This window comes from Mustela nigripes, chromosome 12, assembly GCF_022355385.1.
Source record: "Mustela nigripes isolate SB6536 chromosome 12, MUSNIG.SB6536, whole genome shotgun sequence".
Lineage (NCBI taxonomy): Eukaryota > Metazoa > Chordata > Mammalia > Carnivora > Mustelidae > Mustela > Mustela nigripes.
This window is the reverse complement of record NC_081568.1, coordinates 62,759,183-62,831,271: the sequence shown is the minus strand read 5'-3', so window position 1 is coordinate 62,831,271 and position 72,089 is coordinate 62,759,183. Positions and strand designations below refer to the sequence as shown.

General features: G+C 44.6%; 2 long non-coding RNA genes across 2 annotated transcripts; both read right to left on the bottom strand.

Moving 5' to 3' along the window:
- Positions 1 to 33,697: 33,697 nt before the first annotated feature.
- On the bottom strand, positions 33,698 to 37,703 carry LOC132027840 (uncharacterized). The gene is made up of 3 exons (XR_009407223.1): positions 37,649 to 37,703; positions 36,802 to 36,953; positions 33,698 to 33,922 (listed from the first exon to the last, which is right to left on the bottom strand). It is a non-coding gene; the product is annotated as an uncharacterized LOC132027840 (long non-coding RNA).
- Positions 37,704 to 52,871: 15,168 nt separating this feature from the next.
- Positions 52,872 to 54,473, bottom strand: LOC132027839 (uncharacterized). The gene is made up of 3 exons (XR_009407222.1): positions 54,363 to 54,473; positions 53,224 to 53,426; positions 52,872 to 53,112 (listed from the first exon to the last, which is right to left on the bottom strand). It is a non-coding gene; the product is annotated as an uncharacterized LOC132027839 (long non-coding RNA).
- Between the last annotated feature and the right edge of the window lie 17,616 nt (positions 54,474 to 72,089).

Below are 72,089 nucleotides of genomic sequence, written 5' to 3'. Positions count from 1 at the left end.
TATATTTTGGGATGAGATAACCCACGTTGGTTTTTTGCCATGAAGGAGAGCTATGAAGGCCGTTTCCTGCTCACCACCCACCCCTCCTGCTGTCTCTCCAAATGATCAGTGGGGTCAACAGGCTGGCTTCCAGCTCAGCTTTTTAAGACTCTGATTTGTCTGTGTGTCTGTTGTTTGTCTAGTGGAGTCAAGATGCTTTTCTTAGGGTTGGCAACTTTCGCGGTCTACGTGGTGTAGACCTGGACAGAGGCCATCCTGCATATATTTTGGGATGAGATAACCCACGTTGGTTTTTTGCCATGAAGGAGAGCTATGAAGGCCGTTTCCTGCTCACCACCCACCCCTCCTGCTGTCTCTCCAAATGATCAGTGGGGTCAACAGGCTGGCTTCCAGCTCAGCTTTTTAAGACTCTGATTTGTCTGTGTGTCTGTTGTTTGTCTAGTGGAGTCAAGATGCTTTTCTTAGGGTTGGCAACTTTCGCGGTCTACGTGGTGTAGACCTGGACAGAGGCAGAGATAAGGTTAATGGCAATGAGGCCTATGACACAATGACAGCAAGATGACCAAACAGAACAGCAGCGGCAGCAATAGCAAAAACCTTTGAGTTCGGTAGCAAAAGTTGATGGATCTTAGTTTCTGATTTCAGATTCTCTGGACACGTGGTTCAAGTTCTGTGACTCTGGAGAGCAGCCGCTCAAAGCCACCCACAGGCCAGGGCAGAGCACTCAGCTTCTGCTATGATATCACAGATTATTTTGCCAAAGCTCAATGTCACATGGCACTGTGCAGAGCTCCCCAGAGCCGTAAGTCCCCAGCATGCTACAGCACACAGGCTTAGCGGAGATGATTCTGGAGCACAGTGTGTTCTAGGTTCGCCACTTTGTCCTGACTTAGAGTTGCATGGATTTACCTACTACGTGTCAGGTCAAAAATAGCTACTCTCCCCTGGTTTGCTCTGGGTCACAATTCCTTTCTCGGTCCCAGCGGGACAGAGAAGATACCAGCAGCTGTGTTCTTATGCAATAACTCTGGAGTCAGGTTCAAGAGTGGATTCCAGCCCTGCCACTTCTAGCTGTGTGATTTAACACACATTTCTTGACCTCCCTCTCCACCTGTTAAATGGGGATAATAACAGCACCCACTTAGGGCTTGTTGTGCGGATGAAATGGAATGATGGATGGAGAGGGCTTGGTGCAATGTCTGGGAGATGAGGGCGGCTCCTAAATGATTCCCTTTCTGGAGGCCCTTCCCAGAGAGCATTGGATTGGGGGCGTCTCACAGCTGCAAATCTCGGCAGACACTCCTTTCCACCAGCTTCAAAAGCTTTCATGTGGTAAGAGGTCCCCTGGGGAGTTTACGAAAAATGCAGATTTCCGGATTCCACCCCCAGACAGCTTGACTTGGCAGATTTGGACTAGGACCCAAGCATTGCTGAATTTTAACCAGCATCCCCACGTGACGTTGCTACCAGAAGTCTGTGACACAGTCTTGGGAAACGTCTACACATGGTGTGAGTGTTACGAGAAAAAAAGCACATCATGTCTGCCTGCCTTACTTTTCTTTCCCTAGGGTCATCATGGCCCATGGAAAGGGCTCCTGCGGCACATCTCTTGAAAGAAAATAAAATTATCGAGTGGGGAACCCGTATTCAGAAGGTCACACAGCACGAAGCAATAGGCTGAAGGGAAAGGAAAAGAACCGGCACTTACGTTTCTTGCAACGGTGGTAGCTATGACTTGCCTTCTGCCGATGTCTGCCATATTGGACAGCTGGTCTGGCATCGCCGCATTTTCTGTTTTTTTTTTCCATAAAGGAGTCCCAAAACGTACAAATTAGTATCAGATCTAATTTTTACAAGTTGGAAAAATACACAATAATTCAAAAACATTTTTTACACTCAAATGGACCCAAACAAAGCATGTCTTTGCCCCTGTAGCGCCCCCTGGACGGCCAACTTGCTGTCCTGAGGCCAATCCCTCCTCCTCATCTGATGGATGGAGAAACTGGGGACCAAGGAGGGGAGGGGAGCTGCCGAAGACTGAGCAGCCCAGGGAGTCCAGGAGCCAGGACTGGACTCTGCTTTTGCTGTGCAGTGATCGGTGCTCTTCCCCGGGTGTGGAGAGAGCGATGATGCCCCGGAAGCACGGCAGGCTTCCTCCCAGGCAGATCTCCAGGCTGTCCAGGCTAAGCTCCCAGATCCGGCTCTACCATCAGCTAGGGCATCGGGAGAAGGCCTCTGGGCTGAGGCAGAGCCTGGAACTGAGCTTACTCATCCCTCTGCTGCCACCTTCTTCTTTGATGCCTTGATGTTCCAGTTCTGGCACCCCGTGAGGCAACGGCACCAGGCTGCCTGCCCCAGCAGCCTCCTCACACCAGAACAGCTCTTGGCAGGGCTTTCCGGGGACTTCAAAGGTGGAAAATTGCCCTGGGACAGCTTCTCGAAGGCGCCTTCCCAGTGTGAGCGCTGCGAGGGGAGAAGGGAGATCAAAGTGGGGCCAACCTTCGGTTATGGGGAAAATGATGGGCAGGCCTGCCTTCTGCTGAGCACAGGGCTTGGAAGGGCCTTGGGGGCTGTCCGGAGTCTGCGCTGTCAGAACCAGAGGGCAGACTTACTCTTTCCTCCAGTCCCCCCTTCTGGGGATGACCAGGGACTGTGTTGACTAAGCTTTCTCACAAAGTCTCCTGAGCCCGTGGGCCTTTCTTCAGTTCTCCTGGGCCTCCTCAGGCCCAACCTTGTGTCTGGAGGAGGAGGAACCCTTTAGTCCAACCTGCTGGAAGCCTGTGATTGCATGAGGGCAGGGCAGCAGGCCAAGTGCTGATAAGTCTCTTCCTCTTGGGAAGTGCCAGGCAGCGCCCCAAAAGGGAAGTGATCTGTGGGCCAATCTGCTAATGATTTATTGCTGGGTCTTCAGGCCTGGCACCGTGGCCCCAGCTGCAGCCAGCGTCTCTGGAGAAGCTTCCCCGTGGGCATCAGGGAGCCCGAGGTAGGAAATCAAGCCCCTAGCTGCCATTCGCCAGCCTTGCTACCTTCATTGCCTAGAAAGGGTGGCGTTTGTTTGTTTGTTTTGGTTTCTCAAAGCAGGCAGTCTGCCTGTGAAGCAGTGGTCTAGGGAAGGCGCAGGACAGGCCTGGGACCGGGCTGGGGTGTCAAGCGATTGCTTGGTGCTCAGCTCTGGGGTCCGCACAGTGCTGTCCAAAGGAATGGAGGTTCAGCATCGAATACCCAGACGGAGAGGAGGAGCTCTGCTCTGCTCCAGCTCACCCAGAGGGCCCCCCGCCAGGGTGCCCATAGTCACGAATTCATTCTTTATAAAGGGTAAGAAGGGTCCACGCGAAAACGTCAAACCGGCATGAAATCAAAAAGTGAATCTCCCCATTTCCAGTCTCACCCCTAAGAAATAATGCCCCAAGTCTCCTATTCTCGAGAACAGGGGGGTAGGTACACTCTTCTTGCACGTCCTTTCCCTTTAGCATAGCTCCCATCGTGGGGGCTGGGTCGGTTCTGGCAGCTGCCAGTGCTCCGTTGTGCGGATGCACTGTGATGTGCCCGGCTTTCCATGGACCATCTTTCTGACTGCTTCCAGTTTTCCGTCTGATTAATCAAGTGACAATCGGCATTTGTATAGCATACAGGGGTTTACTTCTTTGCGTGTGTCTTTGGATGCCTTCTAAAACTTGTACCGAGCGTAATGCAAAACTCTTTTCTCTTCTCAGTAACACTTTGAGGGAGGGATGATGGCACCCATTTTCCAGATGAAGAATGTAAAGGAGAAAAGTGATTTTCCCTGGGTCACATCTCTGGCATTTAGAGCAATCAGTCATTCAACAGATGTTGATGGAGTATGATTACTGTCCTTTCCAGGCACTGTGCTAGACACCAGAGGAGCGGACAGTTGGAGTCCTGATCTCCCCGTGTCACAGTCTGGCGGGGGAGCTCGAGTATATGTTCGAACTCAGCTAAATGCCTTGAAGAAAAGGCCATGGTGTCATAAGAGAAGGCCAGAGGACTGCATACAGGTTGTGCAGTCAGAGAAGGCTATGTGTAAGCCAAGATGTTGTCACAGATGGAATGTTTGTATTCTCCCAAAATTCATAGACATAATGCTCCATGTGCTGGTACTTGGAAGTTGTGCCTCTGGAAGGTGATTAGAAGTTAGTGCCCTTACAAAAAAGACCCCAGGGAGTTACCCTGTCCCTTCTGCCTTGTGAGGAGGGAATGTGAAGATGGCCATGTATGAATCAGGAAGTGGGCCCTCACCAGCCTCTTGGTCTCAGCTTCCTGGCCTCCAGAACTGGAAGAAATAAATTTCTGTTGTTTATGAGTCACCTAATCTACAGCACAATATAGGTAGTAAATGTATATATATATTTAGTACAGCAGTATAGTACAGCATTTATATATATATAAGTGTATATACAATATATAAATATATATTTATATATAACATTAATCATATACAATATGTATATAATATATAAACTGTATATGTAATATATATTTTATATATAAATTATATATAATATATGTATTAGATATGTGTGTGTGTATATGTATATGTAGTATTATGCTATAACAGCTGAATAGACTAAGACAGACGGGAAGGAGGAGGAGGGGTTCGTCGGGGGGACTGCGAGAACAATAAGACTTGAGGCAGAGAGAACAGCATATGCAGAGGCCTGGGGGGAGTATTTCCACCCGTGGCGTTCAGGGCTGGGGAGCAGATCAGTGTGGCCGGGGAGTGTAAGCACGAGACCGAAGGAAGAGAGGCAGTTAGTAAGATGCACAGGGGTCTAGATAGACAGGACCTCAAGGACCATGGAGAAGGATTTTGGATTTGTTCAAATGCAGGGGGAGGACACTGGGACAAACTATTTTGCTGGGGCACCCTGAAGATACTATGGGAGAGCCTGTAATAAAACCAAACCAGCCTCTAGTAGAGTTTTGACCTTTTAATAAGAACAGTAATGATAACAATGAGGTAACATTTATTGAAAGTGTACTATGTGCCTGCCACTGTATTTAGTATTTTTCACACACCTATTTTAATATTCGTAACAACCCATTGGAGAGAAGTACTATTGCTATCCTTCCTCTTTTAGAGGTGAGGAAACGGAGACCAGTGAGTAGGTGATTGTCCAACTAGTGGAGGACACATGGTACATTTGTCAAGATAGACCACATCTTAGGCCATAAAACAAATCTCAGTAATTTTTTAAAAAGATTTTATTTATTTATTTGACAGAGAGAGAGAGATTACAAGTAGGCAGAGAGGCAGGGGGAAGCAGGCTCCCCGCCGAGCAGAGAGCCCGATGTGGGGCTCAATCCCAGGACCCTGAGATCATGACCCGAGCTGAAGGCAGTGGCTTAACACACTGAGCCACCCAGGTGCCCCAAATTTCAATAAATTTAGAAGGATCTGGGGCACAGGTGGCTCAGTCATTTGACTGTCTGCCTTCAGTTCAAGTCATGATTCCAGAGTCCGGGGATTGAGCCCTGCTTTGGAGAGATACTTATCTATCTCTCTCAAATAAATAAATAAAATTTTAAAATGTTAATTTAAAAGATCAAAATTATACAAAGTGTTTTCTGACCACAATGAAATTAGATGAGAAATCAATAGTAATAATATGATATCCGGGAAAATCCCAAATATCTGAAAATCAAACAACACATTGCTAAGTAATTCAAGAACTGAAGATGAACTCATAAGGCAAATTAGAAAACATTTTTTTAAAATACAACAAAAATATGATACCTTAAAATTTGTGCAATGCAGCTAAAGCAGTGTTTAGAGGAAAAGTTCCAGGCTTACATGCTTATATTAGAAACAAAGAAATATCTAAAGTCAATGATGTACGCTTCCACCTTAAGAAAATAGGAATAAGAAACAGAGTAAAATAAATCTAAAGAAGGAAATAATAATGATAAGAGCAGAAAATGATGAAATATAAGACAGAGACTACAAAAAATTAGCAGAGTCTAAATTTTATTCTCTAAAAATTCTCGGCAAAATTAATAAGCCTCTACCTAGACTAAAAAGAAAAAAAAAGTATACCTGTCATCAATATCGAAAACAAAAAAGGGATTATCGTAACAGATCCCAGAGACATTTAAAGGGTAATAAGAAAATACCATGAGCAGCTTTATGCCAACAAATTTGATAAATTTGATGAAATAAATGAATGTTCTGAAAAATAAAACTAAAGAAAACTGATACAAGAAATAGAAAATCTAAATAGCTTCATGTCTATTAAATAAATTATTATTTCTTGTTAAAAACTTTTATAAAAAGAATGCACCAGGTCTAAATGGTTTCACTGATAAAGTCAAATATTCAAAGAAGAACTAGCACCAATATTACATAAAAATTTTCAAAATGTAAAGAAGGAAGGATCACTGCCTGACAGCTTTGTGAGTGCAGTGTATCCTTAATACCAAAATCTGACAAAGACATTATAAAAAAGAAAGAAAGAAAATTACAATCCAATATCCTTCATAAATATAGACACAAAAATCCCTAATAAAATAATAGCAAGTTGAATCCAAAAACTATAAAAATAATAATACATCATGACTAAGTAGGGTCTATCCCCAAAATGAAAGTTTGGTTTATGTTTGAAAATCAATCTTTAAATGTAATTCAGCAAAGTAACGGAATAAAGGAGAAAACAGTATAATTATTTCAGTAGATGCAAGTAAAGCATTTGAAAAAAAAGAAAATTCACCCATTCCAGATAAAAACATATAGTAAACTAGAAATAGTAGGGAACTTTCCCAAACTACTAAAAAGCATCTATAAAAAGAAATCTACAGCTAACATCATATCTAATGATGAAAGATTGAATTATTTTCCTTGAGATCTGGAGCAAGACAGAGATGCCTGCTTTCACCATTTCTGTTCAACATTATTATCGAGGCTTTAGCCACTGCAATAGGGCAAGAAAAAGAAATGAAAGGCATAAAACTCAGGAAGGAAAAAATAACTATCCCTGCTTGTCAGTGCTATAATTTATGGAGAAAAATCCAAGGGAATCTGAAATATAGCTATGAGAACACATAAATGAATTTAGCATTGTTGCAGCATATAAGATTAATATACAAAAATTAATTGTATCCTTATGTGCTAGTATGAAATAGTTGATGAAATTAAAGACGCAATACCATGTATAAGTAGCAACAAAAAATACTAAAGAAATCTAACATAAGACATCCAGAACTTCTGGGGTGCCTGGGTGGCTCAGTGTGTTAAAACCTCTGCCTTGGGCTCAGGTCATGATCCCAGGGTCCTGGGATAGAGCCCCCGCAGGCTCTCCACTCAGCAGGGAGCCTGCATTCCCCTCTCTCTGCCTGCCTCTCTGCTTACTTGTGCTGTCTGTCAAACAAATTAAATAAAATCTTTAAAAACAACAAAAAAAGACATCCAGAATTTCTGCATTGAAAACTATGAATCGGGCGCCTGGGTGGCTCAGTGGGTTAAAGCCTCTGCCTTTGACTCAGGTCATGATCCCAGGGTCCTGGGATCCAGCTCCGCATTGGGTTCTCTGCTCAGCAGGGAGTCTGTTTCCTCCTCTCTCTCTGCCTGCCTCTCTGCCTTCTTGTGATCTTTGTCTGTCAAATAAATACATAAAATCTTTTAAAATAAAAAAAAGAAAACTACAAATCACTGCTGAGAAAAATTAAGAAAACTTAAGTAAATGGGAAAATGTCACATTTACAGTCTGCAAGACTCAATATTATTAAGATGGCACTTTTCTGAAAGTGGACTACACAATCCCAATAAAATTTCACAAAAAACTTTTTAGTGGAAATTGACAAATGAACCTTAATGTTTTTGTGGAAATAAAAAAGGTATAGAATAACAGAAATGATTTTTCAAGAAGAGTTAGATAACTTATCCTATTTGCTTTTGAGACTTATTATATAAAGTGACAGTGATCAAGATAGTTTTGGTATTAGTCAAAATACAAGCATATAGATCAATGGAGCAGATTAGAGAGTCCATAAATAGACCCACATGTCTTTGGTCAATTGTTTTGACACGGGTGCTAAGGCAATTTTTTAAGGGAAGAAAAGTCTTTTCAACAAATGGTGCTAGATGTCCATGTGGGGGAGAAGTGAACACTGACACTTAACCCACACTGTACATTAAGAAATGGTTAAAAATACATTATAGAGCCAAATATAAAACTTGAAATTATAAAACTTCTAAAAGAAACCATAGAATATTCTTGCAACCCTAAGGTAAGCAAAGTTTTCTTAGTTAGAACCCAGAAAGTACAACCCACAAAAACAAAACCAAACAAAACTAAAAATAACTAATTAAACTTCGATTAAAATAAGAACCTTTTGTTCTGTGAAGGACTTGATGAAGAAAGTACAAAGGCAGATCACAGAAGAAGTGAGAGGAAATGTTTACAACGTATGAGCAGAAAAGGGATCTGAATTCAGAATAAAAAGAACTCTGACAACTCAATAATAATAAGACAAAAAACCCAGTGAGAAAATGGGCAAAAGATTTGAACAGATTCTTCTCAACAGAAGATATGAGAAAGAAGTCATCAGCAACATGCATGTGAAATGACAGTGAGATATTGTTGGAACCCCACTAAGATGGATAAAATCAGTGGTGTGCTGGTAAATGTTTAACAACCAGCTCTGGCAGGAGTAGGGGTGCAGGAAGCTGCATTAGGAGTGTTTGTTGATTTCTGTGGTGTAAGTACTCCCACCATGGTCAATTTCAGCCACCATCAAGGTGTTACTGAATCCAGAGTCAGGAATTGATGCCTATGATTGACTGGTGCAAGGTGGCACAGCCCTGGCTAAAATGTTTAAAACTGACCCTACTAAGTGTTGACAGGAGTTGTGGCCAGACCGAACTCTCCGACCTTGCTGTTGGGGGTATAAGATGGGAAAACTTAGCAAAAATGCTTCTGCCATTTTTTAAAAGATAAAACACGACCTGCGATTAAACACTGTGCTCATTCAACAGCTAAGCATACCTAAGTTCACAGAGGCCTTATTTGTAATAGCCCCAAATTGGAAACAACCCAAATATCCACCGGCTGATGACATACTGTGGCATATTTATACAATGGAATAGTAATCAGCAACAGAGAGGAATGAGTTATTGATACATGAACCATATGGATGAATCTCAAAATTGTAGTGAATGAAAGAAACCGGACAAGAAAGAGTACATGCTGTATGATTCGATGTAAAAGTAGTTCTGTTTTGTTTTGTCTTGTTTTTTAAAACACAAACTAATCGACAGTGACAGAAAACACATCAGTGGTTGCCTAGCGAGAGCCTGGAAGTAAGGCTGGATTACAATGGGTACAAAGTAATCTTTGGTGGTCAAGGAAATGTTTGTAATTCTGAAAATGGGGATAGATTCATGGGTGTACCCGTATGTCAAAACTGATCAAACTGTACATTTTAAGTATGCGCTATTTCGTGTGCTTCAGTCACATCTCAATAAAGCTGAAAAAACACTTAGAGAAGCGCAGCCTTCAGACTGGACTTGGAAGCTCGGGGATGGGAAAACTGAGGGAGGAGCTGGGTTTGCAACTTCACAAACTCCGCAAATGATTCTTATGAAGTCTGAGAATGACCGAAGAAGAACCTCCAAATTTGCAATCAGTTCAACTTTCAGGATGGATAAAGGAAGGTATGTTTATATTTCAAAATGGAGCAGGAGGAGCTTTTGTGGTAGTGTTTGCACTATCTGGCTCCCCTGGCTTGTGCCCAGCACTCTCCTGTGCATGAAAATTTGCCTGGTGCTGTTGCCCCACTAGGACGAGGCCAGGATGGGGTAGTTGACTCTAAGTGTTGCAGGATGTTACGGGACTAGGATCTAACATCTCCTCTCCACGCCTTCCTAGCAGGGTGACCTGTGTGTACATCTGTCTGTTATCAATTATCTCTCGTGCATCCAAGGCACTCCAAGAAGTTGTAACTTAAAACTGCTATCATATTTTGCTCATGAGTCCCACAGTGGGGACCGGGCTTAGTGGGGATGGCCAGTGTTTGCCCCCTGTAGTGTCCGCTGGGGTGCTCCATGGAAGCTGAACCATCCACTTGGATGCTGCTATCACCTGGGAGCTGGCACAGCTCTAGTTTGAAGCCTCTGTCCCTCTCCCTATAGATCTTTCCATGGGCCGTTCTTTGGGGCTTTCTTGCAGCATGATGTCTGTTTTCCAGGAGGGAGTATTAAGGGAATAGGGCGAAAGTTGTAGCCCCTTTGATGATCTAGCCTCAAATCACGAGGTAGCGCCTGGCTCAAGTGACCAACTTCATCCTTCAAAGCCCTCCCTCTTGTCCATCTGCTTCCCAGCCACATGGTCTTTTTGTCTAAAACCATGTGTGTTCTTGCTTCAGTGTGTTTGCATCTGCTGTTTCTGCCTAAAACACTTCCCACGTCCCTAGACCTGCACAAGACTTTCTCCTAGTCCTCATTCAGGTCTCAGCCAAACATCACCACTCAGAGAGCTCTTCCTTCTGACCCTCTTCCCATCATACCCCTGCAACTCCTGACAGAGCTATTCAATAGAACTTTCTGCCATGATGAACGTGGGCTTTACCTGCGTTGCTCAGTGTGGTAGATACTGCCTGCAAGAGGACTGAGCCCTCGAAATGTTGGCAAGTCTGATAGCAAGGCTGGATTTTAATTTTTATCGAATTTTAATAAACTTGAAATTTATACATATAGCTAGTTGCTGCTATAACGGCAAGCTCATTACCACACTCGAGAACATTAACACTGACACAATACCATTATGTGATATTGATGCCATTGGCTAATTATATAGTCTACATATTATCTAATATGTTTCATATTTCACAAATTGTCCCCATAATGTCTTCTGTAACAAGGTTTTTCTTCTGAGCTGGGATACAATCCAAAGGCATATATTTCTGTTCGTCTTGTCTTCTCGCTTGCCTTTAATCTGGAACAGTGCTTAGCCTTTCTTTGTCTTTCCTGAATTGTGGCATTTTTGAAGAGCACTAGTTAGTGGTTTTGAAAAATGTCCCTCACTTTATTTATTTATTATTTTTTAAAGATTTTTTTTTTTTTTTTTTTTTTTGACAGAGAGAGACACAGCGAGAGAGGGAATACAAGCAGGGGGAAGAGGGAGAGAAAGCAGGCTTCCCTTTGAGCAGGGAGCCCGATGCGGGGCTCGATCCCAGAACCCTGGGATCATGGCCTGAGCCGAAGGCAGACGCTTAATGAATAAGCCACCCAGGTGCTCCAAAATGTCCCTTACTTTCAATTTGTTTGTTTCCTGATGATTAGATTTAGGTTATGGGGTTTGGGGCAAGAATGCCATTTAGTGATGTGTTTTCTGGGCATTGTATTGGGAGGTATGTGATGTCAGTTTGTCTTAAAAAAGTGGCACATTCTTCAGAGTTCTCCATTGTGACTATACCATTTTTCTCCTCTTGGCGACTCATAACTAATCTGTAGGGACATTTTTGAGACCATGTGAATGTCCCGTTCCTCATCAAATTTTCACTCATTGGTCTTAGCATTCATTGAACATCATGCCTGAATTAGGTATTGTAAAGGAGTTGGAAAAATAACATTTTTCTCTTTATTTTCTTCTATATTGATTAGTTGGTATTCTGCTGCAAGGAAAAGATACCTCCCTCCCCCGGCTTCTTTATACTTATGTATTTCTTTCTTCGTCTGAATCAGTGTGAACTCATGGATTTCATTCCATGTACTATAATGCATTTCTGTTATTATTCATTTTGATACTATAATTGATCCAGATCAGGCTCATTTAAGCTCCTGTCTTAAGTTCTTCTCATGCGTCCCTCTCAATCTTTGAGCTTTTCTTACTTTCTGGCCTGATAAGATGCTCTGGGGCTTATCTTAATTTATCTGTTTATTTAGTTAAATGTTTATTAGCTGTTTTTCCCCCACTAGAAGATAAGCTCTCTCTCTTTACCACATTCACCCTTAAATCATCAGGCATCAATTGTCCAAGAGCAGTCTTAGGAATATATTTCTAGAACTAATGAGGATTATTCAGCAAGAAGTATCAAGTTTCATACATTTCTTAGCTGTACGTTCGTAACAACAGAGTGTGGAGCCAATGAGGCCGCATAGATGGTTAAGCCCATGGGCCATGGAGGTAGAACTTCCTGGGTTCCCCTCTAAACTTCATCACTCCTTAACCACCGACCTTGAACAAGTGACTTCTCTCTAAGTCTCGGTTCCATCATTATCAAAATTGGACATCATAATAGTACCTGTTCGTTCACACATTTGTTTTCAGGACAAAGAGAAGATACATAGAGTGCTTACTGCAGGGTCTGGAACATGGTAGCTGGCCAATAATTAGTAGCTATTATTATTACAATACACATTTTCTCACCTAATCTTTCTGGCAGGTCTGTGAGATATCTCCATTTGTAGATAAGGAAACCAAGGTTCAGAGTGATTAACTAACTAACTTGTGGTCACACAGCTAGATGGTGAGAAAACCCGGGCAGGAACAAAGAGAGGGCTTTCCTAGTTCAGTGAAGGGTGGGAACAGGCCCAGGCGAAGCAGGGCCCTTCTACACCCGGCCTGGCTGTGCAGGCCTCCCTCTCTCCGAACCTCCTGCACCACACAGTGTATGCAGAGGGGGTCACCTCTTCTTGTACAGTGAGGAAGTGACCAGTGCCTGACAAAAGAGGGACAGCCTTTTTACTATCAGAGGCTCATCAGGGCCACCATAAACCATACGTTGCTAGCCTGAGAAAGGCAGCAGAATGGTGGTTAAAGTCATGAACCTGGGTTAGACCTGGTTTTTCATCTTGGGTGGGAAGTCTTGGGTAAATTACCTAACCTCTCTGGGTTTCAGCTTATCTATAAAATTTCAGGGCGTTTGCACTGGCTGTTCCCTCTGCCTGCAATGCTCTTCCCCCCACCCACATAGTTAACCCCTTTATCTCCCTCCTATCTTTATGCCAGTCCCTGAGGCCTACCTTGATTAATGAAATTCATCCCCTTTTCCTTACTCTGTTTTCCCCATGGCATTGATCACCATCTAATGCTGTACCATTCACTTATTTATTATTTTCATTGCTCATTGCCTTCCCATCTCAGGGGAATGGTCCCTCTAAGAGAGCAAGGATTTCACTCTGGGTCCTAGCTGTATTGCCAGCACTGAGGAAAGCGTTTGGAATTAATACTAGGGGAACATTCCTGGTTGTTGTCAGTGTAAACAAGTCACACCACCTTGCTGAATTGTAAGGAAGTGCTCAAAACAAGCGGTGCTATCAGGTCATGCTGACGTTTAAGACCCTCTGGAATTTGATCATGGTTTTAATGCGAAATTCCTACCATTGTTCCTTGTAGCCTAAGGCTTCCAATAGGTCTCGGACTTTCCAGTGCCACCAGCAGCATAACCTCACCTGGGAGCTCCGGCCCAGCCTGATGGATTCTGAATAAGCCACGGAACAGAACCCACAGGTGATTCTCGTGCAAAGCCAAGTTGGAGAAGTGCCAACTTACGCCACCTTCTTCTTTCCTGGAATCTGTCTTCCGGCTCTCCGAACCTTCCTTCCTTGTCCTCCCCCCAGCTTCCAACTTGACTTCAAGGCCCTTTGCAAGTTTGCTTCTGTTTCTCGGAGGGAACTTCCCACATTCCTCCGTCCTTTCTAGAACATATCTGTCTACACACTTTGTCTCCTTATGGCCCCCTTCATCAGACCATAAGCTTTGGGAGGCAAGGCCTTCCCCTCCTTATCTCCGGATCCCACTGTGTCCGCCTGCCTTAACTTAATAAGAATCTGTCCTATGTGCAAATGAATCATTTGATGACTTTGTCTCCTTTGTTTATATTAAGGATTTAAAGATGTTTCACACAATATGACTTCCATGGACTCTTAGGTCTTAAACTGCATGCTTCCTAAGGGCAGGACCTACGCGGTCTTCCCAAGGACCCAAACTCACTTCGTTATATTCAATGAACATGGAGTACAACCCAAGTGCCAGTCCTCAGATAAAGCGGCTGTCGGGGAAATAAATGTGATTGAGACACAATTTCTGGAAGTAACTCACCATCTTGGGAAGGGGATAGAGCTTCCCCACCGGGACATGCTTGTAGGGGTCCTCTTTTCAACATCGTCCAAATCAGCTGAGAACAATCTGAAAGTCCACCTGCAGGAGGAAAAAAGCCATTGTGCAATTGTGCTGCGAAATCCCATTCAGCAGTGTTTTGAAGAGAATGAGATAAATAAAGGGTTACTGCCTGGGGAAGTATTTGATGGACAAATACGAAAACATCTTGTAGAATTTGTGCCATTTGGTATTAATGATATCTTAAAGATAATCTTGTTTATATTGAACATATGCAAAAGGACTGAAAGGACAGACACAAATTATTAACAGTGATCAGAGGACACTTTAGCCTTCTCTGCATTTTTTAAAATATGGAGAACACATATATGTATTATTTGTGAAATTATAAAATACATACTAGTTTAAAAACATAAAAATATTACATTCAAATAATATTAAATTCAAATAAATTCAAGTCAAGAATAGGTGCCTCTGGGTGGCTCAGTCAGTTAAGCATCTGATTTTCAGTTTCGGCTCAGGTCATGATCTCAGGCTCATGGGATCAAACCCCGTGTAGGGCTCTGGGCTTAGCAGGGAGCCTGCAGGAGATTCTGTCTCTCTCTCTCTTCCCATTGTCTGTGTTCTCGTTCTCTTTCTCAAATAAATAAATAAATCTTTTAAAAAATTCAAATAAAAAAATAAAATGGGGGCAACGTGACCAGGACTGGGAGGTGGGGAGATATCAGAGGCTTTGGAAACTTAACTGCAGCCAACTTACCCATTTTATGGATGACTCAACTGAGACCCAGCAGAAGTTAAGTGACTTGCTTAGACTCCCACGGTTACTAGATGATGTCGGCCACCTGGAGCACAGGGGCTTTGTACTAAATGTGGAAAGGGCCCCAAGTGGAGAATGAGGAGGAAGGGCCCCAATCCCACCAGGCTCGGTGTGGTCATTCCCAGCTGTCCCCATATGTCTGAGTCTGATCTCCATTAATTCTTTTGAAAATGAAATCTTGTCTCTGGTTCCAAGACTCCCTTCCCTAAGATGATGGAGACATGGAAATTTCCTCTTTCCCCTGAGGGCAATCACCTCCCCCTTGCTCCTTTTTATCTGCTTCCTACAAAGGTAGATCTTTGACGCTGACATCTTCTATGATGTTGCAGGAGCTCTACAAATGACTCCTCCTCTCCCAATATTCTGGGCCACGGCCTGGAGAGCTGCATTCCCAGCACCCTCTCCCAAGTTCTCCATTTCACCCTGAACCCTAACCTTGTGACCGTACACGTGGGCAGGGCTGGTCTCCCCGGCACGGGTCTGATAGGCATTACCTCCAGGGAGCCAGAGTCTTATTTTTTATGCCTCTCTCAGACCCCAAGGAAATTGCAAAAAATTCATTGCGAAGGCGGGCAGTGCATGTAAAATTAAACAACAACAGACTTGATTCCAGAAGTGTCTATATATTCATTTCAAGACACCATAGAGCGGGAGATGATTTCCTGGGTAGTAAATATACAGAAGCGGTCCATCTGCAGCAAGACAGAGGAGTATGATACATTTCTCTGAGTGCTCAGTGCACAGGGAATGTTGAGGAAGGGGCTTTGAAACAAACGAAGCACGGTCTTCAAAGGTGCCCTGTCTAGATGCTGAAATGCATTGCACTGGAATTCAACGGAAGGCCATTTTAATTTAGTTTCTCTAGCCAAAGACATCTAGCACTGAAGGAAAGGAGGAAGCGTCCGAATGCCAGTAGAGGCTGAACATGTAAATCAGCCCTGCTCTGCACATTTATTACTGAGAGTTGAGTGTAGCAGACATGGAAGAACCAGATTTGGAAACAGCATCTCTAGTTCTGTTTGGCTACATTTGCCAAGCATAATAGATTAGGAGCCATTATGGGTGTACCCAAGTAATTGCACTTAATTGTTTGTGCAAATCAGACGATCTATCAGCAACAAGCCCAATTAATTAAAGGCAGACACACAAGTCAGATTGAGAGGGAAGGAGGAGGCCTGGGTGTGTTTCAAAAATGAGGCCTGTCTTATTTTACTTTATTTTGGAAAGCTGCAGAGAGAACACACCTCATAACAGTAGCTTGTGTGGAACAGTCCATCAGGACAGGGTAAGGGGATTTTTACTGGACTTCCTGGGACCCTGTGAGAGGCGTAAGGTTCACGACACTGATGAGGGACTGAGAGAGGAAAGAAACTGTCAGCGCGGGAGTAGGGCTGGTCTTCGGTAGCACAGCGAAGGGGAGGGAAGGCAGGTGGAAAACAGGCCTAGAGTGATTTGAAAATCAAGTGAAAACCAAGTTCAAGGCATTCTTAAAGTGGAACTTTATCTGGTCTTTATCTAGGAGACCTCAAATCCCATTATGCAGGATCGAGGGAACCCACAACTTCTGAAGGCAATCTTTCCCACATTTCTCCCTTCCTGGACACCTTCACAATTCTCAGAATATTCATGAGTCTCTTGTCCTACTATTTACATTTTTCCTTTAAATTGGTAAATTGACTTCCAAAAGGGTTTCAGCCAGCCACCATTTCTTATGAGTGCTTTCACCACTTACACACCAGTGTCGTCCGCCAGATCCACCCATCCACGCCACGAGAGCCCATGCGGATGGGTTCCCATTCTTTCGAGCAAACCACAGAGGTGAAATGCCCCCCACTTTCTCATTGGCCAGTTTTAAAATATCCCCTTTCTTTTTCAGCCCGTGCATCCTGATCTCTGTAACAATATCCCAGCCTTATTGTTTGCAAAGTCAATTTACAATTTACAAACATTTGTAAATTGTCCTACTGTCTACTCTACTGTCCTCCTATTTGGAGCTGAAATTCAGCTCTGCTCTCTCCCTGGAGGCAGAGGAGAGGTTGCTAGCGGGAAAAGGGACGCCAAGATGGTTCATGCTTCAACCACATATATTTTGGGTGTCCTGGCAGGTTCTAGGTGGGTTGATACAGGCTTTCTTGGGTTAAGTCAGGTCAACCAGCTTTTATTGTGAAGGCTTATTGGTTTCATTGCCTATGGAGGCCACCCTGATCGCCTCTCTGAACTTCGGCAATTTAACTCAGGTCCCCACCCCACCCAGTCTCAAAACTGGCACTAGAGCCACCTGCCAGAGAGGCTGGCCTGCAGGTAGGGGATGGGTGTGCATAGAGTGCCTTAAGGATTATGGGTGAAAGATGGGGGATTTCTCGGTGCTATTGGCCCAACGTCTCCACTGACAGAACAAAAGCAGCCCGATCAGAGCAGTTGGAGGCAGGAAGAACCTGAAGTAGTGGGATCAGAGGGTGCAACATTGTCCAAGCCCACACAAGGGATAAAGATCACTTTGAGATCCATTTATGTATGTTCCACCCACTCCCAACCCTACAGCTTCTTCCCTAGTTCTGAAACGAGTTTGGGTCTAGAACCCATTTTCTGTCTCAAGAATCAAAGGAAGAGATGGTGGACCTATGACCAAAATGAAAGGGATTAATTAAGTCATGACACCAGATGGAAAGACAGCTTTATGATTCAAGCCCAAATGAAGACACAACAGTATCTGAGAGTTCTTGACACCTTGATTGGCTGCTTATTTGTTTTAACAAGAGTTTCTTTCCAAAACCAGTGTCTCTTGTTCATCCTACTTGGAATCTGCCTGAGGCAGGCCAGCTGCTATTACTTCCCACCCAAAATGGCGGCTGGTTATCAAGCTCCTGGAATGAGCCAGACTGTGTGCTGCTCGTGCACTCACACAGATCCGAGTTTAACCTTGCCCAGTGTTTTTGAATGCTGATACTACACCCACCATCTTCAACATTACAGAGACCTGAAGGCAGTCAGGGCTTGCTTTATAACTTAGTTCCTTTCATGGCCTAGAGGTCCGGTCCGTCTGGTTATGTGAAAAAGACAATCCAGTAGCCATGTATTGCTTCTAACCACAGGCCATCCCAGAACAACCTGCCACCCTTAAAAGTTCCTGACTGTTAAATTCAATATGCGTAAGCATGCATAGTATAGAAGGGAATAAATAAAAGCCTTGGGGAGAGAAAGTTCTCATTCTGAATTTCTACTTCTGCGACTAACAGAATAAATGAATAAATTCTGCCTTTGATGAATAAGAGATAATGATAATATTAACCATAATAAAATGTTCTGAGCATTTGCTGTGCATAGATGTTTTCTGTGCATTATTTCAGTTTATCCTCACAAGAACCTATGAAGGTGTACTATTATTGGCCTCAATTTTTAAATTATTATTATTATTATTATTATTATTATTATTATTTTTGAGAGAGAGAGAGAAGAGGAGGGTAGAAGGGCAGAAGAGGGAAAGAGAGAATCTTAGGCAGGATCTATGCCCAGCATGTAGCCTGATGCAGGGCTCGATCTCACAACCCTGAGATCATGACCTGAACTGAAATCAAGAGTCCGATGTTTAACCAACTGAGCAATTAGGTGTCCCTAACCTCAATTTATAAATGAGAAAACCGAGAAGGGAACCCAAGGTGACACAGCAGTAGTGGTAGGGCCAAGATTCCTTTCAACAGGGCCAATTATTTTTAGTATGACTGACCATCCTAGTTTGTCTTGGGGGGGGGGTGTTCCTGGGAATTGGGACTGACAGTGCTAAAGCCAGGAATGTCCTGAGAAAGCTGGGACTAGTTTGCCACCCTAATATTTTTGTGAATGTGTTTTACCACCAACACCTGGTTCATCTATAGGTATTTTGTTTATATTATCTTATTAGCTATAGCTTTGAATTTTCTTCATTGAACTCAGCTCTTTCCCTCATATTTTCTAAGTCTCAACTTTGGTGGGTATAGATTTAGATGTTAAGTTTACTTTGTGTTAGTATTTCCCTGCTGGTAGTGTTCATCATGATTTGGGTTTTTAAAAAATGATTTGTAGCTATTTCCTAGCTCATGTATGGTAAAGCTATATGCAATTTTCATCACTGATTCTAGAATTCTAGTGGTCATCACATTTATTAATCTGATTTTTCTATAAACTTGTTACAAACTTGACTACTAACTGGACACATCATTGACAGTGCACAGAGCAAATAGTACAGTCAAAACAGCACAGTTAAATTAGACTATTGTCAAAATAGTGGATCAAGATGGTAGAGATGGAGACTGGCTTTGCAAAGAGGAGAACTCCACATATTTAAACTGTTTTGTTCTTCTAACATTCAATGGATATTATAAATTTTCTACTTTGTGCCTTGTACTCTATAAGATGCTAGGATCCAGTAGCTAATGAGACCTAGTCCTTGCTCCCATAGTCCAGCAGAGTAGATTTTAACAACTAATTATACAGTTAATTATCTGATTTCAGTGATGATCCAGACTACATAGGAGAAGGATGGGGACTTCCAGTACATGGCACAGCCACTTCAGGAAAGTGCAAAGATAAAATCAGAGCTCTGTACCTGAGTCAGGGATGGGGTTCTTCAACTATGATATTCTGTTCTGGAGGCCACTGCCTTTGGTCAAGTTGAGGACAGAATGGGTCACCTTCCTTGTGCATATAGTTCTTCTATGGATTGTGACAAGAGCAAGGAGGAATCTAGAATTGGCAAGAAAGGAATTGTAGAACTGGGGAAGACAGAGGCATGATACGAGGCACAGCTGTGGACCCCAGTGTTTCCTGACATTACCAGTAGTTGGAAAAGTGTGCCTGCCCTGAAGGCACCTGGGAAATGATCCTTGTGCCATTGTACCTGGGGCAGTGAGCCCCCACCCAGGGGAGGATATGTATTTTTGTATATTCAGGCACTAGGCATCTTTATTGTGTCCTCACTACAGTCTTTCCAGTTAGCATAATCATCGCTGTATTGCTCATGAAGAAACTGAGGCTCACAGAGGGGAAGCAAGAAAGTCACCAGACTAGAAAATAATAAAATCACAGACTAGAAAAAGCATTAACATTGGGATCTTCAACCTCAAACATTGAGACCTCCAGTTTTTCCAAGGTAGGAATAATAATCCTTTAATGTTAGGGTCAGTTCAATGAAAAGAAAACAACAACAAAAAGCTTGATCACATGTAATAGGTCGTAAAGCACAGAGTAGGCACTCAAGGTAGAGTGGTTTCCTGCTGGCGGTCCTGTCTCTTCCTTACTTGTGTTTCCCTAGTATCATCCTAATCTCATAATCTCTGAGCTTTGATCTTTGATGGAGTGGAACAAGCATAATCTGGCTGGGTTTCCCCAGGAGGCACAGAAAGTGGGCATCTCCTAGGATCCCATGTTCAGTACTCATTGCTCACCAAGCCTTAAAGGATGCAGGACTCAGTAAATGCTGGGGGCTTGGTGATCAGGGAAGCCTTCCCAAGAAGTAAGATGGAACTCAGGACAGTAATGTCATTTCCCGACCAAACTGCTGGAAAAGGAGCTCACATGGCATTTGTAATGCATGCCAGAAAAATGTACACATATGATATCCTGCCTGGGAGCAAAACATCTGAGCATCCTCCCTTGGGCAACTTTTTTCAAAACTGAACAACAACCATAATAGAAAATAGTACTCAGCGTTAAAGCATTGTAGGCACACATATATGACCGAAACCCAAATCAAAACAAAAACTAGCCTTTGGAGTCAGGCCAGTGTAGATTTGGATCCTGGCTTCTCCATTTCCAAGCTGTGGAACTTGAGGCAATACCCCTCATTTCCCTAGCCTGAGTTTCCTTCTTTAGAGACTAAGAATAATAGAACCTATTTTGCAGGGGAACTAGGACCGAGTGAGCCAACACACAGAAAGCACATAGCTCAACATGGCACGTGGTAAACATTCATTACCTGATGTTTAATATTTTGTGCTTTGTGCCCAGGACCAGAACGTTAGCTCAGCATTCTCTGAGTAAAAGCCCATTATACACTCGTAAGTTCTTTGTTCAATGTTTTTTTTTTGTTTGTTTTGTTTTGTTTTGTGGAACATTGCAAACATATAAAGAATAAGAGAAAATAGCATAACAAATCCCCATATGCCCACCACCCAGCTCTAACATTTGTCATCTCACTGGCCAATCTTGTTTCATTTTACCCTTTCCCTGTTCCCCAAATTTGGCATATTTTGAAGCAAATTTCAGATATTTTAGCCCCAGACAGACATTGGAAGCCATTTTTTAAAAGATTTTATTTATTTATTTGACAGAGATCACAAGTAGGCAGAGAGGCAGGCAGGGCCTGGGGGTGGGGTGGGCAAGCAGGCTCCCTTCTGAGCAGAGAGCCCAATGTGGGGCTCGATCCCAGGACCCCAGGATCATGACCTGAGCTGAAGGCAGAGGCTTTAACCCACTGAGCCACCCAGCCGCAACTGGAAGCCATTTTTAAGCCAACTTCTTAATTCTCTCTTTGTTGGGGGAAATAATCCAAATTCCTATTTTACGGATGAAGTTTATTAAGGTAAAATTTACATACAGAACAATGAACCCTGTTTAAGGCAGAGTTCTGAGTTTTGACAAATTCAAATTCTTTTGGCACTCTTCACTGTTCATTGATCAACGTTGGAAAATCTATGTTACAACATGAAGTAGAGGAATGCACATGCACAGTAGTTTGCTGCCTATATTGGCCTTGACATAGAAGAAGAAGAAAAAGCCTCTCTCAGTGGTGCACTTAATCACAGTTTATTATGACTTAGAAACCCTAGGTGTTTGACTGGCTAGAATGTAAGCCACCCAGGAATAGGTTTATCAGCATCAATTATAGTTTAAGGCAACTCCGTTTATGTTGATGCTTTCATTCCAAATGGCCCTAATAAAAGGTTTCTAAGAAGCTTGATTATTATTGGGTTTATTAATAACAAACCCTAAGCATGCCCCTATTGGGACTGTGATCAATCCAAATAAAAATAACTTCGTTAATTAAAAAGGGATGTTTTTCTGGTAACTGATGTATGCTCAGCAACATAGAAACAAAGAACCAAACAAAAAACAAATGCAGATGCCGGGAATAATACACCTTTCCATCCTTCCAGCTCCCTGGGACAGCCTGGGCTAGAGACCAGCAAGAGCGCCCTCTATCGTTCCCCAGTTACTTTGCCATCTCTTTGTCAGGGATTTGGAGAGATGGCCTGGTTTCCTCGCTGGGCTACTTCATAATTTGGACGAGTATAAGAGTACCATTTGGGGTCCCTTCTTTGTAATGCCTTTTATAAAAGAACAATATTGGTGATTACAGCGCTTGCCTAGGCGCTATCAAAGCTGCATGTTGTGTTTCATCTACGCACTCGAGCTTGTTGAAGAACCATGGTTTTGGAAGAGCCCAGTACCCCTTATAGGACCTAATTATAAATTCTTTCCTAACCAGTCATCAATAGAACTTGTCCAACCAACTCCATACAAACCTATGGGCTCATTGCATCCCAACCAGAGGCCTAATTTTTAGTGCTTACTTAGCACAACTGCCCCGAACTCCCCCTTCTCAACACTTAAACATCCTCGACTTTTTCCTGCTTAGAGAACCACTCACTGAATGTCTTCACTGGCAACGCTGCCCTTGCTTGGCAAGTTAATAAACTCATTTTTGTTTGCTTGTTATTGTTTTGTTTTGTTTCATGTTAGTTTTCAGTTCTGGTGGTCCGTGTTCTACTCTTGGGTGTAAAGAATGATGGTTTCACTGAGTTTGCCTTGAGCAGCCTAATTCACCAACACCTGTAATCCATAAACTGGAAAATCTGAGCCATTTTCTGATTTGGTTTGGTCTTCCCGCGCTGTGGTGAGTCCCGCCGTCACGTTCGAGCTCCGAACGTGGGGCTGTGTTCTTTGCCTTCTCGCTGAGTTTCCTTTGTTTAATCTAGGTTGGCTGACCGACCATACTCTTACCTTGCTTTGTCATTCTGGCCTGCAGTCAGTCTCCTGCGAGACTTTCTTTTAACACTAGCTTGTTCAGCGGCAGTTTCCAGTCTTGGTTTGCTGTGTTTATTTGCCTACAGTTTGTCTGGAGAAGAGAATCAAATACTGCCATTTCTCGAGTTGACCTAAATCTGTCTTTTGGTTAAGGAAGGACTCCCTTCTATGTCTGTTTTTTGTTAAATATATAGACTGCCAAGTTCAAAAACAGTTAATACATCTGCCCCCACCCCCCAAGCTCCCAACATAAACTATTTCATTCAGTTCCTCAATGGTCAGTCTTGCGGTTGGCCATTAACTCTGCTCTTAATGCCACACGCCATCTTATCTGGTCCAGAGAGGAGGAAACTAATGAACCAGATTACAGATTCTTCGGTTCTACGGGAGCCCTTAAATTAATTGGTTTATAGAGACTTAAAAGCACTTATATGACTTCAACAGAGAACCCAAGAGTTTCCAAAAGGCAAAACAACTTAATTGCTAGTGCTCTAAATATTTTAGCTCTTTTGGAATATTTTCCTGTTGAGATTGCAGCTCTGACAAAGAAAGATGTACCTGGAAGCTATAGTTAACACACTGAGATGCAAAGTAATTCATTCAATAATGCTTTTAAACAAGCTAAAGGCTTAATTGTTGCTACATAATATAAAATAAGAGAAATCTATATAATCAAGGTGAATCTTTGAAAAATTAGTCTATTTTGGTGACTTCTCTCTGATTCAATCACAGCATAAAAATAATGTTAGCCTAACATTTTAGTGTGTGCTAGAAGCTTATTTAATCTGGATTTTCTGAATTTCCTATACTTGTTCTAAGCTAACATTGTTCTTGTAAGTGTTTAAAATTACAAACATGTAAAGGTATGTGTTCTAGTCAGGCTGATAATTAACAGAGGTCCTCATAAAATGGGTTGATTTTTGTAACTTCAACCAAGGCACGAACTACACGAGTCTACAGAATTACTTCAACTATTGATGTGACTTCTAAAATGGCATTTTTCTGATATTTTTAATATGACTAGTGATTGTACTCTTTTGAAAGATGACTTTGATTTCTAAGATCGCTAGTGGATTTGAAACCTTGAGAGTCAGCAACGAGCACAATTTTTATTTCTAATTCCTAAAGCATAGAGGAAAACAGGCGCAGAGTGAGAATGCGTGTAATTGCCCTATTGTTGCTGTAACAAGTTATCATGAACTTAGTACCTCAGAAAAATGTCTTCTCTTACAGTTCCAGAGGTCGAAAGTCTAAAATCAAGGTGTTGGCTAGTCTTCCCTCCTTCTGGAGTCTTTAGGGGAGAATACATTTCCTTGATAATCTCAGCTTCTGAGTGAGACCACTTGCATTCCTTGGCTCCTTCCTCCAATCTTCAAAGTTAGCAGCTAAGCATCTTTTCGCTCTCTGACCTCCTCCTTCCCTCTTATAAGAACCCTGTGATTACATCAGGCTCACCTAAATAATACAGGATAATCTTAACATCCTCAGCTTAATCGCGTTTGGGAAAGCCCTATTGCCTGTGTACATTAACATCTTCCCACGTTCCTGAACTGGGACGTGGGTCATCTTTAAGGGGCTTTTCATCAGCCCACCATACATGTAATCACTTAAGCTTATACTCTTGCCTGTCCACAAGCCCACTAGCCTTTTTGTAACAGTAAGTCAAAATGGTAAAGTCAACATGACATATATGTTGTCTTAGTGTCTTAATGTTAATAAGATTAATAATGTAAAAGATGGTGTAGTATGCCTGTTTACATATTTATATATGTCTTACTATCTGAACATCATAGCATAAGAATCAATAAGCAAAGAAACCTTAAATATGACAGAAAGGAGAGGACTGATAAAGGAAAATCGTGATCTTGCACTATATATTTTCTTTCTGCATGAGGGAATGAAGAACTATTCCTGTCTGATGAAGACTCCTTTTTATTCCCTTTTACCATACCTATAGGTTGTCTTAAATGAAGCCATAAGGGTTCTTCACCAACATCTTGCTGGTTCTTACGTTAACTGTCCCTCTGTTTACTGAGGCGTCCAAGAGGACAATTTCCCCTTGCTCTGTGACCTGTCCATTCTCATGACTTTTTGATCGTGCTTTCCCCAAAACAAGGCCCCAAATTTAGACTCATAATAAAACTCTAAGGATGTCTTTGAAATTTAAAGTATCTTTGGGTTTTCCTGGCTAGCCATTGGGTAAACACAAAGATTTGCTTTTTTTACTTTCTAAAAAGAAAACACAATAAAATAATTAGATTTGGGGGCGCCTGGTGGTTCTCTCAGTTGAGCAACAGACTCTTGGTTTTGGCTAAGGGCATGATCTCGGGGTCGTGGGATAGGCCCCTGCATCAGGCTCTCTACTTCAACACGGAGTCTGCTTCTCTCCCTCTCTCTCTGCTGCTCCTCCTACCCCACGCTCTTTCTCTTTCAAATAAATAAATAAATACATTTAAAAAAATCTTTAAAAAATAATTAGATTTGTCTAGCATTCCTCAGATTCTAAGGAACTCAAAATTATTGTGAAAGCTTATTTTTATTCACCAAACTCTTTGAGTTTGTTATTTTTTCTCATGGAATTCTACGGAGTTCCCCTCTATTAAGGTTCTGTACTGAGAATGTCACTAGCTGTACTTAAGACATATTCATGGAAATGTGTTTGTTTCTGATAGGTCTACAATTAATACCCTTATGTATAAGAATGATACCCTCCTGATTAATATTCAGTAACCAGTTTGGGCACAATAGCACTAGTCTAATGTAAAAAATGTTTTGAAACTGTATAATGTATGATTTTGTTGATGATAAATTATTATTTCACAGGAAACAATTAACAAGGCTTTTTTTTTTTTTTTCTTAACACTTTTGGGGAGATCAAAGAAAATGTCCTTATGCTTGTTGAACTCACTACACTATTTTCCATTAAACTTTAGGTATGTTTGGTTACAATGGCGCTTAGATGTCCGAGAAATTTACTTATAATATCTACTGAAGAGGGGAGTGATGGACTTTGTGGCTTTATGTGTTTCTGCTAAGGTAATATTGCCACTCAAAGTGGGCCATGGGGAGAGTCTACCATTTTGGTAGAGTTGGTTGGGTTTGTACCCATACTGGGGTTTCACCAAAGGACCTGCCTGTGCAAGAGCAAATGTCCCGGTAGAAGGAGAGATATGGGCTCTGTCACCTTGTATGTGGATTCTCCCTTGTTCTGGGGTTCCTGATTAAAACACTGCATTAGAATTTGTCCCTAAAAATGGCAATCATACCAAAGGAAATTGTCCAGAAATTGTCTGCTGGTCAAGTTCAATGGTGAAAGCCTTATCCCTTGCTCACTTGCAATGATGTTGGACAATCAATTCACTTTGGGTTATTTACTGACCAAACAAGGCAGCTTTTGTGTACTGGCTAACCTTCCTCCCGCCCCCGCCCCACATCCCATCCCTCCTCCCCCTGTGGCATTTGGATTAATGTTTCAGGATAAGTCAAGAGGTTCCTATATAAAATTCAAGAACAAGAGATTCCTTGTCCAAGGTGCGATGAACCGACCAATGGACTCTTTCCTCATGACTTGTCTGTATAAAGTCCTGATTAAAGGGCACTTTAATGTTAGTTGTGCTGTGCCTAATTGTAGCTGTTGTCAAGTATGTTGTTAACAAGGTCTTAAACGCTGTTGCGTGGCCATGCTCCTACTGTTGCATACGTCGGTTCATAAAGTAGTGAGTTCACTAACACCATGGAAATGACACTCAAACCATGATGGTGGTATGGACCTTAAAAAGTGAAATCTTGTCTATCTTATCTTTGGAGGAGGGACAACCAAGAGGAGGGGACTTTCCATTTAGAGCAGGATTTGCCTAGGCTTAAAACCCAATGCTTTGTGCCACCATTTAACTTTGGCTCCACATAGTTAAATCTGATGAATTTTGAGGGACCCTTCTGTCTCAAACCCGTTGTGAACATAAATAGAGGCTTCCTGAAACATGACAACAGGACTTGCTTCCTGAAACATGGCAACAGACCTGTGCCTAACTCCATCATCTCTGGAGTACCAAAGTGTTTGTTGCTAAATCATACTCACCGCCAGGGGCAACCTGCTTCAGGAACTTACTGAGAACTACTCCTTGTATTTCACCCCTGCTATGTGCTCCCTTGACTGGCAAGATTGAATACTTAGTTTTGTAATTTACTTTTCTTTCTTTCTTTCTTTCTTTTTTTTTTTTGTTAAGATTTTATTTATTTATTTGACAGAGAGAGAGATGTGAGAGCATGAACACAAGCAAGGGGAGTGGGAGAGGGAGAAGCAGGCTCCCCACTGAGCAGGGAGCTGGATGCAGGACTTGATCCCAGGACCCCGGGATCATGACCTGAGCTGAAGGCAGATGCTTAATGACTGAGCCACCCAGGCGACCCTATAATTTTCCTTTCTTTACCTCTAGTGTTTCTGTTTTGTTTTTGATACAAGAGCACCTATTGTTTCTGAATCTAAGACCTCAGTTTAGATGCGGATTCCCCTTCCTTATGAAAATGAAATAAAAAAAAAATGGGGGAAGTTAACTTCTGGGTAGTTAAGGTTAAAATTCTTCCACACCTACATGTCTGGGTACCAGTAAGTGGAAAAGTCTCATCTTGGTTTATCCCGCTCTAACTCAACGAAAGTCAGATTCCCTTAGCTGTGTTACGAAATAATAAACAGACCTATGGGTTTTATTAAATGCCAACTCATTTTTTATGTCACATTTATGATTTTTGCCATGTTGATAGAGGATTTTTTTTCTTTAAATTGACTGATTTTTTTCTTAGCTTTCCTGACTTAAGAAAACAAGCTTTGCATTACTAGTGTAAATAGAGAGTAGTATCACAGCGTAAACCTTATTTAAATGTAAAAATAAAACCTGTGTATGTCTTGAATAAAGATTTGCCTTTGTAATACCAGTGGCAAGCAGATCACACTTGGTGGGAAACTGTTGTGATCTAATGGTCAAGGCCCCTGGAGGTCTTTAACCAGGTCAACCATCACAACACCATGGGTTCAAAAGTGAATTAAAAGCCGAGAGTCTCCAGCTGCCTGGCCCACTTCCTCGGTTGTCCTCAAGCCTCTTTTTCCACTAGCATTTCCCTTTTATACCTCCTCAGATTAAGACCTCTGGCTCGACCCTCTCTCCTTGCTCTGTGTCCCCTTTGGACCTGACCTTAGAATTTGGTTTCCCAGCTTTGATCTTTGATACCCGTTGTACTCACTAGAATAGGATTCTGTGGTTGCAAGCAACAGAAACCCAATTCTGGCTAAGTTAAACTAGAGAGACATTCAATGGAAGGAGTGGGTGAGCTTGCAGAACTGAATGAGAAACTGAAAAACTGAATTCTCTGAGGGGTAAGAACCAGGGATTCTCTAAAGATCAAGGGCACAGCAATTAGTGGACGGTCTCTTTAGGAGACGCTGTCTTCATGCTTTGTCTCTTCCTCCCTTGTTTGTTTGTGGTCAGCATCAAGATGGGATCCATGCTTGGCTTATGGAGCATCGTGCCTGGCCCTTCTGGGGGGAAATAGGACAGAATTCCAGCCTCAGGGTTGAGTCACTTTGGGTGATTCTCTTCACTTCCGTTAGCCTCAGTTGCTTTATCTGTTAAATGACAGCTCACGGGGTTTGGAGGAAATAGTTATGAAAAGCAAAAGCCACTTCCATCCCTAGGAGTGGAAATAAGCAAAGCCCCCGGAGCCACATGAGTCTGGGTTTAAATCTTGATTCAAATGTATACAACTATGTGTCTGTGAAATTTATTACATTTCTGTTTCCTCACCTGTAAAGTGGGGATAGTAACAGTATCTGCCTTATTGTAATTAACCTTATATCTGGCACACAGTAGATGAACAAATAATGTAAGCCACACCGAGAAGGAAGTAATAGATGTGATCATAACTTTGGAAGTTATGATCAATCATTCCTTCTTGAGTGTGGGCAGTGAAACCACACCTCCACCCTTAATTAAATAAGACAGTTATGAGAAATCTTTATCTTACAGTAAACTTAAGTATGAGACAGGAAGCCCTTCGTATGAATGGTGGTGCTGGATCTTGCCTCTGTGTAATCAACCAGGCTTTGCCTGCTCCAGGCTCCCGTCTCTTCTGGAGCCTGGAGTGTTCTTGGCACATCTTTTATAAAAGTCAGCCTTGCTTTCTTCCTGTTGCAAATTGCATGCACATTTCTGCTCCCTGGGACCGGCCTCCATTTCTCAACCAGCCTTCTCCAGCTTCCCCCTCTCCTCCTCCTAATGAGAATGAGTTGACTTATAATTAAGGTCATATTTTATCTGCTGGGAAAGGCAGTGGCTGGCATGGCTGGAGTGCTACAGCTCCACACAGCCTTCCCTTCAGTGGATTACCCTTGCGCTGATGACCATCAGTTGTTGTTTTGGGCTAAAGATAGAAGAATGGTTTTGATGGCTTGAAATTAACAACTGGATTTATAGCTTGTAAATAGTTCTTGTGGTGAGATTTCCTTCTCTGTTCTAATCCCCTCTTCCCGTTCAGACCTCATTTATGAATCCCTTGCCAGGAGTATCCTTCTCAGAATGGAAAAGCAAGAGTTTTTCTAGCGTACAAGCTGCTTCTGCTGAGAAGTTCCTAAATGGCCTGTGTGGGTCTTTGATGTTCACCAATTTCACTCTTGGGGATGGAACAGTTCCATTGACCCATGGCAGCCCATGGGGGAAGCTGCCTGCGTCCCCCCCTAAGATGTTAGCCACTCATCTCTCCCTTTTTCTTTTCCTGGCTCAGAGAGAGAGAGAAAAAAAAAAAAAGCTTCTGACCACGCAAGTCAATCTAGGCAATTAGAGAGTTACAGAGAAGACTGGCTGACATCGCCTGTTTTCAAGTTACACTTGCTGCTCTGGCTCAGACTCCTCTGCAATGAGAAAGAAGCAGAAGTTGCTGGAGAGATCCCCTCTGGGGAAGGAAGTTTCCCATTAGAAGCAAAAGAGAGAACAATCCTTGTCCAAGCAGCCTTCCGGTTCATCGGTTCTGAGACTGGCGGATGGGCCGGGGCTCAGGAGCAAACTGGACCAGCTGGAAGGGAGGGACCCTGAGTTCGCTTTGTCCGACTCACACAGCCGCTGTGCAGTTGGCGGAATGACTCACCCCCAAACTGGCGCCCCAGGGGTCGGGCATGGGAGACACTCAGGCTCGACTTGTCATTGGCAGGAACACAGGAGTCCTCCACTTTCTGCCCTTTCTGTCTCCCCCAATGTCAAACCGAAATGTTTTAGATTAACATCAGGGTTGTAAATGTGAACGGCATGTCAGCAAGCCCCCCGGACAACATTATTTAGTGTGCTAACGTCGAAAGTTTGTAGCGGCTGTGCATTGTACCGGCACCTTCTTCTGAGTGATACTGACATCACCGCGCTCCACTAGGTTAATTTTCCCATCGTGGACTGATTCATTGGGCAGAAACCACAAGTTCACATGCCAACGCAACGGACTGAACTTTGCGACCCCTCCGCCAACAAACTGAAAGTATATCATTGTGTTTCCATGCAAACAAGTCCTGGAAAGCCGTTTAGCTTTTATTCAGTTCGATTTTTATTTTTCCTTTTCACGTCAACACGACATTTCACGACGCTAGACTACAATTTGCTCCTGCTGTAGCATTCTCACATTGGGACGTGCCGGTTACAGCCGGTCCTTCTCGAGCTCCTCCATGTGTGTTGGCCTGCGCTGAGCACTTTCCAGATGAGATCTCGTTTAATTTTAGAGCAATTTGCTGGAGCAGGTGGCATGGTCCCCTCGGAGCCAAAGGAGAAATGGAAGTTGAGAAAGACTGCTCAACTCAGAGAAGAGCCCCAAAAATATTGTCTCTAAAAGGCAAATTCCAAGAGGTCATGTAAAGACAGAGCAAATGTTCTTTCTGCTCTTCTTACCTATGCAAAGAGCCCCCTTCATTTCCTTTCTGGAAAAGTGTCTGAGCAGGTCATTCAGGAGAAAGGGCCCTGAGGCTCGAGATACCTTGAAGGAACAGAAGCCACGCTGACTCCTTGGGTCGGTCCTGCCCACGGCTGAGGCTCAGGCTGCAGCATCGCGGGCCTGCCACTTGCCCTTTGTTGTCTTCCTTGAGTTCAAAAGGAAGAGACGGCCAAGGCTGCCCAGCACCGGGGAGCCGTGAATGGGCTTCGACAAATGTGAACCCACCCACCAGGCCTTCCACTGATGTATTGAAGCCCAGCCCAAACCAAATGCTGCTCTTTGAAGCCTGCAAACTTTTCCTCATTACTCATCCCTTCTGATTTCCAGCCAACTTTCCACCATGGAAGGGCCTAAGGACCAGAAGAAAAGTGCCTTCTTATCCTCAGGGAGGAAGTATCCTGGAGAGTTGTAAAAAGGCCACTCAGGAGATCCCCCTGCTGGCTTTTCAGATTCACCAGCTTGAATCCTTAGGGAAACATCCAAAAATTCTAGGCTCTCCTCCAAATGGAAACTGAATCCCCAATCTTTGCAACCGTGTCCACATGCATTTCAGACCGCTTGCTGTGATTTGGTTGTACTGTGGTGTGAAGTGTTGGACTGATGGCCCATCATAATACTTTGGTAAAATATGAGATTTCATGCTTTCAGATTACTGTTTCCACATAGCTTCTACCTCCCAGATGCCCGCGTCTTTCGGCAAGTCTTTGTAAAAACTGTTCCGCAGAATCAGCAACATTAGAGCAGTGGTTCAACTGCCTGCATCAATTAAGTACCTCTATGTCCAAAACCCAATTCGAAAATGACTTTATTTATTTGTTTGTTTGTTTATTTTTTATTATGTTATGTTAGTCCCCATACAGTACATCATCAGTTTGATAATGACTTTAAAAACAAAGAAGAGCTAACTATTGGCTTGGGAATTTGAAAGGTCCAGAAGTTGCTGGCAGCAGGTGAGGCTTGATCCAGGTGCTCACAGAGTATCATCAGCACTCCTTTAGCTATATTACTTGTCTCTGTCTTTCAAGATGTCAGCTTCATCTTTAAGTCCCACACAATGCCCTATAAGAGTCGCAGGCTCCTTCCCTGTTTCAGATTCTGATGTAGGAGGGGAGTTTCATACTAAGCTATCTGGGAGAAGAAGAGTTTCTCTTGGTAGTTCCTGTGGAAGAGAGAGAGCCTCACATTCTGAAAGTCCATAGCCGATAACTCCTCTCACCTCATCTGTGTTGATTGTGTTTTATAATCATCATCAAATAGATTCCTATGGTCAGGAAGAGGACATATATTTGCTGACTTAGGGCACTGAGGAACATTCTTGGTATGAGACCAATCCCAGTCAGGTCTTATGGCCGAGGAAATGTGGGGTATAGATCGTCAAGGGAAATTTGGGGCACCATGTCCAGGGAGAAAAGAAAGAGTTGAGTCTGCGAAGGCAAATGACAAGTGTACAGAAAGTGATTCCTCATGCCGCCATTGTCTGGACTGGAAAGCAGAGAAGGGAAGAAAATTGCCCAAGGTGGTCAAAGCCATTCAGTGGCCTCCCATTGCTCAGGGGACACACAGACCAAAAGCTACAAAGAAGACCCAGTGTGATCTGCCCCTCCAGCCATCCTCTGAAGCCCCCCTCACCTGCTCAGTGCTCCAGACTCCTGGACCTTCTCAGTTTCTTGGCTTTGCTCACCTCCTGCCTGCTGTCAGCCTTTCCTGTGTCTGTTTCTTCTGTCTTCCCCTCTCTCCCTCATTAACTCCTGCTCATGTCTCCCCCCAAGACCATGTCCTTGAGGTCTCCCAAGTGTTCTTAGCTTCCCCAACCCTGTCCCATTTCGTATGCTTCCCCCTAGATGACCCCATTCATTCGTTCCTTCTAGCAAATGTTAAGCGAGCGCTTCCTGTGTGTCAGGCCCCATTCATGTACAAGAAAGGCATGGTGGAGCTGAGCGGCTAGGCCCCAGACTGTGTGGCTCCAGCAGGAAGGAGGGCTTATGGGGGTAGCTCCCATCACAGACACCAGAGTGCGCCAACCAGAATAATTTGTGGAAGATTACAGTTGAGGTTCAACGCTCCACTAGGGATTGTGGGAACCGTTACCAGACCTAGAAGCCACTGTGTTCTGGGCTGGTATAAAAAAATGCATGAGCCCGAGGTCAGAACTTGTGTCCAGCTGGGGAATTACGCTCGGGTTTCCTCTTGTCCCACCCTCGGCACCCGGAACTAGTCTTATTCCCTAAGCCCTCGGCCCTTCCTGGCTCCTGAATTCCTTCCTCTTCACCTAGACCATGGCGCCAGCGGAAGCCTCCTCAGCTCTCCTGGGAAACTGGAAATGTTTCATGAGCTCCTGGAGGGCAGGGGCTCCTGTCTGTCTCTGAGCTCCCAGCACTCTGTGAAGGAGTCTGAGTTCAGAGCTACACCCCCCCCCCCCAAAACACTGGTTCAGTGAATAAATGGTTTCTGTGCTTCTGCCTTCTCTCCCAGCCGGGCCCCTCTCCACACTGACTTGGGGCACCCTTGTCCTCCCTGACAGGGCCACCTGGAGAAGGAGGTGCTGAGATCTCTTTTATAGCAGAGGAAAGTCAGGCTCCAGGAGCTGAGGCCTGAGGTCACAGATGCAAGGGACACACCATGGAAAAGCCGGGACACGAGTGGGGTGGTCTGGTGCCACGGTCTGCCTCTTGTTCCTACACACTCTGACCTAGAGCAGAGGGCCTTAATCTGGGCCCGGAGCTCCGTGGTCGAGCATCAGGAAGCCAGGGAGCACTCCGGATTCCATGCAAAATGTGGGTATGTGTGCACACGTCTGCAGAAGAGAGATCCCAGCTTTCATCAGATTTTCAAAGCTATCCGGAACCAAAAACCATTAAGAGTAACTGGCCTGGGGATATTTTCTTTCTTTCTTTTTCTTTTGACTGACACAAATGCTGACACACCACTGCCCCACACCAAATCGTCTTAATAGTGGGTTTCCCGCGGAGCAGGGGCCCCTCTCTTCCTGGGGCACCACCCGGCCGACTGCCCTTGGCATCCACAGCCAGTCCAAACAGCATCAGCTGCCTCTGTCACATTCCTGAAGAATCTGAATATTAGAAGGAATTGAGGATACAATGAAGTAAATTTCCAGACAAGATAAATACAGACAGTAATATAATCCTTACGTGAAGAATAAGGCTACTGTTGGAATCTCCATGCTAAAAAAATTTACTGAATTACAGGGGCACGCCCAGTTGGAATTCTGGTTTTCACAGTCTCTTTGCTTGTCAAACTTAATATCAAGGAAAATAAGCTAATTTGATTTGGCAAAGGCTCACGCAATATGGAATTGATATCTGTGGCAGCGACCTTTGATGTTTTGTATAAACAGTGTTTTCCCTGCTGTGGAAGCGGGAGTTGAATAATAAACAGCGTCTTCCCTTCTCCACTCCCCTCCTCCCCACCGCCCCCACTGTCACCAGTACCAAAAAAAAAAAAAAAGTAAGAAAATAAATCTTTTCTGCTGCGCACAAAACTCATGGAGGCAGCTTGTATTGGCTCATTTCTCGACCTTGGCAGTGGTATTTTGGGTCAGAAATTCTTCAAGGGATGAGGGAGCTGTCTTGTGCATTGAAGGAAGTTTAGTGGGATCCCTGTCCCCTCCCTGGTAGATGCCGGTGGCACCCCTACCCTGCTCCAGGTGTGACAACCAGAGATGTCTCCTGACGTTGCCTATTTTTCCCTAGCGGCAGGATCCTCCTAAGTGAGAACCGTTGCTATAACGGTAGGAAAGATGGTGCGAGGAAATTTTTTTCCCTCGGTTTTAGGCATTCGTTGTCTTATGAAGGCCTTCTGCCTTGAGGCTTGGTTTCATGGACCTAAAGTTCTGCAGGTGTCCCTGGGGGAGAGTCTTCGGTGTGTCACTCCTTGCAACCCACTTTGTTCCTGGGGGCTTCAGGCCTGCCTGCCACACTTCTGCCCGGAAAGGGGCCGCTCTCAGTCGTGTCTGACTGCTTAGGCACCTGGTACTTCTGACCTTAGGGTCGTCCCACCACCTCAACTGATTTCCAAAGCTCAGGAATTGTGTGGTCCCTGGATGCCCCTGGATGCTCCCTTCCCTACATCCCATGGCCCTTGGAGAAGTCTCATGGTTAAGAGTGTTTCCCTGGAGTCAGGCAGGTTCAAGTCGATGATGTTCTGGTATGGGCTCACACCAGCTTGTGAAAGTGGATTGTTACATCTTCAGGAATGCTGTGACCCATTTGCAGTCACCTTTGTAGATCACTGTGGCCCAGGATGAGAGTATATACACCACGGAAATGGGCAAAGGCCACACATTAGAGCTCTCCCGCCCCCTCCCCTGCACCTCCAGCCATTAAAGAGTTTACTAGGACACCACTCTCGAGTCCCGGCTTGGAAGTAGGAGAGCAGTTAGCGCTCACTACTCGCCCAGTATCTATTTCCCTTGTTTCTTGCTTGAGGAATTCCAGCTTTGTTTAGCCTGGCAATAAGTCCATTTATATAACTGCATTTCCTGCCTCGCTTGCAGTTAGGGGTGCTCAAGTGACATGGCGTTGGCCAAGGGCATGTGGATAAAGTTTACCGGTTAGGCTTCCTGGAAAACTCCTCCAAAGGGGTCGGACTCACTGCCTGCGACTTTTCTTTTTCGTCCTCTCCCCCCTCCTTGTTTAGATCATAGATGCAGGATGGGTGTGGAGCTGAGGTCTTGCAATTGCTAAGTGACAGGTAAGGAAGGAGAAAGGTCATGCATGGAGCTGAAAGACAGAAGGTGCCTGGCCCTTGATAGCACAGCCTGGGACTCCCTGCCCCAGGCTGCGGGTTGGTGGCCTTCAGTAATATGCCCTTGAATGTGAGCTCTAACTAGGATCCTGGGCAAGGCAACTTAACCTTTATTAGCTCTAGTTTCCTTATCTATAACAGAAATAAGGAAAACCTAACCCCGGGGATTGGTCCGAGGGTTGAATAAGATAATGCATGTGAAGGCCCGCCATCGCCCTGGCGCGTGGAAAGCATGGAGTGAGTGCAAGCTGCAGGGTCCTTATCTCCACGGCTGCCTGTGTCGCCCTGGCAGTAAGCATGTGTTTGGGTCTTTATCTCTTCAAGCACAAGGGCCATGTCTCATTCACTCTTCATCCTCGCTTTGCACGTCGTGGTTCCTTAATCATGAATCGAGTTCCATTGATGCAAAAGGGTAGGGTAGAGATAGGAGTTATTCTCAAACAAAGGATAATTAATTTATCTTATATTGCTTGAGTATAACCCATATCTCAAGCCTGCCCTTTGGCACCAACGGAACTCAATTCATGCTTATTGAACACAGTGTTATATTATGAACGTGATGAACAGCGCAAAAATGAATGGAAAATTTCTGTCTCCACCCAACTCTAAGGAACTCGTACTCACGTCAGGAATGGGAGGAGAGGACCCTGCCTGGCTGTGATGTAGGGAAGGTAAGGGTTCTTCCCTTGTGAGGGTTCTTCCACAAGGATGAGTAAGAGTGCTGCGGGTGGACAATGGAAGGGAGGGGAGGTAAAGAGAAGGCTTCAGGGGAGGCATTTGACGCTTTGGGAAATGGTGGGTTGAGGTGTCCAATAAGGAGACACCAGGAGTCTCAAAGATCATCACAGATGAGGGCCATGCAGGGAGAATCCCAGTTCCGTCCCAGGAATGGGGCCAGGTAGAAGGTTGGAGAGTCATGCTGAAGGCATCTCCTAGAGGTTCTGACTGCCAGGCTGAGGCATTTATCTCTCACTCTCTGGGCAATGGGGAGTCACTGAAGGTTTAAGAGATCTGTGTGATGTCAGAATTGGGATTTAGACAGCTTAATCCAGCAGTCATGTGGAGATCAATTAGGAAAGGGAATGAGGAGGTAGGAAACTAGTGAGTGGCTATTAAACAGACGAATCAGGCATAGACTGTCCTAAAGCCTTGTGCGTGTCCCTGGGAAGGAGGGAGAAAACTTACCAGACAAGCACTGTGTGCCAGGACACTGAGCCAAGGGCTTTCCCTGATTATCTCATTTAACCCTGGGAAGAACCCTGAGAGTGGGAAACATCCTTATAACTCAGAAAGCAGCCAGGTTACTCCACCTCTTCTGTTCTGAGTAACTTTGAGGCCTAGGGAACAAACAAACAGGGGCTTCAGTTTCCCCATTTGTAAAAAGGGCTCCCAAAGTATTACTTATCTCGCATAGGAATTGGAAAACATAAATAAAATAATGCATTTATTTAATGTAGAATCCCTCTGCTTGGTCCTTGGAGGTCAAGGTCAGCTCTTAAGATAATGATGTTCTCAGGGGAAATCCAAAGCCATTTCTTTTCTTTCTTTCTTTCTTTTTTTTTTTTTTTTTAAATATTTTATCCATTTATTTGACACACACAGAGAGAGAGAGAGAACGCAAGTAGGCAGAGAGGCAGGCAGAAAGGGGTGGAGGGAAACAGGCTCTCCGCTGAGCAGAGAGCCCGATGCAGGGCTCCATCCCAGGACCCCGGGATCATGACCCAAGCCGAAGGCAGAGGCCCAACCCACTGAGCCACCCAGGCGCCCCTCCAAAGCCATTTCTAAAAGTTGTATGAGTCTGTAGGGCACTTAGAATCTCACGATCGCCTCCCTGTAAGCTAGTGTTACTTTTTCCTGAGTATAACTTTTAAAATGACCTCCTGAAGCTCGGAAAGTATTGCCCATGGTCTACCACCTCCAGCAGCTTCTGTGTTCGAGAACCGTCCCCCAGGTCGGAGCAAGGACACACTCAGCCAGGCAAAGGGACCGAGTGCACCCTTCTTTACTCTGCTCTTCTTCTCCCCACTCTTACCTGACGTGGCGCGTGACTGTGGGAGTGAGAAAAGCAGCAGCCCGTTCATTTCATCGGTTGCATCCTAGAGAAAGACACATATTTCTAATTCTATAGTTCTCTTTTCATCTCCATTAGCCATTGTAACTACTTAATTTGCTTAAGTTCCTGTGAGCTTCCTATTGATAATTGATAGATTGCCCCTTCCTTTCCCATTTCCTCTATTAGTTATCCCAGGAAGTTCATTTGTGCTTTGCATGTAACCCAATAGGCCCGAGAGTGCCTGGCTTGTTTGTAGGCCTGCGTAAGTTAATACTATCCAGAAGCGCAGGGGGGAGGCCAGCGGGCCTTCGGACCAGAAAGCTATCTGGTTGCACCCCAGCGGGACCCTCTGCATTGAGACACCCTATAGCAGAAGCACAGGGACTTCCCGTTGCTCTGATGGCTGTGAGTGGCCCCCCCCCTCCCCAGGGAGATCGCAGATGCCAAGCCTGGCCCCTCCCTTTAGGCCACACCCCTAACCCCTTACCAGGAGGCGCTATTTCAAGGTAGGGATGGGCATGTCTTACTGAGCATGTCCTGCGTCCTACGTAAAAGCTCTCATTTCTCAGCCTTCTCCAGTTAGTCCTGGGTCTGTCTGTCTTTCTTTCTTTCTTTCTTTCTTTCTTTCTTTCTTTCTTTCTTTCTTTTTCTTTCTTTCTTTCTTTCTTTTTTTCTTTTTTAACTTCTCCTTTCTGGGCTTTTTCAGACAAGAAGCGTTCAATGTAAAGAAGTATCTCTCTCTCGATGGGATTTTGATTTGAGGTTGGATCAGTACCAGGAAGCTGCAGGTGATTATTACAGACCCTTTTTATTTGTCTTGCTGTTTAAGATAACTGATGTACTGAAAATCTGGAGATTGAGTTTGGAGGGAAAAATCTGGGAGAATTTTGATGATTTAGCGTCAGATTTTAAATTTTTGGCATCTGTTGAGAAATCGGGAAAGAACTGGTTCATGTTCCTACAGGGAAACCAGGGAATCAGCTGAGAAGGGAAGGCTCACATCTCCTGGGGTTCGCTCTCCCACTGGCCTCAGTCTCCAGAAATGGGCAGACAATGGTCTCGTACCTGAAAGAAGTCACACCTGCATTTGACCTTCTGGTTCCCTGTAGGTGAGTGGGGTTTAGACCCCTGGTCTATACAACACAAATCACTCTTCCAGGGAGTTTTGGGTTTGGTGGGACAATTGTCAGATTTCTACTTGAGTTGATTTCATTCCATGGTGATATAGTGATAGTCCCTAATCCCTAGCCCAACAGAAAGGAAATTCCTGGCCTTCTCATCTCTTCACTTTATGGACTTACGAGGAGCCACTTTCCATCAAGCCCTTTCCTAAAGTATGGGAATCTGAGAATGAGTTACTTTTCACCTGCCTCCCTGCCATGGGAGGTGAGTGAGGTGAAGACAGGATGAGAGCTTGGCTGTAAGGGACCGTTGCTAAACCCTAGCATCTAGCGTCGTACCTGGCTCATCAAAAAGTAAATGAGTGAGTGGCACGGTCTCTGTCCTGAAGCAGCTCACCAGCTGGAAACACATCATTGCAATGCCCTGCAGAAAGGACTAGGGAAAGGGGGAGAACAAGAGACTGTAGCAATGACAGGAAGGAGTTCTAGGTGGGGGGAAAGGTCAGCAGAGGCTTTGAGGAGGAAGCAGGGGTATATGAGCCAGGACTTGAAGGCTGAGTGTGGCTGGTCAGCCACAAACAAGGAGACAGATGTTGAGAAGTGGAGGGAACAGTATGTGCGGATAGGAGAGCAAGATATTCAGGCAGCTGAGACATGGCGGGGGGGCCCTTCACTGGACTGCAGGTTCCATCTTCTTCTACCTGTATCCCTGGAATCTAGAATGGAGTACACATTGAGTCAATGTCTGCTAAATCAGCATATGAAGGAATAATGCTCCAGCCATGGCTTAGACAAGGAGTCGAGTCAAGCCCAAATGTCTTTGCCCACCAAGACGAATGATGGGGAGAAAGGGACAGATCCAAGGGTGGTTTGAAATTTGTAGCGATAGCAAAGATGGGTGGGTTGGGTGAGCATGTGTAGACAGGCTCTTGCTTTAGCCTATCCTGAGGGATAATAGACTGATATAGACTGACATAGACTCTGTCACGAGGATCCCAGAGGATCCCAAACCCATCCTCTGGGATCTCCCAAGTGAATACCAGAACCAGCCCACCTCCTCGGGCGTTCTTCACTGGGCCATGGATTCTGGGCCATTTGTATTCAAAAGTGACCTCAGACTTTCCCTGATTGGAGCCTACCTGCCCAACTTCAGATGCTGGCGGCCAAGGGGATCAATTTGTATCCACCATGTTATTCTTTCCCACCTCTGGGGGATGATTTTATGAAATCTGCTCTGTGCTGGAGGCCGAGGGGTGGGAAAAAGAGGGACAAGAAACACCTTTTTCCCTATTGGAATCCCTCAATACATCTCTTTTACTCAGTGAGTTCTCTGGGACAGGCATTGTCCCCAAGTGTTTTCCATGCCTTAGCACATTTATCGCAACTCTGGAAGGCGAGTGCTAGGCTGATGGGCCTGCTGTACTGTACCCTATGAACCAGCCCTACAAGTGCCCATGGGCCTAGGTCGCTTCTGAGGCCATGACGGGGGCAGAGAGAAGAGGCACTTGCAGAGAAGTGACCTTCCCTATCTCCCTTTATCATAAACCTGCCCCTCCCTGAGAAACTCTGTCTTGGGTGGGTGCCTCAGCTGCAGACCCTGAGGGGGGTGGGGGTTTTCTGCGGTTGGCGATTGATGGAGGGAGTGTTCCCTCCTGAAACCTGGAAGGGGCAAGGGCAGCGGGATAGGGCAGGGGAAGATGGGTAAAGGGGTGGTTCCTGCAGCATTCTGGCTGTGTTCAGATCCCAAGAGGAGCTCTGGAGTGAGAGTGATACCAGAGAGGTTATCCTGCCCAAAGGCGAGGGGTCAGGACTGTAAGGCTCCCTCATGGCTGCCAGGGCATACAGGACTGCGGAGCTAGCTGGGGGTGGTGAGTCTCCGAGGCAGCTCTGATTAGCCCTGGGTGTAGCAGTAGGCAAGGGCTTCAGGGTTAGGGGACCAGCCTCTGCCGCACGCGTTTATAGTCAACAGGAGGCAGATAGTGGGAAACTTACATGCCTGTGGCCTGCAGATAGAACCATCTCTGAATTCCAACTCCCCCCGCCCCACACAGCAAGGTGACCTCAGGCAAGCCACTTCCCCTCGCAGAGCCTTCATTTCCACTGCTCTGAAATGGGCATAATACTAGGGTTTTTTTTTTTTCTTTTCTTCTTCTTCTTCTTTTTTTTTTTTTAATATCACATTTTATCTTCCAGAATTGCTATCAGGATTTAACAAGACAATGCAAGTGAAGGGGCTTAGCACAAAGCCTGGCCCTGAGTGGGGCCTCACATCGGCCATTATTAATTATAGTTCTCACTGCTGCTTCTTCTGTTCCCACGGGCCCAGAGCTGGGAAGGCTTCTGTGCAAATGAGGCTCCGATCTTTTGCTGAAGGTTTGCTTAGTCCTTGAAAGCATAAAAGGACGTTTCCTCACAGGGTAACCCTAAGACATATATACGTGTATGTATAGTGTGTATTCTTTTTTTCTTTAAAGATTTTACTTATTTATTTCACAGAGAGAGATCACAAATAGGCAGAGGCAGGCAGAGAGAGAGGTGGAAGAAGGCTCCCTGCTGAGCAGAGCACCCGATGTGGGGCTCGATCCCAGCACCCTGAGACCATGACCTGAGCCAAAGGCAGAGACATAACCCCCTGAGCCACCCAGGCGCCCCAGCGTGTATATTTTTAAGAGGAGCCTAGTAACAAACCTAACTGGCATTTGGCAGGTCGGGGCTCATCCTTAGGGTCTGGAGGCTCTTGAGAGCTATTTGGAAGGGAATGAGTTCGAAGAGTCTTCGCCAAGGAAGTGTGTCAACAGTCAACACCTTCTTTTCCATGTGAACATCGTGCAAATACACAGCCATAAATAGCCTGCAAATTACGCCACGGCCAGTTGCCAGAGCAATGTTAGGATAAGCCTCCTTCCTAAAATTTTTAGCGAGCTTTTGAAATGAGATGTGAAAGTCATTATTATTAAATTAAAATCTATTAACTTAAAAAAAAAAAGGAAAGGAAAGGCTCATTCTAGAAAGATCAATTCCCTTTCATCTTTGTGGGTTATTCTTCCAAATGGCACATCTGTCTCCATTCTACAAATCAACCCAGGATCCAGAAGTGGGTCAAAATCAGAATTTTCTAAGTAACCCTTGTGGAGCCCTGCTGCATGAGAGAGAGTTTATTAAGTCCACTGTCTGGCTTAACTTCTTGGATCCATGTTTTCATAGGGATTATTTACCCCAGAAACCAACACAGTTCCCTTGGTGTGCATTGCTCCCCACCAGTGATTACTGGCCATCAGACTCAACATCAGGAGAAGCTGTGGGTTACCTTACTGCTGCCCAAAGAAGCAATACTGAAGGCTAAAAAGGTGTGTTACCTTTGCTGTTTTCTATTGCATTCTTTCCAATTGCAGAAGAGAGAGAGAGAGAAAAAAAGAGGGAGAAGGAGAGAGGTTCTAAAAAATGTGAATGAAAAAATAGAAATTGCAAATGAATGCCAATTAACCTATGGTGGCAGAAAGCAGATCAGGGATTGTGTGTAGCTGGGGGAAAGGGAAGGGATGGATTATAAAGGAACATGAGGAAATTTGTGGGGAGGTGGATATGATCATTATCATGATATTGGTGGTTTCACAGGTGTGTACACCTGTCAAAACTTGTCAAATTGTAGTCTTTAAATATGTGTCATTTATTAGCTGTCGGTTTTGCTTCAATAAAGTTGTAAAACAAAATAAATTACTTTGTTTTTTAATAATACCTTTTTAAAAGGAAATGGCTTCAATGTTCCCAGCTTGAAATGTAAGGGTATGAAATAGGTCTTTAGTTGAGAAAAAAAGGCAGCTAGGCATTATGGTTAAAACCTATGTGTCTCTGACAGTAACCAAGATGCCCTTGACCAGGTGTGTGGATGAATGAGCTAAGGTGTATCCAGACCCTGAGTCCCATTCAGGCCTAAAAAGAAGTGAGCTGTCAGGCCATGAAAAGGCATGGAGGAGACTTCAATGCAGATTACTAAGTGAAGGAAATCGATCTGAAAAGGCTGCATCCTGTATGATTCTGCTATGCTATAGAACATTCTGGAAAAGGCAACACTACAAAGGCCGCAGGAAGATCAGGGGGTGGGATGAACAGGTGCAGCACAGAGGAATAGGAGGGCAGTGAAAACACTCTGTGTGATTCTGTAAGGCTGGAGACATGTCATTATGCATTTGTCAGAACCCATAAAATGTACAACACCAAGAGTGAGCCCAAGGTAGAGTGTGGACTTCGGGTGATAATGAGGTGTTACTGCAGGTTCATTGATTGTGACAAACGTACCATGCTGGGGGAGGGGACTGTGTACGTGCGAAGGCTGCAGGTGTGTGGGAACACCCTGCACTTTCCTCTCAGTTTTGCTGGGAGCCTAAAACTGCTCTAAAAAATAAAGTCTTACAACAAAGCAACCAGACAAAAAAAGTCCTTATGTGTCTCAATCTTTCTGGAGCCAGGGGTTCTTGTCTGTCTATGCAGCCCTCGGCCATGGGTATGTGGGAAAGCTAGGAATTGTCCAACTCAGCCTGAAGTTGAGGGGAAACATATTGGAGCGCTCCCCAAACATCTTCAGCTCTCACTAGGTGGCTGGTCAGAGGAAGTGGGTGCAAACATTGAGTAGCTCAGTGTGGACAGATGTCCCGGCCAAACACAGGGTCTGAGGTGTCCTCAAGAATCCTGTCTTCTCTCTGCTATCATTGGTGGCACCATTCCTGCAACCTGGCCCATGTCCCCCTCTCTAACTTGTTGCTACATACACACATGCTGATATATACACACAACTGTGAGTTTTTATGAGAAGTGAAATCTGGCTATTCTCCATCCAACCATCCATTCATTTATCCAAGAACTCTTTGCTGAGCACCTATTTCAGGTAAAGGGCAAGGAACTGGGTAGATGATCCAAACAGACTCAGTGCCTGCCCTCAGAACCTTACATTCTAAGTGGGAGAGACACAGTATTCAAATAACCAAAAATGTAAGGTGAAACTACAGCTGGGGTAAGTGCTATAAAGCCGAAATAAAGGGCTGTAAGAACAAATAAGAGGGAGATTTGGTTTATTCATAGAGACAGTAAAGGAAGACTTTCCTGGAGAAATGACAAGTTAGGTAATTTGAAAGCAGTATAGGAAGTAACCAGATAAAGAAGGCCAGCAGAAGTATTTCAGAAATAAAGAATGGTATGTGCAAAGGCCCTGTGGTTGGAGGAAGCATAGTAGGATCAAAGACGTGATCAAGGACCTTTGTGGCTGGAACTCAAAGGACAAGAGGAAGAGAAGCCAGTGAGGTGACTAGAGGCTAGAGGGCACGTGATTTTATAGGCCATGGCAAGAAAATGTCCACTATCGATTTCCCCAGAAAAACACACCCAAGCCCCCCAACAAAACAAAAACACCTTAATCAAACAAAGCTGAGTGTATTAGAACTACTACAATAAAGGAGAACACAACCTTGATAGAGTTTTAGTAACGTCCCAGAAAGAGGAAGTCAGGGGAATCTATTTACAAACTTTTAGGGCCCGGGCTTGATGATTTTAAAGCTGGTTTTACCAGGCAGAGAATTAGTTGGGATTAGGCAAAGTTTATGACATAGGCTTGACGGGGGCTTGGATGTGTGAACACAGTGAAGACAGGGTCTGAAAGGGAGGCTTCCTGTTACCGTTAATCTTCACACCCAAGCTATCCCAATTGGCTCAGAGACTCGCCGTCTAGTAGGTGGTGTGTTTTTTAGAACACACGACTGAGTTATCTTTGCTTATTCTCAGTTTTGCTTAAAAATGGACAGAAAAGTAACCCTGGATTTGGGATGAACACAGGAACAGGGAATGATGTTGCTCTCAGTTCTGAGCTTTGGCTTTACCCTAGGTGTAATAGGAAACTGTGAATGGTTTTGACAGTCCCTCTGACCCAGGCCACTGGCTCTTTGTGGCACTCAGGTCCCTTCTGTGCACCGGGACCGCAGGAGAAGATGCCACAGGAGGCTGTGGCCCATGTTGAGGTGCTCATCTGCACATGCCCCTGCGGTTGCCAGGAGGCGCTGCTGAGCAAAGCCACCCTGCGTTCTCTCCTGGCTCTGCCGCTGACCGGTTTTGAACCTCTGCCCATTCTCCAACCCCTAAGCAGCTTCCTGATCTCCAAAACGAGGGTAAGAACAGTATGGACTTTATAAGGATAGTTCTGGGGAGTAAACGAGACGTGCATGTACATTCTTAGCCCTGCCTGGCTTGTGACAAGTGCTCAAGTGTTAACTAGCTGTCACTTTTACATTTGACTACAGAGCTGAGGGCTCCTGGAGCCCCTATGCTAATTCCATGACTGTCTGAGGACCTAATCTGCTGATGGGTCTCGTCATCTGGCTGAGTATGATTCTGCTCTTCACTCTCGGTTCCTTTTTTTTTTTTTTTTTTTAGGATTTTTTTTATTTTGAGAGAGAGAGAATGAGCGGAAGGAGAGGGAGAAGAAGCAGACTCCGCTATTACACCTATTACACCTAAGCTATCCCAGCTGGCTCACAGACTCACTGTCTAGTAGGAGGTTCTCCTCCTGTTACTGAGCAGGGAGCCGGATGTGGGACTTGATCCAGGATCCTAGAATAATAACCTGAGCTGAAAGCAGATGCTTAACTGATTGAGCCACCCAGGTGCCTGTCTTCAGTCTCTGTTCTTGTGTTTGACCCAGAGCATTGCTTTCCGATTCCCACATCTAAGATCTTGACTACCTTTTCATTCTTTCCAGTGGTGGGTCTTAACTGTCCGCTTGTGCCAATCTTTCCTCTAGGTCAAGCTGCAAGCAACCTGAGGGCAGGGAAGCTGTTCCCGGTGCTTCCTTTCTTCACCCAGTAAGAAGAGCGCAAGGGCTCAGTTCGTTCTAGTGACTTGTACTGAGACCTACTCTGGCCAGGGCTGGGTGCTGTGGACGCAGGAATAGGGCAGATACAGATCTCTTGTGGCGGGCCCTGGGATTGGAGGGAAAGAGCCCAGGTAAAGTCCTTTGGGGGCACTTATTGTGAATGGGTGTATAAGGGTACAGACTAGGGAGGGATTGATTCTAGCCTTGGCCATTAAAGAAAACTCCAGGAAGCTGATGTTTGTACAGGGTCGATCAAAACATGCTTATGCATTATTCTTTTAATAAGCAAAACATGCAAATAGACAAAAAGTGAAACAGCTCCAAAATAGTTTAGAATGAAAATCAGTCTTCTCCCTTACCCTCCAGTATCCCACTCGGAGGCCCCTACCTTTTTCAGGCCCCTACCTGCACATATAAGCTCAGATCTTGCATTTGTAAACTTATCCCACAACATCTTATACACTGTTTTATTTAGTTATGTAGCTTGAGGATCATGCTATACCAGGTATGTGTTGATCTCCTTTATTGTTATTATAATAATTACTTACACATAATCAGCCCCCTATTAATGGACAGAAGACTGTTTCTTTTCCTTTCTTTCTCTCTCCCTCTTCCTTCCTTCCTTCTTTCCTTTGCCCTCCCTCATCCTTTCATCCTCCTGCTTGATCACTTCCTTTCTCTTTCCTTTCCTTTCTCCCTTCTCTCCCCTCTCTTCCCCTCCCCTCCCTTCCCCTTCCCTTTCCTTTCCGTTGAACTGGAATCAGCCTGAGACAATATGTCTGTTTTTAGCCACTATGCTGAGCTCTCAGACACTTTGGATGTCCAATTAGCCAGTGCACCCTGAGCACTAGGAAAGCTGAGTTTTACTGTATTACTAACAAGGCCACAATATTCTTTCATCCTATTAAACCAGCAATGCCTCGTCCTCTAATTTGAAATCCCTTAATGTCTGGGCAGCACAGCCCCATGAGTCAGAGGGCTGGCTCCCCGGCTGTGTTCATGGACAGGAACAGGCCTTGAGACCCATGCAGTAACGTGTCCTGTAACTCTATGCCTGGCCAGGCCCTTTTCCAGGCACTAGGACGTATGAAGGGAGGCAACTTGGATAGAGTTTAGAAAGAAGCATCCCCTGTGACCATAGGGAGGTAATCAAAGGAGACATTGGGATTAGGAACCTGCTAATTCACCCTCCCACCCAATGACACCAGGGGGAAAATAGGCCCAGGAGGGTTAAATAAGATAGTTGTCTAAGGTGACCCAGTGAGCTGGTGGAGAGCTGGGCTGAAATCAGTGTTCTTGACCTAAGCCATTGGGTGAAAAGAAGAGCCAAGAAGAAAACAGTGGAAGCCTCCATTGACCACTCAGACTTTATAAGCTCACCTCCAGCCAAACACCAAGATGGCCTCCAAAGCATTCCCTTCAGGAGCTAACAGTCATCATACCAAACCCTCCGTGCTCCATTTGCATCTGTTGGCCTGCACGACCTGACTTAGCAGCCACATTTTTAAGACCAGGCAGATGGGGTTCAAAGCAAAGAACATTTGCAAGCTAGGGAGTGATTGAGGTTAGACTCTAATCTGGACCAGATGACCTCCTATAGGTCAGCGATGCTTCACTCTCTCGTGTTCTGGATGGACATACATACATACAACATACAACACTAGGTGCCATTACCAGTGTCTTCTTCATTTGGGGACTTCCCAGTTCTCACTGGACATCAGCTCTGAACAGAGGCCTTTCTGTTGCCAGGTTCCAGGTGGGAGAAACTTCCCGCATTCTAACACCTGTAATCTGAAGCTGTAATCTCTTTGAGTCAAGGGGTTAAGAGGGAAGGTTCTGGAAGGAGGCTGCCTAGGTCCCACCTCCAGCTCCATTGCTTATTTACCAGCTCTGTGAGCTTAGGTCAGCCTCGGTTTCCTTCTCTGTAAAATGGTGGCAATAGTAATAAAAAGTGGAAGCTGTTAGCTCTCTACCTATGTAGCTCTGTGTAGTTCAGGAGTCGGCAGGCCTTTTCGGTAAAGGACCCAATAGTCAATTTTCTTAGCTGTGTAGCTTCTGTTGTTGTCACCATGCAGTTCTACAGTTGTAGGGAGAGGCAGCCATAAACGATATGTTAACAAATGGATGTGGCTGAGCTCCAGTATGATTTCCATTCATTCATTCATTCATTCATTCATTCATTCTTTCATTCATTATTCATTCACTCATTGTTATAATAGTTTCAAGTGTTCAATAGAGCGGTTCAACACTTCCATACGAGACTCGGTGCTCATCACAACAAGTCCCCTCCTTAAGCCCCATCCCCTGTGTCAACCCATCTTTCCACCTACCTCCCCTCTGGTAACCATCTGTTTGTTCTCTATGGTTAAAAGTCAGTTTCTTGGTTTCTCTCTCTCTCTCTTTCTTTTTTTTCCCTTTGTTGGTTTGTTTTGTTTCTTAAATTCCATATATGAGTGAAATTGTATGGTATTTGTCTTTCTCTGATTGGCTTACTTTGCTTTAACATACTATGCTGTAGCTCCATGCATGTTGTTGCAAATGGCAAGATTTCATTCTTTTTTATGGCTGAGTGATACTCCAGTGTGTGTATGCATGCGTGCGGGTGTGTGTTTACATCTTCTCTATCCATTCATCTGTTGATGGATATTTTCCCAGTATGATTGTATTTGCAGAAACAGGTGACATGCCATAGTTTGCCTCCCCTGCTATACTTAGCCCTCTATCTGCCAGACTTTTTTTATTTTTTAAAGGTTTTGTTTATTTATTTGACAGAGAGAGAGAGAGACAGTGAGAGAGGCAACACAAGTAGGGGGAGTGGGAGAGGGAGAAGCAGGCTTCCCACTGAGCGGGGAGCCTGATGTGAGGCTCGGTCCCAGGACCCTGGGATCATGACATGAGCCGAAGGCAGACACTTAACGACTGAGCCACCCAGATGCCCGCCCCTACATATCTGCAAGACTTAGCTTCAATATATTCCTCATATTTTTGCCTGAAACACATCTCAACACTGAGGTCCTTATACTAATGGTTCTTACACTGTGGTGGGGGACAAGAGATGAAGAAAGGGAGTCCACTAAGAACCTGTAAACGCTCTCCTAAAGAAAACACAAATGTAGGTGCAATTTTGAACCCAGTTGTAGGGGATTGTGTAGACCCTGAATCCCTTCATCCTTAAGAACTCCAGGAATGCATCTTACTCTTCCAGAAACTGCAGAGCTGGTTATCATGAGAACATCAGTCTGAGAACATCAGTGCCTGAAGAAAATTTGGTGGTGTGCCAACGTGTTAGTTATTGTAGAGTTTCATCTCAGTACAAAGCTCTGTAGCTAATGAGTGTATGTCCCATCTCCCCTGGTGGCTAACTGAACCCATGTGACCTTGGCCTGACCATTGGGATAAGACTAGAAGTGATAGGTACCATGTCCAGGCCAAGTCTCTTAAAACTAGGTATGTGCTGTTCTGGCTTCTTTCTCCATCTCAATGACTAAAGGGTGGCAGGAATGGGACAGTCACCTTGAACTCAAAGATAGAAACCATACACTGGGACCACCTGGGTGGCACAGTTGGTTAAGCATCTTATTCTTGATTTCAGCCCAGGTCATGATCTCAGGGTTGGGAACCTGCGTCAAGTTCTGCGCTCAGACCAGAGTCTGTTTAAGACTCCCTTTCCCTCTTCCCCCATTCCACTCCCCACCCCCCAACTAAAAATTAATAAATAAATCTTTTTAAAAAAAGGAAAGGAAAAAAGAACCCACACATTGAGAAGATGGAAAAGCCATCCTACGGTCTGAACCACCTACCTCTGGGCTGTTACGTAAGAGAGAAATAAGCTTCAGTCTTATTTAAGTTACTGTATTTCTGGATCTCTTCCCTATAGCAGCGAAACCTGTAGAGAGTATGAGCTACATAATTTTCAGGGCCCAGCGCAAGATGAAAATGTGGGATCCTGGTTCAGAAATTGGTAGGAATTTCAAGACAAGGACAGCAGAGTCTGAAGCTCAGTGCAGGCCCCTTTTAAGCCTGGTGATCTGTGCCACAGCTCAGGGCACACGCCCATGAAGCTGACCCCGCCTGGGCCCCAGTATGGGTGGGAACTCAACTGGATCACTTTGGGTGGTTGGAAGGAGCCATGATTCTGATCATTTTGTGACACATCACATGCACCATGGTCAGGAAGGAATCATGGTAAGCTCCCCGAGACCCTCCTCCACGACCTAGCAATTACACTCTCTTCCAACTTGATTACTTCTGTAAAGACCTTCTCTTCCAAGCCATGCTAGCTTCTATTTTCATTGCATTTTGAAAACTGGGAAACCGAGATCCTACTGATGGGTGATGCCCCTGGGATTCAAGTCCCAGCAGTTTCCCTTAGGAGTTCAGAGGCCTAATTGCCGCCTTACACATGACCCTAGATGAGCTCCACACTTGTCAGCCCTGCCTGCCCATCTTCCATTTTCCGACACCTGGGATGTGTGGGACTTCAAGGGCAGGTTCTGGAGGGAGCCTTCTTAGGTCCCACCTCGGGCTCCATTACCTACTTACTAGCTGTGTGAGCTTGGACAAACCCCAATGTCCTCCTCTGTAAAATGACAAGAATAATAAAGGTCCTGCCTCTTTGATTTGCTGTGATAATAACATAAGATAATGCTGGCAAAGGACTTAATATGTAGTGTGTCCTTTCTCTCCCATTACGGATATAAAACACACGAAAAGCTAGGTTTCTCAAAGTCCTACCAACATATCTGCCTCTGCCCTGCTCTCCCAAACCCTTTCTGTTCTGGTCCTGGTCCTGTAATCTTTGTTTTTAACCCCCTTCTCTTCTCTTGCCGCAGTGTTGAAGTAAGCAGGTGTTTGTTTTTGTTTTGTTTTGAAATCAGGGCAAAATGGTTATGTTTAACGGAGTCTAATTTATTAAAATAATTGTCTTAATGAATACTAATTATTAAATGTTCATTTAGCTATGCGCTTCTCTTTGCTGGTACATGTACTTGATATTAGTCATTATGAAACAAGACATGCAGCAAACTGTGTAATTGCAGACAAAGCATTTAAGACACAAACCAATAAAAATCAAAGGTAGGAGAAAAATGCTTTGAAGGGAGCTGGGGACTAGTCAGGACTTCCTGTGTCCTGCCAAGAACCTGGGGCAGAAGGTGGGGGTGGGGTGGGGTGTTGGGTGATCGCCCTGAGAGCGCCTGCCAGGCCTCTCTAGCCAGATAGAGAGGAAATGAAACGCTGTTTATATAGATGGAAAGGAGTCCCCAGGTCACATCTTTGACCAGGTCTAGGGAGAAACTCAGGACGATGGAACCCTTCTGCTCAGGGAGAACGCCTGGCAAGTGCAGGTGGAGGGAGGGGCGTCGTGGGAAGTCGGGTGTGGGCGGGGTTCTTGCCTTCTCCACCCTACCACTATGCCGGCTGACTGTCACTAGTTGAATTGCATCCCCTCGTCAAACCTATATGTTTAAGCCCTCACCCCCAAAACCTCAAAATGTGACCTTATTTAGAGATGGGAGTTTTTCGGAGGAAATAAAACTAAAATGAAAACTTGGTGGGGGGGGGACCCTAACACCATACAACTATTGTCCTTACAAAAAGGACCACAGACTAGGTTACTTAGACAGCAGAAATGGACTGCCTCACAGTCTGGAGGCCAGAAGTCCAAGGTCCAGATGTTGGCAGGATTGGTTCCTTTGGAGGCTGTGCGGGAGGGTCTGGTCCATGGGTCTCTCCTGGCTGCAGGTGGTGTTCTGGCAACCTCTGGCACTCCTTGGCTCCTAGAAGCACCACCTTGATCTCTACCTCCGCCTTCACATGACATCCTCCCTGTGGGCATGTCTGTGCTCACATTTCCCCTTTGTATAAAGATGCCGATCATGTGTGGATTAGAAACCGCCTTAAAGTCTTCATTTTAACTTGATTACTTCTGTAAAGACCTTTGCGTCACATAAGGTCACATTCTGAGCTCCTGGGGGGTTAGGATTTCAACATATGAATTTTTTTGACAGGGACACAGTTCAACACATAACAGTGACCTTGGGCAGGTGTCTTCCTGCCTCCGAGCTCTCTTTACCCAACTGCAAAGTACGAGGTGATGAAATAACCCCCAAAGGCTTTTCAGCCCTAAAGTCCTCGGTAGGTCAGGCAAATCTCAGCCCCTAGATCCAGGCTGGTCCCCAAAGCTGCAGAAACGGACGCAGATTCCCAATTTATAGTCAGGCACGTGAGGCTGGAAACTGATTTTGAAAGAGAATTACAGGCAGGTCATACTTCGCCAGGGGGATCTCTATCATTGGTTTGGGGAGGCCCCAACAGACAACTCCCCCAATCTCCATGGCCGAGCACTCTGCTGAGTTGGGCACAGAGGACCCCAACGCAGACTCGGTCCCTGGGGCCCAATCAGCAGGCTGACCTGAGGCTGTGCTAGAGCCCCTGGGATGTGGAATTAGGTCACCCTCCCTTTCCACTTAGGTCATCAAAAAGCTATGGGATAGGCAATAGCTTTAATCACCTGTGCTCAGCTACACCCAGTCCATGCCAGAGGCCACTGGGGGAAAGGTCTCCTATCTCACAGTCCTCTGACGCATCCAGGGCCTGGGCTGATTCCCGTATTGCCCCGGTCACAAGCCGATTTTATCTCCGGCTCTCCAAATGCTGGCCATTACAGTGGGAGAGAGGGTTCCAGAACCACTACTGCTGACTAGGACAAATTTGCACACCAAAGTCCCATCTGCACTTGAAAAATGAATCCTTTCCAATGGTTAAAGATGCTGTTTTGTGTAAACCTGGTCTGTAGGGTGTGCAAATAACCTGAGGGTATATATTCAAGTCTTAGATATTTTGGATGTTTCTTTTTGAAGATGGGTAGTGTGGAGTTGGGGATGAAGGGCAGAGAGAGGAGGGGATAGAGGCTGTGACTGTGTCAGGTCACCTGACTCAGCCAGGACAGCTTGTTGGTCAAAACCCTCCCTGACAGTTTCTGCCCAAACCCACAGGCACTGCCTCTCTATCCTGCCTCGCCTCTGCCCACATACCAGCGGCGCTTGCTGTAGGGTGACCAGCTGTCCCAGTTGCAGCCCTGAACGTCCCTAATCCTGGAGAATGCTCTCAGTCTTAGCAAAGCGGGGCAGTCACCCTGCCCCCTACGAGTGCCCTCTCCAGCCCCTCCCCGCACCCAGTGAAAACACCTGCAACTTTTGAAACAGCCTGATTCCCTACCTGAATACCTCCTTGGCCTTTAAGATGATGCTTCACTCCTTCTGCAAAACTGTCATCCAGCACCTTCTCTTCCCAGGTCACCAGGGCTTCACTCTGAGGAGTCTACGCTGCCTGGGCTCATTCCACTTTGTCCTGTTCATCCTGCCTCCCTGTAACTGTCTCTTCCTTGCCTTGTCTGTCTTACTCACCAGATTGAAAGTCCCTCCAGGGCAGGGGTTTGGAGAAGACTGGATGCCAAAGATTGCCAACTGTAGGAAGGAATAAATGGGGAGCTGGCCATCAGAATTAAAGGGTACAAAGTTCCGTAGTCAGTAACATTGAAGTAACTTTGTACGGTGACAGATGGTGACCACACTTACCTTGGTGAGCACTGCGTAATATACAGAATTGTCGAATCACTATGTTGTACACCTGAGACTCATATAATATTCTGTGTCAAATGTAGTTCAATTAAAAGAAAAAAAAAGGAAAGGAAAGGCTGCCCCCCCTTGAAGTTGTCTGCTTTGTCACCTTCCCACGTGTGGACAGGGCAGGTGCTGATGCAACCAGCTGTATTATAGTCCTGAAATAAACAAAGTATTAAACGATAAATAAGCAACAGTCAGTCTCCTCTACTTCTTATTCTCATGTCTATTTCTTAGACACAACCACCTTTAACCAATTTCTTGTGCATCCTTCTAGAGATAGGTCATAGAAAGGCAAATAGAACTTGAAACACACATCTGCTGGACGCACACAAACAAGAACATAATGTATACATTCTTTTCCGCCCGACTTTTTTTTTCTTTGTTGAACATATACCCTGACTGTTGTTGAGTATCAGTACATACAGATCTGCACGTTGATTTCTAATGACTCTCATTTGCTAAGAAGCACCTACCAGGAAAGTCCAGAGCCAGTCACCTTCCCCTTGTCAGTTCTGATCATAGTTATAATGAATTAAAATTTTTGCTTTGACTTTTAATTAGGTACTTAAAGCCTGGATTCCACACTAGACTAGTAGACTGTATTTCAGAAGCATCTAGAAGTTTTTTTAAAATGCAAATTGCTGGACAATCTGAAGAGTTTCTGATTAAGTAGCTCAGGGGTGGAGGTGGGGCTTGTGAATTTGCATTTCTAACAAGTTCTAGGTAATGTGGACGCTGCTGGTCCAGGAGCCCCACTTTGAGAACCATGAGTTCTGAAAGGGAAGCCCTGGGGATGTTTTATTCACTAAATTATTCCCAGTGCTTGGCTCAAAATAACAAGCGGTAAATAAATATTTGTTGAATTAAAAATAAGTGAAAGAATGCTAGCACCCCAACTGGGACACTGTGTATGCATCGGTTTGGGGCGGAGCCTAAGCTGTCTGGCTGAAGAAAATTTGAAAAAGCTGCCGAGCACATTAGAGTTGGAATCTCCTGCTCAGCTGGTCAGACAGGTTGGCTCACCCAGCCCTCTCCCCAACCCCCAGGATCTAACCTTTGATGCCACCAACTCTCCACACTGATCCCAATACCTGATGACTGGGCTTAGAGACGGCAGGAGTTTCCAACAAGATCCTTTCTTCCCTTGTCTTGGTGAGCAAACCGGGGAGGCTGAGAGACAAAGTGGCTTGCCTGGTTTCACATGGCGCTTCTGGTGATGACAGAGCGCAGGCTTGCCCAGTCAGCCAGAGGAATTGGCAGGACTGAGGCATTCCACACCACAGATAAAGCCAGAAGGACAGCTTTTCTTTAAGGAAATCTTTTAGTTTTGCATGAAATTTCATACAGATTCATTAATTGTGAAGGAAGGAAGGAAGGAAGGAGAGAGAGAAAGAAAGAAAAAGGAAAGAAGGAAGGAAGGAAGGAAGGAAGGAAGGAAGGAAGGAAGGAAGGAAATTGATTTATTGTGTAGCTACATGTCAGAGACTGTTCTAGGTATTGGGGATTCAGTGATGAACACAATGAAGGTCCTGCCTTCGTAGAACTTCCATTTCAGGAAGGGGTGCAGACGACAAATAGAAATAAGTAAATAATTTTAGACAGCTATGACTGAATGCAAAGAAGAAAGAAAAACAGAGAGTCCAAAGTCAGAGGGGACACATACGGACTATTACCAATTGGTGCTGGGCAGAGCTGAAGGGTTTTCACTCTGGCGAGTAGCTCTGCTGGCTTCTGGAAAGTTCCTAAGTGGAGATGCTTCAAAACATAGAGTCTGACTATCAGGACAGAAATCAACAAGGCAAGGCGATGAGGGAGGAGCTTCTGCGACAGAAATCAACAAGGCAAGGCGATGAGGGAGGAGCTTCTGCTTCACCAGGTATCTTTTCCTCTGTGTTAATACAAAGAGCAGCGCGCCTCCGGAGCCAGAGAATGCTGGGTTTAAGTCCTTTTTCTGTCACTTTTCAGCTGCATGACCTGGAGATAGTCTTTTCACCTTTGGAAGCTCAGTTTTTCCATCTGTAAAATGGGAAACAGTGGCAAAAACTACTGCTTGGAGCCAGAGGAGCAGATCCAAATTGTGACAGTCTGGTTAAATGATTAGACTTGCCTGAGCCTCAGAAAATTTATTATTCATTCGTTCATTCATTCAAAACAATTTAAAAAATCAATCTATTTTTTCGAGCCTCAGCAAATTCTTTCATTTGTTTATTTAAAGAAGAAAAAAAAAATCTTTAAAACAGGCATGATAATTGAAATTTCACTGGAGTGTTGTAAAGGTTATGGAAATCTATATGTGGGAATTTCATTTAAAAGCTATGCATTCAGGGGCGCCTGGGTGGCTCAGTCAGTCGGTTAAGTGGTGGCCTTCTGCTCAGATCATGATCTCAGGGTCCTGGGATCCAGTCCTGGGATCCAGCCCTGTGTTGGCCTCCCTGCTCAGCAGGGAGTCTGCTTCTCCCTCTACCCCCTCCTCTGCTCCTCTTCCCCCTCCTTTTCTCCTCCTCCCCCTCTTCCTCCCTATGCTCAAGCTATCTCTCAAATAAATAAAACCTTTAAATAAAATAAAACATAAAAGCTATGTATTCATAAAGTAGCTGTTCCTGTATTATATATTCTTTTTATATTTAATTTTTTTTTACATTTTTAATTGTGGTAAAACACACATAACATAAAATTTGCCATCTCAACCGTTTTTAGGGGTACGATTTAATATCAAGTACATCCACACTGTTGTGCAACCAGTCACCAGAACTCTTCCATCTTGCAGAACTAGAACCATACCCATTAAACAATGCCCCAGCCGCACCTCTCCCAGCCCCTGGTAACCACCATTCAACTTTCTGTTTTTGAAGTTCACTAGTTTAGCTACCTCCTACGAATGGAATCCTACAGTATTTGTCTTTACACGAAAGCCTTATTTCACTCACCATAATGTCCTCAAGGTCCCTCTGTGCTGTAGCATGGGTCAGATTTTTCTTTTTAGATTGAATAAGATTCCATATTTTGTTTGTCCATTCATCCATTGATGGACACTTCGGTTGCTTCCATCTTTTGGCTGTTGTGAATAATATTACTATAAATACGTATACAAATATCTCTTTGAGTACCTACTTTCAATTCTTTGGAGCATATACCCATATAGGGAATTGCTGGATCCTATGTTAATTCTATTTTTAATTTTTTGAGGAACTGTCTTATTGTTTCCCATAGCAGCTATGCTATTCAACATTCCCTTCAACAGAGCACAAGGCTTCTAATTCCTCCACTTCTTGCCAACAACACTGGTCCTTTTCTTTTTTTTTTTTTTTAAAAATAGCAGCCATCCTAAAGGGTGTGAAGTGGTATCTCATTAAGGTTTTTATTTCTATTTCCCTAATGACTAGTGATGTTGAGTATCTTTTCCTGTGTTTACTGGTCATTTATCATCTTTAGAGAAATGTCTATTCAAATTTCTTGCTCATTGTTTTCTTGAGTATCTTGTTCTTTGTTGTTGAATTGTAGGAATTCTTTATATATTCTGGATATTAACCCCTCATCAGATATGTGATTTGCTAATACTTTATCTCATTTTACTTTGCTGATTGTGTCCTTTGAGGCACAAAAGTTTTTAATTTAATCTGATGCAGTCCAATTTATCTATTTTTACTTTTGTCACCTGTGCTTTGGGTGTCATGTCCAAAAAAATTATCCCCAAATATAATGGCATGAAGCCTTCCCTCTATGTTTTCTTCTAGGAGTGTTATAGTTTTAGGTCTTATGTGTAGGTCTTTCCCCCACTTATTTAAGAGTGAGCAAGAGAAAGAGATAGAGAGCACGAACAGGATGAGGGGCAGAGGGAGAAGCATACTCCCCGCTGAACAGGGATCCTGATGTGGGACTCGATCCCAGTACTCCAGGATCATGACCCGAGCTGAAGGCAGACACCCAACCAACTGAGCCACCCAGGGGCCTCCAACTTCATTATTTTGCATGTGGGTATCCAGTTTTCCCAGCACCCTTCATTGAAAAGACTGGCCTTTCCCCATTGAATGGTCTTGGCATCCTTGTCAAAATCATTTAGCCATATAAGCAAGGTTTGTTTCTGGACTGGCTATTCTATATGTATGTTTTTTGTTTTTTTTAATAAAGATTTTTATTTATTTATCAGGGAGAGAGTGAGCACAGGCAGACAGAATGGCAGGCAGAGGCAGAGGAAGAAGCAGGCTCCCTGCTGAGCAAAGAGCCCGATGTAGGACTCGATCCCAGGACGCTGGGATCATGACGTGAGCCGAAGGCAGCTGCTTAACCAACTGAGCCATCCAGGCGTCCCTCTATATGTATGTTTTATGCCTGTACCACACTGTTTTGATGACTGTAGTTTTGTAATACATTTTGTAGTCAGAAAGTGTAACTTTCAAGTCTGTTCCTCCTTTTTTCAAGATTGTTTGGGCTATTTAGGTTTCCTTGACATTACATATGAATTTTAGGATGGGTTTTTCTATTTCTGCAAAGAAAGTCATTGGGATTTTGATAAGAATTTCATAGAATCTGTGGGTCACTCTGGATAGTATTGACATATTAATGACATTAAGTCTTCCAACTTGTGAACATGGAACGCCTTTCGATTTATTTTTGTTATCTTTAATTTCTTTCAGCAATGTTTTCAGCATACAGGTCTTTCACTTCTTTGTTAAGTTTATTCCTAAGTATTTTATTCATTTTGATGCTATGTTTTCTTAATTTCCTTTTTTGGATTGTTCATTATTAGTCAATGTGAACACAACTGATTCCTCTGTTTGATTTTGTATTCTGCAACTTTGCTGAATTCACATATTAGCTTTAACAGGTTTTGTGGTGTGTGTGTGTGTGTGTGTGTAGTTTTTAGGGTTTTCTATGTATTGTATCATGTCATCTGTAAAAAGAGAGAAATGATTTTTCTTTTTCTTTTCCAATTTGAGTATCTTTTTTCTTTTTTCCTTTTTTTTTTTTTTTTTTTTTTTTTTGGGTTTTTTTTTTCTTTTTTCCTTTTTTTTTTTTTTTTTTTCTCACCTGGCTGTTACGGCTAGGTCTTCCTGTACTATGTTGAATAGAAATGGCGAAAGTTGGCAACCATGTCTAGAACCTGATCTTAGAGGAAACACTTTTAGTCTTTCACTATTATGTGTCATGTTGCCTGGGGGGTTTTCATCTATGGTCTTTATTATGTTGTGATAACTTTATTCCTAGCTTGCTGAATTTCTTTTTCTTTCTTTCTTTCTTTTCTCTCTCTCTTTTTTTTTTTTAACAAAAGAGTATAGAATTCTATTAAATGATTTTTTTTTGGTGTCAGTTGAGATGATCCTGTGGGGGTTTTTCCTCATCATTTTGTTAATATGATGTATTATATTAATTCATTTGTATGTGTGCATGTGTGTTTATGTGTGTGTTGAACCATCCTTGCATTCCTGGAATAAATCCCACTTGGTTAGGGTGTGTAATCCTTTTGATGTGTTATTGAATTGTTTGCTAGTATTTTGGTGAGGATTCTTGCATCAGTGTAGCTTTCTTTTCTTGTAGTGTCTTTGTCTTTGGTATCGGGACAATGCTGGCTTTATTGAATGACTTTGAAAGTGTTCCCTCCCCTTCAATTTTTTGGAGAGTTTGAGGAGGATTTATATTAATTCTTCTTTAAAGGTTTGGTAGAATTCACCAGTAAAGCCATCTGGGCTTTTCTGTATTGGGAGGTTTTTGATGACAGATTTAATGTACGGACATCCTTTCACTTTTGCCTTATTCTCTTTGTTAGAAGCAAGTCACTAGGCTCAGACCACATTTTAAGGGAAGGAATGGCCAGGAGAGGACACTTATCTGGGCCATCTCAGCCCTCCTCTGTAAAATGAAGCTATTCCCAACCAAATGGTTAAAGCAGATGCTCAGAGCACCTCAGCACTGTGTTTGGTGGCACAGAATTGCTTGGTGATTTGCACTCCCATTTGACTGACTGCAAGATGCAACCTACATTTCTGATAAGTGGGACTTTTGCATCATTGTATAGGATTCATACTTTGGCAAACATTCCCATTTCCCTCAAATCAATGAAATTTCAAAGGAATTTCAGCATACCCTGTGTTTATATTCTCAGCCTCAAGCAATTAACAAGATAAACATCTTGGTCATGGTTTCGTGATCGTAATTTTATACCAGTTGTCATCCTTGATCCCTTAAATCACAGATACAATGGGCTTTTTTTTTTCTTTCTCATGGTGTTTGTCCAAGTACTGTATTATCTGTCTCAAGTGTTTCTCTTTTGCAGCTTGGTAAGCTAAGGTTAGAGATTATATCTTTTTTTTTTTTCCTCTTCTGTTTTCCTAGCAGTGCTGGGTACAAAACAGGCTCCCAGTTTGAGATTTGTTACATGAGAAAAATGTACGAAAGTATGAGGGAATCCATAGTGCCATTCTGCAGATAGCCTTGAAGGTTCTGATGCAGTCTGCATGCCCATTGCTTGACGTCATGGGTTGAAGGAGAGAATGGCAGTTTAGCATCTCCTGTCAACCTGTTGTAGCCACTGGAGAAAATGGAAAGATCATCTGTAATCTGTTCAAAGGAGCCATACACTGGAGATGTTATCTCTGTAGTGTCCTTATCAAAGGGACTCCTTAAGTCACTTTAGTATAATAAAAAGTAAGTCATTTGCAATTAGCCTCTCCCAGGAGCCTATTCTGAGACAGGGATCTGAGTTCAAGTAGCTTATTGGGAAAAGGACCCAAGGAAACATGATTGGAGGATCAGAGGAGGGAGCCAGGAAGGGACAGATTCCAGTAGAGGTCGCATTGATGGGCAGAGGACTGGACTGGGCACCTGAGCACAGCCTCACAGTGGAGCTCTGTGAAATTGTGTCAAATGTGATTCCGAGCTGCCCCCTTCTCATGAGCAGCATGGGAGATGGGATACTTATTTATACCAATTCCCCCTCTCATTGTTTGGGGTTGCACTTCTGCCTGCGTGTAAGCAGATCAACACGATTCTACAGCCAGAGAATCCTCAGGGAAGGGTCACCAGTGCTTGCGGGAGAAGCCGAGAGAATGCTGAGTGCTGAGGGGATTGACATTGGCAGTGCCTGGTGCAAGGATTCAAAATTAGATTTACACACTTGGACGTGAGACCTGATTTTGTCCTTTACTAACAAAGCAAGTAACTCCAAATTTCCCAGTCCTGTGTACCCCTCTGGGAAGTCCTCTCTCTTTTTCTCCCCAAAACACTAGGATTTCGTTCCTCCTTGAAGACGTATGACTTGGGATTGTCCACAACATTCCTTCTCAGGGTGAAGTTTCTAGAGTTTCTGTGTAGGCAGGCTTCCTTCCATTTTTCTGTTCCTGTTTCACACCAGTCATCGAAGCAGAGCTTCTGGGATCAGGTTGCTCTTTGCAGCTGATCTGTGCATGTCTAACCACAAGTATGATTCACATTATGCCCTAACGTGGTGTTTATATCATTTGATGCTTTGATTACTTTGTTCAAAGTGATCTCATTTGTTTATGAGCATTCCTTAAATCCCCAGTTCCCTTAAAGTCCCCGCTCTCCTGTCCCTTGGGAAACTCATCCTGCAGACAGAATTGTGTCTGCTCCTTCAATAACCCAGGCAGGCCAAGACAGTCTCCCGCGCTTGGTGTCATTCCTAGCATAACCAGGATAAGAGAAAGAAACAAGGTCAAGGCAAGGAAGCTTTGGCCCAGTGTTGGTAGTGGTTGCTGACACAGATTTACCTGTTAAACGATGTTGCTCCCTTACAACATTTGTCTTCCCTCCCTGCTGTTACTTCTCGCTCCTCCAAGCAAGTCTTCATCTCTACGCTTCTAGGACCAAATCACTGCCTTCTAAGTCTTCTATGGCATGTGAATAAGTGGATGGGAGAAAAGTGCATCCATAGTGACTTAAGTATGAGGAAGGCGGGAATCAGCAAAGTAAAAAGGTGTCTTTGCTGCTGGATTCCTCAGAGTCTTGAATGTGCTAGCGTATCCTATGATTCTTGGTGAGGAAAGGTGAACAGCGTTTCCAAAGCAAATGTGACCACAGAACACTGCAGTCAGCTAGAGAAATGCTCTGCAGAACTAAGCGCCGGAAATGCTTTCCTGGATCATGCCTTTGCCAGGGAGCTAAAAAAACAAAAAACAAAAAACAAAAAAACCCTGATAATTCAGAAGGCTTCAGCAGTTTGCAAGGACTCAGTGGCTGCACCAGGCTTCTGACATGGCTATTGCAAACCCCTCGACTCTCGGTTACTAAGCATCTGCTGGATGCTGGGTGCTTTACCATTGGTAAACAGCTTTGCGGCGGAAGATGGAAGTGAAGGCGTGAAGGCATGTAGAGAGTCAGGAAAGGGTGGGGAGACTCTGGGGGGCATCTTCATGGAAGCTGGGCAGGACTCACACCCCAAACTGATCCTCAGCACTAGGACTGACTACATAATTGGAAAACCCTGTGCAAAATAAAAAATGAGGGTGCCCTTGCTCAAAAATGACTAAGAATTTCAAGATGCTAGTAGAGCATTAGATCTGGGGCCCTTCTAAGTTTTCACAGGTCACAGCCTTGTGAAGTCAGCCTGCACAGAAGGTACCTGTGCCAGAAGCAGCAGCCCTGGCCCCTCATGGAACCAGTCAGCTTGTGCCTCCCGTCCCCTTCTCCTCTTCCCCGCCACCACAAGGCACATTTCAGAGAGACAGGCTTTCTCCCACTCTGCCTCAGCAGGGAGCTCTTTCTACCTGCTCTTAATGAATCCGTGGCTGATTAAGCAAGGTGCCTGGAGATGACTCAGATGCAGCCTGAAACAGGAGCGAGACCCTGGAGGTTCAAATCCTGGCTTTGTGCCCCGTGCCTCTCCACCACATGGAGCAATTTCACGTTCCCTTTCTGTGTCTTAGAACCCTGCTTTAGAGAGAGGGGTCGAAAATGGTGCCTGCCCTGGGGGAAACGATAGTGTCGAGCCAAGGAAGGTCATTCTAGACTTTCCAAACCCTTGGGAAAGGTGGCCGCTTCTGCCCAATTGTAAGGTTTGCATTTCCTCTTGGAGGCTCCCGGTCACTGCTCTCATTATTTACTTACCCGTTCATTCAGGAGTATTTGCAGGGTGGGTAGGAGCGAACCAGGCAAAGAGGAAGGAGAAAGGCACTCCAGGAGGGTAATACCTTGTGCAATCCCGTAGGGCTGGAGGAGGGTGGCCCACAGAGGTGAGGACCTGCTATCCCCCCCAAGACAGCAACACTACCCGCCTCCCCGCCCCCGCAACGCACCCTACCTTGCTGCCTCCTGCGCATGCGCGGAGAAACCAGACTCTCCAAGAGGATGGAAGCTCGTGGTAAACAAGGGTTGTTAGGTTGCCGGTGGATTTTAATCATCCTCCTATCCCCACCGCAACAGAAGCCCGAAAAACTGACGTTTGGCCACCCCCCAACTCCAGGAGACCGTCCACCGGGTGCCGTCAAGCATCTCCAGCAATTAGGCTCAGCGTGACAGTTGTTTCTGAGAGGAACAGCCCAGTGAATGGAGTTAATCTCCCTGATTTAAATCCATTAGTGCCTGTGATATACTGGTTCAGTCATTAAAAGCCACTTCACCTCACCCGGTCATGCCCATAGGGTCACAGGCTGACTCACAGTTAATAGTTGGGGAAGGCTTTAATGGAGAGGAGGCTTTGAAGAAGTGCAGGGTGTGTTCCAAAGCTTGAAGGTTTAATGCATTTTTAATTAAATGTGCTTTAATAGGATTCAGCACCCACTATCATGTCACTACAGACAGATTCATTATATTTGTTCAGTTAATTACGCGTGTGTTATTACCCAAGTGTAAACTTTGGTGACCTGGAAAGAAGCTTGACTTCGAGGGACACCCAAGAAGGGACACCCAAGCAAGTCTGCTGGTGACTTTCAGGATTAGATGAAATCGTTCCCCACCCTCCAGTCCCCCTCTTTGCTCCTGTGCACCCACACCCAGACCCACCCATGCAGGCACTGGTGTACTCCCTCCGGCAGACAGCCAGGCGCATGTGTGGACATTCTCTCTGTTTCTCCTTTTTCAAAGAGAAATGGATGTATGAGATATTAAAGCCAGGAAAAAAGCTTCACACGGGGTGCTGAATATTTTTGAGCCCGAGGGTTCCTCTTCCACAAAGTGACAGTGACAGCAGTACTAATGATAAGGATAGCTCCCAACTCCACTGTAGGTTACGAGGACGTGATGCCCTTTGAGAGATGCCAGGAGCCCCGCACATGTAACCACTCCCAGTGCAGTGGATTGGGTGTCCCTGAACATAATGTTGGTTCCAAGTTTGGGGCATGGTGGAGGTGATGGGGGGCACTTGGGAATGGGGTTCCATGTATGGATGCATAGTGAGGAGACCCTCAGGGATGTCCAGGATAAACCTCTCAGCCCCTCATTCTCTCCCAGGAGAGAATCTTATTCAAGTGCAGATGCTGATTCTGTAGGGTTGGAGATGGGGGGTGTGATTTCATTTTGTGTATCACCTTGGCTAGGCCACAGTACTCAGTTCTGTGGTAAAACACCAGGGCCCATGTCCTCGAGGACGTATTGGCTGGGTGGGATTCACGTTGAAATCAGTGGACTTTGAAAAAAGCAGATTATTCTCCATGATGTGGGTGGGTCTCATACAGTCCACAGAAGCCTTGAGAAAAAAGACTGATGTCCCCTGGGGAAGAAGGATTTCTGCCCCCCGAGATAGATGCTGCAATGTCAAATCTTTCCTGGGTCTGCGGTCTAACAACCTGCCCTGCAGACTTGGGACTTGCCAGCCCTCACTATTACAGGACCCGATTTCTTAAAATATTTCTTTCTCTCTCTCCCTGTCGTATCTGTATCTATTCCTATCTGTAACATATTTGAATTTCAAGAATATATTTTTATCTTACTTTGTAATTTTAAAAATAGACAGGACACAGGTAAGCTAATTTTATTTTAAAAAATTATTTATTTATTTGCCAGAGAAAGAGGGTAACACAAGCAAAGAGAGCAGTAGGCAGAAGGAGAAGCAGACTCTCCGCTGAGCAGGGAGCCCGATGTGGGACTCGATCCCAGGACCCCGGGATCATGACCTGAGCTAAAGACAGACGCTTAACTGACTGAGCCACCCAGGCATCCCAGGTAATTTTAATAAGATAGTTTATTTAACAGAAATTATCCTACATGGTATTATTTAACATGTCATTGGTAAAAACTTCTATGAAGGAGGTAGAGAGGTATACATGTAGCTATATGTGAACATACATGAACAACATGTGCACAGATATTTTGTGTGTATAAGGTACAGATCTCTTGAATATGCATTTAACTGTCTGTTTCTCTGGAGAACCCTGATTGACACAGGGAATGGGAGAGTCTGCATTTTTTATAAGCTCCCAAGAGTTGCCAGTCCTACTGGTCTGGGGACCAGACTCTGCCTCAGGTCATAGACAAAAATGATGTCTGCAAATGGAAACCCCATCCTATGAAAACTCTGGGCAAATCTCAGCATTGCCCCCAAAGACCTGCAGAGGCCAGTTTTGGCTGGAGCTATTCTACTACATTCTCTTCAGCAGCTCATTTCTGCCTGACCATCTAAATGCAACCATTTGTCCAAGCTGGCGAGCTCCTGGAGTCTCCAAGAACATGCCCTGGCTGCTTTCACCACCCGAGGTTGGTCTGCACTTGCATAAACACGGCTTTTCCCACATACTCTCGTCTCAATGAGAGACAGCAGTCCCCAGTGCCAAACAGCTGGATAGAAGCTGAAACGGGAAGAAATCAGACTTGGAGCCCAAGTTTCCCAGCAGCCCAGATGTCTAGCATCCCACAGACACCATCCCAGGCCCCAGCTGCCTCTTGCTTCCCTGACACCTCTTGAATGCCAGTGCAGGCTGGCGTCAGTGGGAGAGCTAGACAAAAATAATGAGATAATTCGCAGCCCTTGCAAATTGCAATAGGGGGAAACCATTGGTTTGCAATGTGCTTTGTGGCCATGGCCGTGGCCGGCAGCAGGAGGCAGGGCAGCCAACCCAAATGAAAAAGGAGACTGGTGGGGCAGAGGAGAGGATCTCATCAGCAAACTGTTTTCCTCTTCCTCTCCAGTTGTCTGGCTGTGTGAAGGCTGCAGCCGCCAGGATCAGGGGGAAGGGAGTGCCCCCCCCCTCCCCCAGCCCACCCAGCCCTGGCACAGGCTGGAGGGACCTGTGATGACAAGTGCCTGGGGGAGGGCTGCAGCCCAGCAATGCCCAGTAGAAACAGAACACAAGGCACACACGTTATTTTAAATGTTCTAGTAGCCGCATTTAAAAAGTCAAAAGAAATAGGCAAATTAATTCGACTAACATATTTTATTTAACAGAAAATACCCTAAATATTTTTATCTCAACATGTCATGGATATACACATATATGAATGAGATATTTTACTTTGCCTTTTTTCTTTGCACGAACTCTTCAAGATCTGGTACACCTCTAGCAGATCTGGATTCAGACAAGCCCCTTTTCGCAGGCTTCTCAGCCACCTGTGCCCAGGGGTTCCCACACGGCCCCACACTGTTCTGGATCTTTAACAACCAGCACCATGGGCTCATAGACCCTCAAGCTGGTATTTGCTGCTTGCCCTGCTCTCACTCCTAAAAACAGAAAATGAAGGGGAAAAAAAGGCGCAAAAAAATAATCTGGCTAATTAAAGATGCCAGGCTAATTGTGTCTGCTTAACGCTCACAGTGAAATGAATGATAACATTTGTTCTGCTCAAGCAAGCACCACATAAGCAAACTTTCTTTAAATAAACAGAAATTGAGTATATTTCAGGAACTTATTTACTCTATGGGTCACAGAAGAGGTTAAACAAAAATTTGTTTTAAAAAATCTCCCAAAGGACACCATCTGTGCTCCCACCACATGTTATTGGGAGAAGAGGAGGCTCTTGGGGCTGGGAGGTGGGGCAGCTGGTGGGGTGAGAAACTGGGTTCCAGTGGACACCAGAGCGTCCCTCTGCAGTGGACGTTCTTGGCTCTCGCGGTCAAGGGCAAGCTCCGTGTGCAGATGAGCAGGGAGGGTGAGATGCAGACCCAGAGGGACTTCAGGAGGCTGGGTTTCCAGCGTGACTCCCAGCAGACACTGTGCAAAACCTCCGTTGTGGCTTGGGAAGAGGCTCTATCCCACACGTGTGAGTTGTTCACTTGTTGAGTTAGCTATTCATTCATTCATTCATTCATTCATTCATTCTTCATTCCCTTACTCATGTATTTCATCAGTTAGCTACTCACTCACTCACTCGTTCTCTCATGCACGGTTTCAGGCTGGGTTCCCTGGAAAACAGACAGGCTTATCGGGGAGTACTGTGCAGTCGGCACCTAGGGAAGGGAGAGGCCGAAGGAGGCCGGCAGCTGTGCACCGTCACAGTGGAGCCCCAGCCCACTCTGGGCAAGTTCCCACGATGGATGAACCTCAGAGCTCTCCTGATCTGGGTTCAGGGGCTAAGCCTTTATACATAGCCCTGTGCTAATCAGTCATCAGATGTGGGCTGCCCTGAGCAGGGAGCGTGAGGGAGGGCAAGGCGGCTTTCTTCCACTGAGAGCAGAGGGCTGTCTGCTGGCAGGACGGCCGTGTCTGAGGTAATGGGCTGGGTATTCCTGAAGGGGGATTTGGAGGGCACGTCTTATAACCACCCCACACATCCTATAATATAGTACATATAGTCTGGTCTGTGGGCTTCACTCATTCATTCCCCCAGTCATTCATTCGTTCATTTTCGGAATTTATGCACGTCTCTTATCTGCTTAGAACTCTCCAGTGACTCCTCTCTGCCCTTCAAGCCCCTCAAGCCCCTCAAGCCCCTTGTTACCTGGACCCTGGGCCCTCTGAGCCTTTGTTGGGGACGTCCCTCACCGTTGCTCACTGCGCTATGATTTCTTCCCATCCTTTGAACATGGAGGTCTTTCCTGTCCTAAATCCTGCTCCCTGGGGTCTTGGCATGTCTGGTCCCCTTTCATCACTGGGGTCTCAGCTCCAGGCTTCCCTCCTCAGAAGAACCTTTGCAAATGGCCACGTGTGTAGGTCTTCACCCTCCAGCCCGCTGCTCCTCTCTAAATTTCTCCTTTGGTTAGTCTCTGTACAAGCATAACCAGTCACTCTCTCCAGTTACCTTGTTCGCTCACTTATTTGCTCCTTCTCCTCTTCTCCACTGGAATGTAAGCTTCGTGAGGCCGGGTCTGGTCTGAGTGTTTCTTCTTCCTAATCACACAAAGATTTGCAGAAGGAACAAGTGAATGACTCAGCAATTTGCTTACTAATTATATTATTACTCATTCATTATTCATGTATGGACTCTCTTATTCATGTATTAATCAGTCCAGTCATTCATTTATTTGTTTACTCAATAAGCATTTTATATATCTATAAATGTGTATTATATATATACTTTTATATCTTTAAATATTTAATATATTTATACATAAATAAATTACATATGTTAAATATAAAATGGATGTTATACACATATAAGTATGTATATATATTATAATAGACACATATAAATGCATAAAATATACATTTAAATGCAAATATATAAATATATATCACATTTACTATGAACTCAATAAAGATATTCTTAGCAACATTATTGAAAACAGCAAAAAACACAAAAATTGTATAAAAAACAGACTAACTTTGAGTTTGTCCCACTTTAGGGGATGGCTAAGAAAATTACAGCACATCGTGATAGAAAATGAAAACCTTTTGCAAATAACACTTCTTTATGACTTCGTGGGAGTGTACCAACAGGGAGCAAGGCCAAGCTCCATGAGAAGTAGAGAAAAAGCAAGTTTGAAACAAGGGTATGTACAGTGTAACTGCAATCATGTCAGATGGGTCTGCTTTGGGGTAAAGACTAGAAGCACCCATGCAACAGTAAATAGAATTAGTCTCGGCTACTGAGATGGCAGGGAAGTTCATTTTTTTTTTTCAAATATTTCCTTGGTATTCCGTCACATTTCTTAGTATTAAAAAGATGTTTCAGCGTTGTATGGCTCTCAAGGCACGCTATGATGCATACATAACCTTGTAAGTAACCTGGTACTTCTTACCAGGTCATACCATACCAGGTATGACCTGGTAAGAAGTACTATTTATATAGTTTCTTCTGTGTCCCACGTTCAATATCCATTTTTTCCACTTAATCCTCAAAATAGCCCCATAAGACAGGCTGGCATTGCACATGTGCATGTGTGTGCGCGTGTGTGTGTGCGCGTGCGTGTGTTAGAAGGACAGGCCCAGGACCTGTGAATATGTTACTGGACACAGCAAAATGGACTCTGCTGACAGGATTAGTCTAAGGATCTTGCAGTGCATTGATTATCCTGATTATCTGGGTAGGTCCCATGGAATCACAAAGGTCCTCATAGGAGGGAGGCAGGAGGGTCAGCCCCAAAGAAATGATGACAAAAGCAGAGATTAGAGGGCTGCAGGCCACCAAGCAGAGAGGGCAGGTAGCCTCGGGAAACCATAAAGGAGAGAGATTCTCCTCCAGAGCCTCCAGAAGAAGGCCAACCCACTTCAGACTTCTGATCTCCAGGACTGTAAGGGAATAAGCGGGTGTTGTTTTAAGCCTTTAGGTGTGGGGTCAGATTTTACTCCAGTAGAAAACAGTGGATAAATTGAAGCTCAGAAAGATATAATAACTTGTCCAAGGTCAATGGCACAGTTAACATTCACCCAGAAGTCATAAAATTTAACTCCTGCTCCCACTGGCACCTCTCTTTGGAGCATAATGAGGCAGGAGCTCTTAGCTATGAACTATCCATAGTGTTCTATGGATTTGTAGGTACTTGGTTGCTGCCTTCAGTGTTAGGGGTTTAATTCTAAGGGTTAAGCATCCACATATAAATTTCCCCTCCTTCTTCCTTTCTTCCCCCTTTTTTTCTTCCTCCCCTTTCTCCTTCCCCTGCTTGCTTTCTTTCCTCCTTTATATTAACTGAGCACCTGCTATGTGTCAACCTCTGTCCCAGATTCTGAGAATACACTGGAAATGAGGTAGACCAGATGCCTGTCCTTAGGGACTTCTTGCTACAATTTTGCCCAGGTCCTGCAAATATCTAGAACTCGGTGGATAATCTGTGCTAAAGAAGTCAAGCTTCAGCACTAGTCCCATACGGAAGTGAGGAGCATTAAGGGTTCAAATTACCAAATCTTCCTCTTCAGTCAGGTCCTTTTTCTCCAGGGGGATCCTGGAGAATAATGACACCGTACTTCAAGAAGATGGGAGAGAAAACACCCAGATTTTTCCTTCTGGGTCCTGCTCCTAAAAGCCTCTCCAGGGATTTTCTGTCTCCTTGGGGTTTGGGGAAGAATGGCAGGCCCTTGTGCTCAGAGTTGGAAAGGCTCAAACCAGGAAGGAACAGGAACAGGCTCTCCAGGTCAGGAAGTGGAGAAAGACAAATCCAGAGTAGCGTGGGGGAATGAACCCTGAATTGGGCGTCTGGTGTTTGAGTGCCATCTCTATCTCTCACTCGCTCCCCATGTGGCTTTGGGTTGGTTAGAGCACCATTCTGGACCTCAGTCTCCTTATCTGTTCCATAGAGATAACAGTATAACTTCAATCCCCTCTGTCCCAGGGTTAGGGATACAAAAGAGAAAATACTTGTAAAGGACCCCAATACAAGGCTAGCTGATGGACGCCTATGCAATATGGGGTGAGAGTGAGCAAACACATGGGAGCATTTGCAGCTTGTTGCAGCTGTAGAGGTGATGTGGGTACAGATCTCTTTCTCCAGGAATAGCTCCAAATATGGGTATGTGGAGTTCTGGTTCTTTATCAGATTGTGTCTGCCTGTGCGCTATGTGTGCACACGTGTACACACGGGATGGTACAGTGGAAGACAATTACGCAGCACAAGGCAGCCTGAGACTCGAGTCCTAATTCTTCTCCCTGACCTCAGTGTTCCTTTTGATAAAACCGTCAGTGGCCACAAACCAAGGGCTGTGCCCCATCTAGACCCCCCCAGATGTGGTGTTTTCATCAGAGTGTGGAACGTTTCTTTCAGTAATTGCTTACATTTAAAAAGTAGAGATTTTGCCTACAAAGTAAAAAATCTAAGTTTTTTGGTTCTTTTGGAAGTCTTAAGGTCCAGACCTTAAGACCTGGGCCTGTGCTCCAGGCAGCCACACCTGTTTGGCTTGGTGCTGAGAGCCAGCTTGCACCCCGTAGACCCTGTGTGCTCTTGCTGTGAACCACAGTCCCCACCACTCCCAAATGTTGTATGCCCAACCGATGGCACCTCTTCATGAGGCAAGCCATCTGCCAGGCTCTATGGTGTCTGCCATCCCCAAGCTAGCAACATTTTGTTTCTCAGCAGCCAGACTCCAGGCACAGGGTCACCAGTCCTAAAGGGTAGACAGAGACCTACTGGGAGAGAGAAATTCTAAGAGACTATAAATGGCAAGTAAGGAATGCCAGAAAAATTCCACTTTCTTCTATGACTAGGGAACAGATGTCGTCCCAGGAGCTAGATCTCTGGCAAGTCCTTTCCTTGGTGCCGGCCTCAGTTTCCCCATCTTAAAAAAGGTGCTAGGATGAGATGATCTCCAAGGCTTTTCCATTCTTCTGCTTTTTGATTCTCTCTCTCTTCCCTCCACCACACATGTCTACACCCAAGTGCACACAGTAGATTGCATGTTTTTTGTTTTTCCACCTGAGACTGCAAACCCTGATATCATCCTTTCCAGAGTGTGGCCCAGCCACCAGCCTTCAGATGAGCTACAGGCTGGCATTGTGTAAGGGTAGGGAGTGGCTTTAGTCAGCTCATCTTTTCTCTTATCAGTGCTCTCCCCCAGGAGCAGACAACAACAGGAAACTGTTCTGCAAGTAGCAGGAGCTCAGCTGGAGAAGGGCTCAGATCCCACCCCTTGAGGGCAGGAGGGAGGAGGGCAGCAGCCCAGACTCTGTACTCATCTCTGGCGAGGCTCACGGAACTGTAGGAGTCAGCTCTCAGGGACCATCAAAATGGTTAAAGCAAGGTCAGGCTCTGATCCAGGATCCCATAGAGGGGGGAGCTCACTCACTGCCTCTAAACCATGAGGGCCCATCTCCCACACTCTAGGAGCTCCAGAGTTCTCTACAAAGAATGGAAGTGGGCATTCCAAATAATTTCGTATTCTGCTTTGTTATTTATTTATTTTTTTTTTCAGGCCTCTTAGAAATGGAGTGACTGGGGTGGGAGGAGTCTGGACCTATTAAGAAAAATACAGCACTGCCAAATCAGAGTTAAAATACTGGGACATTAATTTACATTGAACAATTCAGGCTATCGGCCAAGAATGTTACAATGTAATACCATTGTGCTATTCAGAAGGCAATGAGTGAATTTATTAAAAAAATATTAAGTCTGGTTCAGAAACTGGACACATATTTAAAGCTGGGAAGTGAGTCTGTTCCTCTTATAGTCCATTGTGACAGACAAATTGCCCTGTTTACAGATTAAGTCTAAATTGAGTCCCCCAGTGAATGAACAGTTGGGTGTAAGGGCCACCAACCTAACCCTGGCCTGGGAGAGGCCTAATTTCACTGCACTGATCTTGAGAAAACTCTATGAAATGGCTTCTAGGTGGTAATGACCTTGAAGTTGCTTCATTCAGAACCAGACTACAGTGGCTAGCACCAGGCCAGGCCCCATCTACTTACACTGGTATCAGGCTGCCCTTCTTGCTTTTTTATTAAAATTCAAGTCCTCCTGGGAAGGGCTGCAAATAAGCAGCCACTAGTCACTCATCTTTTAGTGCAAATTATTTCATTGACCATGTTACTATGTGGCTGTCAGTCGAGAGCCCAGGGCACCAGCCACTTGA